Source organism: Magnolia sinica, chromosome 4 (genome assembly GCF_029962835.1).
Source record: "Magnolia sinica isolate HGM2019 chromosome 4, MsV1, whole genome shotgun sequence".
Lineage (NCBI taxonomy): Eukaryota > Viridiplantae > Streptophyta > Magnoliopsida > Magnoliales > Magnoliaceae > Magnolia > Magnolia sinica.
In genome coordinates this window covers 71,722,481-71,794,569 of record NC_080576.1, presented here as the reverse complement: position 1 = coordinate 71,794,569, position 72,089 = coordinate 71,722,481, and positions in this window count along the sequence as shown.

Below are 72,089 nucleotides of genomic sequence, written 5' to 3'. Positions count from 1 at the left end.
GATGGAGCACAATATTTCAGAAGTTCGACAAAGATGGGCTTGAATGAATTAATTAAATCGATAATTTCTTCCGAGATTCGTACACTATTTATAGGTGAGAAGATCGGGTCTTCGATGGTCTAGAGTGCTCTTCAACTAGTCGAAGCAACAACAGATATTTGAAAAATTCAGCGGATATGCTCGACCGTTCTATGATCGGTCGAAGCTTTCCTACGATCGTCGTAGGTCTCCTTCGATCGTCGTAGGTCTGTAAAACTGGCCGAATTCGAGTCGAAGATGTTCGATGGTCGTAGATGTAGTCGACACTGTTCCTACGATCGGTCGAAGGATTTCTGGACTAGTCGAAACCTAATGATTTTATCCTGAATTTGTAACAAACTTACGATCGATCCAGGAATTTCTTAGATCGGTCGAAGCAAGTCTAGGACTAGTCGAAGAAGGCCTAGGACTAGTTGAAGAATAGACCAATCACATGTAAAATAAACATTCGGTTTATGTATCCGAAATGACCTACTTCTAAGGTCAACCTATGGTCAATCAAACCTCAATCCTGAAGTAAAGGACATTGAAACCTTCGAATCTATTGACCTTGAAGTATGAGCCTTGAAGTCTTGATATAGATCAATCTTGAAATCTTCAAGTAGCTCAATCTTGAAAGGGTCTTGAGTTCTGCCTTGTACTCTTCTTGAAGTCTTGCAGCTTGAGTCTTGTCTTGTGAGCTTTGCTTGTTCATGAATGTTGATCCTTGAGAGAGCTTCACTTATGCAAGTTATATATATAACATAACAGTGATTTTGGCACTACAAATTTGACAACAGACAGGGATAAAAACTATAGCACATGATTCGCCAGCTGATTGCATGCATTTTCTCAAATTTTTGCATGTACGAAATCCATCCATCACTAGGGATGGGTTCCTGCTGCTATGACCCATAGGAAAAATAGGTTTTTTTATCTTTAGTGAGGCCCACACCATGATAGTGGGTTTTTAGCTCAACGAGGAAGATGATGCAGCCAGTCATGGCCGATTTTTGTTCACGGTGTATTCACATGATTTGATCCATTTGAACGGATTAGATGGGACCCTTGATTATGGTTGGGCCCATTTTTACCACCCACCATCACTGTTTGCTCACACCTGGTGATATTTTATGCCTCATCTGATTTTCTCGCGAGATGAGATGTCTCTGACGAGAGAATAGTTGCAGCCCTAGAGAAAGTGGTGGAGATTGCTCCGCGTGACCTGACAGAAGGCTTGGATCAAGCCAGCTGGAATTTCCTAAAGGAGAAATGTCTCCCACACCATTTGCTCCTATAGGCAATTGCATATCCATTTTTAGCAATGGATGGAAAGCTTGGATTTCTACTCCGAAGGACGGTTGGGATCGAGGGAGAACCATTAACGCAGATTGCTTACGTAGAGGACTCCACAACAGCTCGATTTTGGAAGGTGTAGCTATCCGTCTGGGACTTCCTGTTGTACGTACACATGCACGTATGCATGGGGCATTTTGGACGATGTGGTTTTGGTCGTTTGGATCCCACCAACATGATGAGTGGATTGGATCCCTTAGATAATGATCATAGGTGGGCCACAATTTACTCGAATGGCGTCGTCTGGTCCTGCACACTGTAGGCGAAGAATGGGAGAGAAATCCCTTCTTTTTACAAAACTCGTTGGGTCAACGCTTATTTAACTGACCCAACGGTTTGGTGCACGTTGTGTACATAAACGTGAGGTGCACGTGCACTTTTTGTGGACCCCACAGTGGTGGGATCTTGTAATCCATGCCGACCATCCTCCTTGGTGGTCCCACTTGAGGTGTTTGGCCATTGATCGGGACGATCCAATGCTTAGGTGGTCCCTAAGTTATAATTGGAGCATTATTTAGAGTTTTTTAGCAAATTTGAGGGCCAGATCGCTTTGAGTTTGAGTGTTAATGGTCCAAAAAGAGTCCTGGCCCTCCTAAGAGATTCTGGTGTCATGTCTTAGGCGTTGATAGGTAGTTTTAATACGTAGGTCTATCCCTTATCTTTTTGGTTTGAATCTAGGCTTACCATTATATTAGCAATGTTTATTAGTAACACGCATGTACTAAAGATGTGGGGTGTTACACTGTACCCCCCTAAAAAAAATTTCATCCTTGAAATTACCTAAGGTGTGTCGTTGAATAGGTGCAGGTATTTCTCTTTAACCTTTGCTTTCTACTCCCAAGTTGCCTCTTTTTCTTCATGATGCGACCAAAGGACCTTGACCAATGGTATAGTCTTTGTTCGTAGGACCTGCTCCTTACGATCCAGGATGCGGATAGGTTCCTCGGTGTAAGAAGTGTCATCTGTAAGTTCAATCTGCTCCCAGCTAATAATGTGTAACTCGTTTGGCATGTACTTCTTCAACATGGATTCGTGAAAGAAGTTGTGGATACTGACCAGTGCAATAGGTAGCGCAAGGCTGTATGCTACGGCTCCCATGCGATCTAAGATCTTGAAAGGTCCAATGAAATAAGGTGTTAACTTTCCCTTCTACCTAAATCTCATCAAGCCCTTCATAGGTGAACCCTTTAGAAATACGTGATCGCCTGTCGCAAACTTCAAGTCGCAACAATGATTATTTGCATAGCTCTTCTACTTGCTTTGGGCGGCGCAAAGTCATTTCTGAATGACATTGATCACCTGTGTGGTAACCTGGACGAGCTCAAGCCCTGACAAGCTTCTTTCTCCTACTTTTGCCCAACATTGTGGAGCTCGGTAGGGGCGACCATAAAGAGCTTTGTAAGGAGCCATGCCTATGTTGGACTGAAAACTATTATTGTATGCAAATTCAGTAAGAGCCAAATGGTGGTCCCAGTTTCCCTTGAGGTCAAGGAGACACGCTCTTATTATGTCTTCCAAAATTTGGTTAACCCTCTCGGTCTGCCCATTTGTCTGGGGGTGAAAGGCCGTGATAAATTTGAGTTCTGTGCCGAGTTCTTCCTGCAGTCTTCTCTAAAAAGTAGACGTGAACTGGGAGTCTCGATCTGATATGATTTATCGGGGAACCCCGTAAGATCGAATAACTTCATGAATGTACAGCTTTGTCAGATCATCAGTTGAATATGTTGTACAAATGGGAAGGAACCGAGTGGACTTCGTTAGCCTGTCCACAATGACTCATATCGAGTTGTGTTTCTTCTGAGTCGTAGGAAGTCCAACAATGAAGTCCATAGAGATGCTGTCCCACTTCCATTCTGCCAGCAGTAACGGTTGAAGGAGGCCTGCAGGCTTCCGATGCTCGACTTTTATCTTCTGGCACACCATGTATCTCGCTACAAAGCTTGCTATATCTCTCTTCATGTTTCTCCACCAATACTTCCTCTTCACATTATTGTACATTTTTGTACTCCCTAGGTGTATGGCCAATCTGGAATGATGTGCTTCTACCATCACCTCTCTTCTTAAATTTGCATTGTCAGGTACGCATACTCGCCCTTGATATCAGATACTGCCATCACTACCAATCCTCCAATCGGGCATTTCCTTGCTCCTGCACCTCTCTTTCATCTTAATAAGCCACTCGTCCTGGTCTTAGGCAGAAATTATGTGGCGAACTAGAGTCGGCTCTGCAGACAAAAGAGCCACGTAAGCATCCAGCTCATCGAGAGTAAGTTGGATATCAAAGTCCTAAATGAACTCTATCATCTCCCATTCCTTGATCATCAAGGCGGCTATTAGCTCGTGCTTCTTCTTCCGACTCGGAGCGTTGACAACAGAGTTTGCCTTACTAGGATGGTAAGATATGTTAAAGTGGAAGTCTTTAAGTGTCTCCATCCACCGACACTGGCACATATTCAAGTCCTTCTACGTGAATATGTATTTCAGGCTATTATGGTCATAGAATAATTGGAATTTGTCCCCATAGAGATAATGCCTCCATATTTTAGAGCGAAGACCACTGCTGCCAATTCTAGGTCATGTGACGGGTAATTCTCCTCATGTTTCTTTAATTATTTAGAAGCATAAGTGATTACTTTATCATTTTGCATTAGTACGCATCCTAGACCCAACTTTGAAGCATCATTATACACCACAAATTTCTCCCCTTCTTGTGGAAGAGTGAGCACAAGCGCGGATGTCAGTCTCATCTTCAGCTCTTAGAAGGCTGCTTCTGTATTCTCATCCCAGGTGAATCGGGCATTCTTCTTTGTCAGTTGAGTAAGCAGTCATGCAATCCTTGAGAATTCTTTGATGAAGTGCCTGTAGTATCCTACCATACCCAAAAAGCTTCGGACCTCAGTGACAATGGTAGGCTGTTCCCACTTGGATACTGCTTCCACCATAGTGGGATTGACTGTTATGTCTTCTGCTTTCATTACATGCCCTAAAACCTTCACTTCCTCTTCCTAAAACTTGCATTTGGACAGCTTAGCATACAGCTAATTTTCATTTAGAGTACTCAAGACCATACGCAGGTGTTATTCATGCTCCTCTTGGCTTTTGGAATAAACTAAGATGTCATGGATAAACAAAATTACAAACCAGTCCAGGTACGACATGAAAACTCAGTTCATTAGGTCCATGAATACTGCTGGAGTGTTCGTGAGGCCAAAGGACATTACTAAGAACTCGTAGTGCTCATAGTAAGTCCTGAATGCCGTCTTAGGGATATACTCAACCCTGATTCTTAGCTAGTGATACGCCGATCATAGATCAATCTTGGAGAAGTATCTGGCACCCTTGATCTAGTCGAATAGGTCGTTGATACATGGCAGAGGGTATCTGTTCTTTATCGTGACTTCATTCAGCCACCGGTAATTAATGTAGAGATGCATCAACCCATCTTTCTTTTACATAAAAAGGACTGGCGCTCTCCACGGAGAGACATTGGGGTGGATGAACCCTTGGGTCAGCAGCTTATTTATTTGGCTCCTTAGTTCTTCCATTTCCCAAGGGGGCATGCGAAATAGGGGTAATAATATGGGAGCAGTCCCTGGTTTGAGATCTATGCAGAAATCTACCACTCATCTTGGGGGCAGCCGTGGTATCTCTTGAAATACCTCGGGGAAATCCTACATTACTGGGATTAGTCTAATGGATGACTCGACCGATTCTGGTTCGTCTAGAGCTTACAAGCTTTTGAACGTACTGTGTCTATTTCTTCCCTTCATTGTAAAGGAGGCCTGCCCAGGAACAGTTGTAGTGACTGTTTTACCGCAGCAGTCCATTACTGCCCAGACTTGAGAAAGCCAATCCATACCGAGGATGAGATCGAATCGCTTTATAGGCATAATGATTAGGTCCATAGCCACTTCGTGGTTTGCGAGAGTTAGGGGACAAGCTTTGCATACTTTGTTTGTTTCGATGAATTTACCCATGGGGATGCTAGACTAAGAGGGCATGTATTTAGGTTCTGTTTAGTTCTAGTCTGATTGCAATAGTAGAATCTATGAAAGATAAAGTTGCTCCAGAATCAAAGAAGAGGAGTATAAGGGTACCATTGATGTGAGTTATACCGTGGATCATTGGTGAGGGTCTTTCTCAGCCTCAGTAGTGTCTACTGCAAATGTGAGAGCGGGGGGGATCCTCTGCTGAATTGGAGGTCCCCATCTAGACGGCTGTAGCCTAGGTGCCACTCTGGCTGCTGCTAGGTTTGGCTGGGGGTGATTCGCTTAAGGGGAGATGCCCTCATCCCTCATTCTCTTGAAGCAGTTCTGTATATGGTGTCCACCTCTGTGGCAGTAATCGTAGTTCCTGCTAGGAGGTATGGTCGGAGCGCCTGCAGGTATGACCCTAACTCTTCTCTCTAATATCAGTGGGGTAGGAGGCGCCTGTCTAAGCCTGGCTATGGTGTTGCTAACTAGGGGATGAGTCCTCATGGTGCACTCAAAGTATTTCTCCACCCTCATGGCCTTGTCTACCAAGTCCGTGAAGTCCCCAAAATCCTAGGGGCATAGATGTGATTGAATTCCCAACTTGATCTCCTCCTTGAACTTCTGTAGTTTGTACTCCGTATCTTCTAGGGCCTTGGGCACAAATTGAGATAGCTCATCAAACCAGGTCTCATACTGAGCAACGGTCATGCTGCCCTACTCCAATTTTAAAAACTGGGTTATTTTCTCGTTCTTGTATGACCGGGGGAAATACTTCTCCAGGAACTTTGTCCTGAACCTTGCCCATATCCATGAGTATGTGGTTGGGACACCTTGCTGTAAACTCTGCCACCCGTTTTCCACTTCTCCCTCTAACAGGTATGTGGCCAAGTTTACCATCTGCGAATCAGAACACTCTAGAGGCCGCATCATCTTGGTGATTCTAGCTAGCTAGTGCCTTGCCTGCAATGGATCCAGCGCCCCTTCGAATGTCGGTGATCGAAGCCTCTGGAATCATTTAAAGATATCCACACCCCTGCCATCTCTATCTTGTGATGACTCCCTACTATCCCTATTTCGTAGGGTTTCCATCATAAGCGCATGCATGTCCTATTGCTGCCACATGAATGTATCTTGCTGTTGCTGCATGGCCGCAGCTATCTACCCAATGGCTACAAAAGTTGTGGCCCCTATCTGTGCATCTACGGATGCCTCAGCGGTAGGCATCCTCTGTTTGAAGTATTGCGAAGGTAGCCCTGATGGAATAACCTGGGGAGAAGAAGAGTCCCCCACGGCTTCAGATCCTGTATCTAGATTTGTCACTCCAAGCGGAAGGCCTGACGTATATACGGGACTACGATGTCACTGGCACTCTAGCAATGGAAGGGGATGTATATCGATCGTATAGGTCTGTTATGACCATAACACGAGCAACATAGCTCCCTGTGAGGTCAGAATTTCATAGTTTCGGTAATAAAGTAGTGAATCACCATAGTATCACTATGACAACAACATTGAGTATATGACAACACATTGAATCTAGGCCATAGGCTAATTTCTTTATGACCATTAGTTGGATGACCACATGGACAAGTCATGCTTTAATAAGTATCATGACCCTTGCCCATCAAGTTGGATATGAGGCATTAGAAATGTCATTTCCAAATCCCTACGTTCTTGTGGGGGTCAAAATCATCCGTTATCAACATAGACTTCTTACTGTGACCAATATAAGGAGCATCTATAATTTGGACTACTTAAATCACCAAACCACATGACATGTGACTACTCAAATCACCAAACCATATGACATGTGGCTACTCAAATCACCAAACCATATGACATGTGCTTACAATCTCTCCATTGATTCCACATCCATTTTCTTCCAATTAGTCATGGAAAACAAACTGGAACCTCTAGTACACCTCTTTATTAAGCCCATTTTCTCCCAAGCTCTTTGGGACATGTTTTAGTTCTAGACCCAAGCCCAAAAATCAGCTATATCATATACTAGTGGGTCACACCATCTTAGATATGACTAATAATTAAGAGAAGGTAAGTCATATGCAACACATTTAACATCACTTAGAAAGTCTTTCTAGGGAACCTAGGATTCCAATCCATATTCTGAATCCCTTCTAGATACTGGGGATTTGTTTATAGGTTCAAGTGTTTAACTTACTAATATCTGGGGGAGCCTAAATGTTTTGTTTCTACGTTTGTTCATCCTAACTACTTTCTAAGGAAAATTTCCTAAGTCTCACCTAAGTTATTTCCTTATAAATTTTATACGTTGATCCCATAGCCTGGCTTTCTTAGACTCCGCTTTGATACCAACTTGTAACGCCCTGGTTCCCAGAACCTGAGTACGAGACTCGTTCCAGAAACCCGAGTGTTAATAAATCAAATAACTAGCGAAATTCCAAAATCAGAGTGTGATAGCATAAGCAAGCAAGGATAATATCATATAATCTGAATATTTGGCCCACCCATCTAGGGGCCTTAATTACAAAATTTATAAGTTTCGAAGTACCAAACAACTATAAGGAAATACTGTGTCTACTGGTTAAGTCCAAAGTATTCAACCGCTTCCTGCTGTGGCTCATCTTTATAATATCCATCTTTAGGTTCCGCCATCGCGCCCTCAAGGCCGATGCTACCATCATCTCATCTACCCCTGCATAATCTGTATGGTTAGATATTCGATGAATGAGTGGCCAGCTCAGTGTGAACTCCCTTCAAGATTACACACTGCCGCCTTAGCAAACATAGTTTAAAAAAATAATAAAACATTCGAAAGCAGATAGGATGCAATCTTATGAAAATGTATGGATGTATGAATGCACATAGACCTGGGGATGCTCATCAAGTCAAACTTGGGCTCGTCACCCATGCATAAGATTGGTTACTAGCGTAGCATAACTCGTATAACATAGTGACCAAGTCATCAAAATAGGTCGATAGTCGGTGGTCTGGGAGCTAGCGAACGATACCCCAATGAACCTACGGGCACGTGCTACAACATTCAGAATTACCCACCCGTCATCACCAATATGCTATGAATGCATGATTAGCTAGATAGTTATTATTCCAGTTACAATCGGCCGGTTTAAGAAACTCAATAGTCACTACGGGGAGCTTGTCACCCAACATGGGCCGACAACTCATGCATAGTGTCCCACTACCACCATCCTCGACTCATGAGGTTTTCCACCTTATGATGTTATAATAGGACCCCTCCATAAGTGGTTGATCAAAAATAACTCCAAGTCAAGGGTCCCATTTCTCACATAATCTGTCTAGTTGCATCCCAAGTGTGGGTCACGTGCAATAGTGGAATTTTCCATATGTAATGCTGTGAATTGAATCCTATGGCACCTCACAACAATCCACTAACATGTAAAGGTGCATAAAATTATATAATGGTAGTAAAACTTATAACGTGGCATTATAAAACTAAAGTACGAACTATCAAGTATTATGGTGCTAAAACATGAAAATCAATGATCATTGCATATGAACAATATTTATGAATTATCAATTAATATGAAAACCTAGTATGTAACACTGATTTCATGTGGACATGGTTTATCAATCATAGGTCAAGATAGGACTGCTAATAGAATTTGATAATTTAACACAAATAACCAGAGTCTTAAACTAGTGACTATAATTTAGATGGGTACTATATTTGGACTAACTTAGAGATGGAAAGCCCAAGGGGAAAAGTCATCACCTTCCTTGTTGGATTCCTTACGTAGCTCTACCTTTCTAGCGATCAACCCACGATTAATGTCACCTACTTGAACACCTAGGGCCATTTTCAATAAGGGATTAATAATCAAACTCATCAGGTGATTTCGACCACTCTCAGGCTTGATTTAACTTGGGTTTCCTCCCATACAACAATGTTGAGGCCCGTCTCCATGCTTTTTGATCCCTATAAATAGGTGGGGCTTATTGGGCTTTACCTAGTACTATGAGGATTGGGCCCAACCCATTAGCCCAACAGTCTATGGCCCAATGAGATTTGGCTTATTAGCCTGGCCCCACTGTGTGGTCCAAATGGGACTGGGCCAGATCCCTAGTTACGGCCCAAGGTGGTGGCCGATCACGGCCCAATTTAGGGGCTGTACTTAGCCTACATCCCAGCCCAGACCGGTGGCTGAGACCCAACCCAATCTAAGGCTTATTTTAGCCCAGTTTGTGTGGCTGATTTCAACCCAGTTCGTGTGGCTGACTTCAGCCCAATGCTGAGGTTGGTTTCGGCCCAAACTTTTGGCTAAGATCTAGCTCATTTTGGCCCACCGCAGATACTGAGTCCAGCTCATATATGTTGTTGGAAATCTAACTCGGCCCAGAATAATTGTTGAAGGCTTGGTTTCAATCCATATCACAACCTAATGTATGGCCTGATCTCGGCCCAATGCATTTTCGGGCCTGAGTTGCATTCACGCTAGATTTCAGCCTAGGTTTGTGGCCGTTCTTGGCCAAATCCACACTCAGTTTCATGACAACATTCGATCCAACCTGTGGCCAATTTTGGCCCTGATTCGGGGCCAGTTTTGACCTAGATTTTAGGGTTGGCTTCAATCCACATCGAACTGGGTCCTCAACTCTCGCTGCCATCTAAGCCTGTCTCAGATTTGACCTCGTCTTGGCCCAGCAAAAGGGTGAGTTTCGGCCTGGTTTTCGAGAAGCAATAGCCCTGATTAAGAGAGACAATCGGCCCTACTATAACAGGAACTAAGATGGACTAACGGGGGTGGGGCGCTCGGCCTTACCTAAGCCTTGAGCTTGTTGGGTCGGTCTAGTAAGTAACCTAGTTGTTGTAACGGTAGTGCTTCTGGTTTGCACTGACCCAACTCGGCCCAGGTTGGTGTAGTGCGGCACTGAATCCACACTCCGCATCACTTTTTCTTTCTCTGGCTCTCTCCTACCTCCTTTATTTCCTTCCCTCTCTTGAAACTCTCCTTCTCTAATGGCTAAACTAGATTGAACTGGTTTGACTCAACCCGCGCAGACCGGGTTAACTCAGTGCGGCACCGAGTTTATTTTTCTCAAGCCTCTCTCTTTCTATCTTTCTCACTCTCTCTCTCTCTCAATGAACTCAAGGTGAGAATCCCGAGACAAATGTCCTGGCTTTTTAGGGTTGAGGCATGTGTGAACGACCCATATAATGGCCATGATTCGCCTACTGATTGCATGCATTTTCTTAAAATTTTCCATGCATGGAATCCATATATCACAAAGGATGGGTTCCTGCTGCTATAGCCCATAAGAAAAGCAGGTTTTTATCTTCAGTGGGGCCCATGCCATGATGGTGGGTTTTCAACTCAACGAGGAAGATAATGCGGCCGGTCATGATCGATTTTTGTTCATGGTGTATTCCCATGATCTGATCCACTTGAACAGATCAGATGGGGCCCTTGATCACGGTGAGGCCCATTTTTACACCCAACATCGCCTTTTGCTCATACCCAGTGATATTTTTTGCCTCATCTGATTTTCTCGGGAGATGAAGCGTCTTTGACGAGAGAACAGTTACAGCCCTAGAGGAAGTGGTGGAGATTGCTCCACACGGCCTGGCGAAAGGCTTGGATTAAGCCAGCTGGAATTTTTTCAAAGGAGAAATGTCTCCCACACCGTTTGCTCCTACAGGCAGTTGCCTGTCCATTTCTGGCAATGGATGGAAAGCTTAGATTTGTACTCTTAAGGATGGATGGGATCGAGGAAGAGCCATTAGCATGGATTTCTTACATGGAGGACTCCACAACGGCTCGATTTCGGAAGGTGTAGTTGTCCACCCAGGACTGCTTGTTGTACTTACACATGCACGTATGCATGGGGCATTTCGGATGAAGTGGTTTTGGTCGTTCGGATCCCACCAACGTGATGAGCGAACTAGATCCCTCAAATAGTGATCGTAGGTGGGCCACAACTTGCTCAAATGGCATCGTCTGGTCCTACGTGCTGTAGGTGGAGAATGGGAGAGAAATTCCTTCTTTTTTCATAACTCATCAGGTCCGCACTTATTTGACTGACCCGATGGTCTGGTGCACATTGTGCACACAGGCATGAGGTGCACATGCACTTTGTGTGGACCCCACTGTGGTGGGATCTTGTAATCCATGCCGAACATCCTCCTTGGTGGTCCCACTTGAGGTGTTTGGCCATTGATTGGGACGATCCAATGCTTGGGTGGTCCCCAAGTTGTGATTGGGTCATTATTTGGAGTTTTTCAACAAATCTGAGGGCTAGATCGCTTTGAGTTTGAGTGTTAATGGTCTAAAAAGAGTCTTGGCCCTCCTAAGAGACTCTGGTGTCATGTCTTAAGTGTTGATAGGTAGTTTTAATACGTATGTCTATCCCTTGTCTTTATTTTGGTTTGAATTTAGGCTTACCATTATATTAGCAATGTTTATTAGTAACACCCGTGTATTAAAGATGTGGGGTGTTATAAGTTTTCACTCATACTTAAGTGTGGAACGGTCGTGGTATCATTGTGGTTTGGAATGTTAGGCTCACAGCCTTTTTGGTTGCTCATTAGTCATTACAAGGAGGCTTGTCACCCCAGCGTAGGTCGACAGCTCGGACATGGTGTCCCATACCACCATGCCCAGCTCATGAGTCTTACGAACTGTACTACTAATGATTTAAAGTAGACTCATTCAATGGTAATGTGAGTACTTTAGGTTCTATTCAGCATTATTGTGATCCAAAGTTTTTACGTAATTTGTCAACTTTTAGATTGGTTCGGTCGACCTGGGGCACTTCAGTTGGACTAGCATTGATACAGGTGTCCCGCGTAGTCCAGCTACTATCGGTTGTCTGAGTTCAACCCGGGTCAATCGAACAAGTCAAATGCAAATAGTTTAAACTGGGCCACTCATTAGTTCAGGCGGTTAGCCAATGTTCTTGAGGCGGGATGTAAACATGTATCCCTACGAGTTAGCAATTACAATGTTATTCTAGCATAGTATTGTCATCACATACACATGCATTTTATCAAACACATGAATACTAGTAGGTCTACACATTTATGTAAATATCACAGTTAGCACATGAGTAGCATTTGACATCACAATTATACCTAGGCATTTCATCGAGCATGTAATCAGCAACAAAATTTAAGCTAAGAAAACTAGGCATTTCATAAAACATGTGAACTTCAACGGACAGTTTTAACAAACAACTCACAATCCATTTCAAGGTGGAACCATATAACTAATTAACGAAAATAGTTCACCACACATGATCATTAATTGGACCCTCAAGGGTTGATAAAAAGCAGCCTAAGGTTAATAGTCCGAACCTTTACAGTGAATCTCTCGACTTCGCGCTTTTCAGGGATAGGGTTTGGCGGAAAGCATTAGAACCTATCTAAAAGATGGAGCTTATAAGGGATTGGGGAAAGGAAATCTTGATTATTCTAGGGTTTGGGACAAGGGTCGAATCTCACCTTTCGTTATTCGAGAGAACCCGAAAAGGATCCCGATTGCGGCATGGATTCCACATGAAGGAGAGGAGGGCAACTCCTCTTGATTGATTCTTCCTTGAATTCCTTTCCCTTCTTACTTCCTTGCTTCACTCCCTCACAACTTCTTAGGTTAAACAACTAAATTCGTGCAAAGGGAGAGGGGTGTGAGAAATAGGGTATTTATATTGCCAGTTTGGGTGCAAATAACCCCAATGGCACTTGGTCACTCATACAAACCATATGGGAGGTAGTTTACGCTAGTAGGGTCCCATGGGGGGTCATACAAGCTAATCTGCGCCCTTTGCTAGGTGTCCCAATAGTGGATAAGCGATACTATGTTGCAGTTTGATGATCGGGCGCACTAATGGACTCGGAAGGCCCCAACTTCGACTAATGTTGACTGATCGCCAATTGGGTTCTAATTTGTATGAATCCGGTCAAGATGACAACCCTGATGGGTGCCACATGTTTTTTTGTCATCCAACGGTTCGAACATCATGACTTCATGTTCGAAAGAGGGTGCTAGTCTAATCTTAGGTTATTGTCCTGGTTATTTGCACTCGTCATGCACTCAGCTTGCGAGCCTAAGTTGGGCAACTTTCGGGCACCATCCTGCCTCAACACTCGTGATGGGTGTCAAGCCCACCAAGGCGGACCCAGAATTTCAAGCCCAACGGGCTGCTAACACATGATCCATAACCAAAACGGAGAATCGAACCACCCCCAGGAGGATTTGGTCCTCAGTATTGTCTATAGGCCTTAGTTAGCATTGTGGTTAGCCATGCTCACGACCTTACTCACTCGTGATTTGGCGGGAGTGGTTATTAGACCTCCAGCGTTCCAAGCCCATTAACCCCAACAGGTCAGTCATTTTAGTTTAACTAGTACAGAAAATTTCCCAGACGTTACAGTTCTAGTGTCACAAAAAGGACCCATCTTGGCTAAAATTTTACTAGTAACCCTGTCATGGTTTGATGAAGCTTGACACCAATTTTCAGCTAAATCGGATGTAGATTAGGTCACATTAGACCACTTCATACCACTTCTTCCAAACCTAGCCCGAATAATGTGAACTCGGTTCTAGTGTCACAAAAGGAACCCATCTAATCCATAATTTTATTGATAAGCCTATAATAATCTGATTAAGCTTGACAACAATTTCCAGCTGAATCGGATGAAGATTATATTACATTAGGCCACTTCGCACTACTTCACCGAAACTTAATCAGAATAATGTGAACCCGATCTCATCCTAGCAGAAGGGACCCATCTGGGCAAACCTTTTTTACCGAAAACCCTGTACTAGTTTGATGAAGCTCGACACCAATTTTTAGCTGAATCGGACGAATATTAGATCACATTAGACCACTTCACCCGACCCAAGCCCAATCAATGTGAACTTAGTTTCGGTCCCTCAAACAAGCCCGATCTTGGCCGATATTTCACTGCAAGCATGTTATGGTCTGATGTAGATGGACACCAAATTCAATCTAAATCATATGAAGATTAAGTTGCATCAGACCACTTAAACTCACTTCACCCTAATAAGCCCCGATTAATGTGAACTCAGGTTCAGTCCCTCAAACTAGCCCCATTCGTCCTGATATTTCTCTATCAAGCATGTCATGGTCTAATGAAGATGGACACCAATTTCAAGCCAAATTGGATGAAAATAAGGTCGCATCATACAACTTCACCCTACTCATTTCACCTAAGCATGCCTTGATGCACACTTTTTTAATTGGTGTGGCCACTGACTATTAATTTGTTTCATTTTTTCCTTAATACATAATATTTTCTACTAAAATGGATGGATGGAGTGGATGCAAGACATAAATCATGGTTTTCCTGTCAGATTTTATGATTGTACGCATGTAGTATTGAGTTACTATGTACACAATCCTTACGCCTAATGTCCAATAGATTAGATGAGGCATGGACATTTCAAAACCAGTGTGGTCCCTACCATGGTGACTAGCTTGATGTATATACTTGAAATGGAGAGATAGCAATGTCCTAGAGGGGGGTGAATAGGATAATGCCAAATAATCGAAATAAATGTGTAATATGTAAAGATTACAAAAAATCTCAATTGTTTGGGTATTGAAACCTTGATTCCAAATAATTCGTAGGACAACCTTTACTTAACATATTTGGCAGGACAACCTTATTTCACGAATGTCTTTAAAATCAATCTTTCAAACTTGTAAGAGTATATACAGGGATTACAACATTCACTATTGAAATGAAATAATAAATTACATCTAATCACAAAAAATAATAAGGCATTCACCACATGGCACAAGGAGTTATAGTGGTTCGGTGCTTAAAACAACCACATTTACTCCACACTCAAAAATACTACCCTTGTAATTTTGTCTTTCACTATAAAAAGATTTTCACATGCTCACCTTAATAACCTGCTACAGTTCCTTGTGATTTTCATGGGCTATCATAATAAAAACACAACTAAGATTTTCACAAGTTATCTTAGATAAAACCTCAAATGAGATTTTCACATGATATCTCAAAAAAACCTAAACAAAGTTTTAGAAGGTATACTTATCTTCAAATGTTGAAGATGTAGTAGAAGGACTTTGAAAAGGGCGAGCTTAACAGTCCTAGAGGAGGGGTGAATAAGACTATGCCAAATAAAACTTAAAGTACTAAAATAATAAATAAATCAGAAACTCAATCACACTAGTATTGAAAAATTGATTCAAACTAGTTCTTAGGACAACCTTCACCCAAAACAAAGTTTAGGTAGGACAACCTTATTTCATGAACGATCATAAGGATCAAGATCTCAAACCAGGCAAGAGAAAATAAAGCTATCTATTACAAACATTCACCACTTTTGTATAAATATAATGACAACCATTTTTCACAAATGCAAAAAGTAAACATTCACCACAACACCAAGAGTTATAGTGGTAAGGTGTGTACAACAACTGTTCTCAAATAGCCACACCTACTCCACTCCCAATAATCACTATCCACGTGATATTGGCTTTCACTATAAACAAGGTTTTCACAGGGTTTCCATAAAACTTTATACAATTGTGATTTTAAAGGGCTATTACAAATAAAAAACCCCTCACTGAGATTTTCTGGCTATCTCAGGTAAACCAATAAATGAGATTTTATGGCTATCACAGTAAAACCAAAATACAAAAGATAACATATACTTATCTTCACCTTAAAAACATATCTCTTGATGTAGCCTGAAGAACCGCTTCTCTTGAAGTAGATTGTTCCATGTCTAGTCATATAAACAAGGGTTCCAGGTTCTATATTAGTTTTAAACCGATTTAAATCAAAGGCTACTTGTTAGAATTCCTCAAGATCTCAAAGAAGAGTATCTACTCTGTTTAAAGAATAAGATTCATAATAAGGAGATTATGGAATTAAAATAAAAAATCTATTAAAGAAATACCATGTAAAAAACTTGACAATGATGGGGACTTCTCTCTCTCTTGATGAAAGCTTTTACTAGCTTAGATTGGTAATTTCGGATTGGGAGAAGGCCTCTATTTATAGGTGAAAGGTTGTTGCTTCGACTCATCTAAGGTTTTCTTCAACTTGTCTAAGGATTAACAAAATTTTAAATTTTGAGCGCGATCCGATAAAATGGTTCTTCGATTTGTCGAAGGCCCGGCTCGACTAGTTAAGGGCCCTGTTCGACTAGTTGAGGAAGGGCTTTGACTGGTTGAGGGTGCCAAAATTTAGTTGCTGGACTTCGAGTTGAGCAACCCTCGATTGGTCGAAGGCCCCTCTTCGACTGGTCGAACAGTCTACTCGACTAGTCGAGGAAGCAATCGAAAAATCCATTTTTCTGAATTCAAACTTCGATTGGTTGAAGATTTCTTAGATTGGTCAAGCCACAACTTAAACTAGTCGAACTTAAGCTTAGACTAGTCAAACTTTACCCTAACAAAAGTATAAAAACCCATATAAGTTTGTCTTTTGAAAGAACCTAAGTTTAAGGTCTTTTTAACGTTTGTTATACGTGAAAAGATTGAACATTGAAGTTTTAACTTCACAGAACTTGTTATTCTACTTGATTCTTCACTAGAACTTATAGAGCTTGATCTTTTAGAAGAATGTGAAGCTTGAACTTCTTAATCTTTTAGTAGAATGTAAAGCTTAAACTTCTTGACCCACTTCTCGACTTGAACTTCAGTAGAGTCTCACACTTTAGTAGATGTCGAACTTGCTTGACTTGAAGTGACGACTTGAACTTTCCATCTTGATCCACATTAGACAGACCACTACATAAGCTATTTTGTCTAAGAGAAATTTGACAAACAAAGGTGTGCTTTACAATTAGCACGTACAGACTTCTTTCTTGAATGTAGATGACGCAGTGTTCAATCAGACAGAAAGAGTCTAGGGTTCTATAAATTTTATAAATTGAAAAACTCAAATGCTACTTGATTCAATTCTCTTATATCTTAAAGAAGAGTATAGTTTACTCTCTTAGATTAAGTCTAAAATGATCTTAAGAAAAAAGGGAATTGAATAAGTTATTAAAATAAATTTATAAATATCAATAAATAGTTTGTTGAAGACTTGAGCTTTTCTCTATCTCTCTCTCTCTCTTGTAGAAGAATTATGATAATTTTTGTTGTAATTTTGGAATGAGAGAAAGACTCAATTTATAGGCAAATAAGTTAGAACTTCGGCTAGCCCAAGACAGGCTTCGTATAAGGCCCATATCCTACATCGTACCGTTACGTATGCTTCCACGGTCCTCTCGGTTGAATTCTAGCAACCCGTGACCCGTAATCGGCATTTGCGCGTGACCCTAAGTTGCATCCTATATATCTATGATGACTCGACTCCAAACCTGTACTGTAGCAACCGTGCCGTCGCCGGGGTTCCAATGCCGCGTCTCATGCGTTGATGCGATACCCTGACCTCGAGTTGTGGGCCTGCATTTATTTCAAGAAAAACACCGCGCGTTGTGAATTTTGAGAGAATCTCTATAACCCATCACATCAATCAATCACCTCAAGTCAAGTACACATCCCATCACTCCCCTTACAACACCCATATCCTACCCATCTCTCTCCCATTCCCAAAGTCAACTCTCTCTCTCTCTCCACCCATCTCTTTCTTACAACACCATCCCTCTCTCCCATATACCACTCCATCCCATCCCATGCTCCACCAAATCCTAAGCCTCCATGAGGAAAAAACATTTAAGGGGAGAGAGCCTAGTGTGTGGCCCACTCCCTACCCCTAAATCCTCATCTCCACCATTCAATCTTCATCACCCACCATCAAAGGTTGAGCAGAGTAGCTAAGGAAGTCAAGGGACCAAGAAGAAAGCCAATCGGTGGGTGATCCACCGTTAAATTTCATTTGAAGGCCCACTTACGATGGGACCTACTTAGATGTATGTGTTGTGATCTAGGAGGGGCCCATAGTGGCGGGGTCCCTCCATTACACCGTCTTTCTCTCTCTATCACTCTCTCTCCCTCTCTTTCATTTCTTAATGGTGATGTGGCTATGCCCCCCCCTGCTCGGATGGATCTCACCATGATGAATGTAATTGATCCATGTCGTCCAACCAAGTGCACCAAACCAAGGCCCACCTCGCTGCCCATTTTTGGGTCGATCTAGACGAAGGGAAAATACAAATATCAGCTTGATCCACTAGCTGGTGGGCCGCATTGATGTGGACCCCACCTTGTTGTATGCGTGCGGTGCATCCACACCGTTAAGACTCGACGGCCAGTTGGGCCAGGAGCTGCTGTCCAGACCGTCTAGTAGGCCTGGATGATGAAGAATACAATACTAGCTTGATTCAAAATGGGTGGGCCACACCCACATGGGACCCACCTAATGTAGTGCTTCATCCACGCCGTCCTGTACATGGACGTGGACCCCACTCACTGCGCTATGTAGTATCCAGACCATCCACCAACAATTGTCTAGGGTCTGGACAATTCACATGTGTATATAATATAATATAATATATATAATATATATGATATTAGATATCTGAATAGTTGGTGGGACCCACGTGGTAGCCACCAGATGTAGTGTTTCATCCCTCCATCCACCGTCCAGTGGATTGGATGGTGGATAACCCACAATGATGTATGTGGTAAATAAACTAGGAGTACTCACAAAAAGGTGAACTCCAATGCCACATCAAAACTGCTCGAGCTTCTCCATGTGGATGTAACGACCTTGGAATTTTTGTGCTAATTTTTCCTTAAGTAGTTGTTTTGGGGTAATTAGCGCTTTACTCGATTGCTTGTGAAATTCGCATCAATCACTTTAAATTGTATCTGCATGGCTCTAAACGTGTAGATTAGTGAGCGCTACGTTACTCAGATCCGGGATCCATCGCTAAATCCAGGTGTTGGGGAATTTTGGAAGATCTGGATCGGACTGACCGCGTCGAAAGTCCGATAGCGATGATCTTAGCTTGCTCACCGAGTTGGGCTTGGTCTTCTCCTCAAAAATCAAGTCGATCCGATGTTCTGGGTCGATTTGGTTGAGTTCGGAGTGAAGAGTGTGAGAACGGTTGGAATTTATTAAGCTTTTATTGAAATCTGAGTCGTGTCGCTTGCGCGACGATTTTAAGCTATCTGACCGTTGGATTCTGACCCAATTTCACCCTACGCACGATGGTTGGCCCGGGCATATCCTAGTGCTTGTGGACTGATCGAGTTTCGTGACCGTTGAATTGAGTGTGGTCCGCCACTACTGATCTGAAGAGCCGATCGGTACGAAAACTCACCGACCTAGATCCATGGTCGGTGAGCTTAAGTCCGACCTTTCGTGGTTATAGGCCCACCGAAGTGCTTCGTTGGATCGAGAAAGGCGTGCTTTGGTTATAACCTAAGTATACCTTGACCCTGGGGTTATTTCCATCATTTTAAGGTCTATATATAGTCCTTAAACCCTAAGCCCTCATTTCCATACGAATTTTCTCTAACCCTAGCTTGGAAAGAGAGTGGAAAAGAGAGAGTTAGTGAGAGAGATTGGTTGGTGAATCATCTTGATTCTTCCTTGTTCTTCTTCACCTTTGAACCTTCACTTTGAATCGTTCCTTTGGCGATTTTGAGTTCTTTGGGGTAAGTTAACCTAACCCTAACTGTGTTAGAGCTTAGATTAGACTTGGTGTTGTTGTATCTCATTTCTATCCTTATTTTAGGGTATTCTTGCGCCGTTGACGAAGACAACTCGTCTAAATCAGTTCGGCGGTTCTTTCTTTGCTTAAGGTGCGGACTTTAAGTGTATAGGTTATGGTTTTCAAGGCTTTCAATCCCAGTTAGTGATTTATTCTTGTTATGGATGAGATTTCACATGTCAAATGTTATGTTTACATCGCTTTCCTGATATGCATGTGCTATATTGAGATTTGTGTATTCTAAGTGTATTTATAAAGTACCGTATACGTATAAAATACGCACTTGTGTTTGCCATGATTATTTGTCATGTATGTGTGCTAGATGCATGTATGACAACTCCTTGGTAAAAGGAATTGTCTAAGTGCATGTATTCCAACATGCGCTATATATGTTGTTCCTTGTATGCTAAGTGTTTGTAGAAATGCATGAATGATCTAAGTGTAACTGATTACACTAATTGTGGGCGTTGAGAAGTGATTCTCAATACTCCTATCGATGCGCATGATTTCCTTTATGCAATTTACATTTCAAGTTATTTAAATTCAAGCATTCTTATGCTTACATTTATGTTAAGTTGATATTATTCAGATGTGTATGTAACATGATTTGAGTTGTTGATCCATTACTGTTTTACATTCCATATGAATATCTGTCGTAGTGTAGGATGTTTGGGACTATGCCTTAGTCCAGGAAATCGGTAATTGACCCTATGGTCGTGGTTGAGATTGCTTTCGCCACGTGAGACGCATTAGACGAACCCGAGTCGTATTAGAGTTGTCGGCAGTGGTTCGACCACGCGGAGTGTTTGCGCACTCCATGTAACGCCCGAAATTCGGGGTCGAGCATAACTCAGCTCCCGAGTTCCAAAACATCACTTATGCAACATAATTAATGAATGATGTATGTTGACTATATTAGCACATAAACATGGGATAGATTAAGCCAAAACGCAGATATGATTCAGGGATAAGTGAATAAAGCAAGCGGAAGACTTATAGTAAAATATGTGTACAAGTGTAAGTCCCTGAATTACATATACAACCAGATCGTGTAAAAGTGTTATTTATCAAAATTATAAGTACAAGTTACATCATTTCGGTTCCCAAAATAGTAATCCCATAGATCCCGCGCAACAGACCGAGGCTCGCTAGAACCCGTCTGAAAACTGCATATAGGAGAAGGCAGCCTCGTCGTCATCCAGCTCCCGCTCTGCCTCAGACGTCGCATCCACATCTGCAACATCAGGGCCTAAGACAGAGTCTGGTGGGTGTGAAACACCGCCCCAGAAACGTGGGAGTGAGTGATCAACTCAGTGGAACAATAAGGCACTGGTTAACATGCTATCAGTTCAATCAAACAGTAATGATAAAACAGGATAAATAAATAAATCCTAAGTACTGTTATTAATGCAGGTATGAATGAAATATGATGCGTGCCCTCACACGTACACCCTCAGCGTCTTCATCTTACGTTACGCATGACATCGCCTCAAAGTGCGCCACATCTACAAAGCACATGCAAATGCGGTGCATGGTTATGATTACCAAGTTGTTATTAGTCCATTTCACACAACAGGATTGGGAAGCTAAGATACCTTCCTCATATCACCATCCAAACAGTGATCCATACTAGGGTCGTCAATCCTAGACATTGCATACGATCATATAGTTGAGGTCGTAGCAAAGGGCTCGTCACCAATCAATGCACTCCTTTCATGCCTTTACTACCACAATTCGGCTCGTCACCTCCTTGCGGTATTCAGGTATGCTCGAGGTCACTACAAAGGGCTCGTCACCAATCAATGTAGGCCGACAACACGAATATAGTGTCCCATACCACCATAATCGGCTCACGAGTCTGATGTGCTCATTGGTCACTACGGGGAGGCTCGTCACCCCAGCGTGGGCCGACGGCTCGACCACGGTGTCCCATACCACCATGTCCGGCTCATGAGTCTTAGCGGATCGGTACCATGGTTATTAGGATTTCACTGGTAAGTTTGGTACCCTAGATTCAAGCAGTAGCGTCCATACATGGTTAACATACACTGGACAATCGGGTTAGTTGACGAACTCGACTAGCACGAGCGCACGTTGAATTGAACGACATGGAGTGCGCAAACACTCCGCGTGGTCGAACCACTGCCGACAACTCTAATACGACTCGGGTTCGTCTAATGCGTCTCACGTGGCGAAAGCAATCTCAACCACGACCATAGGGTCAATTACCGATTTCCTGGACTAAGGCATAGTCCCAAATACATTACACTACTACAGATATTCATATGGAATGTAAAACAGTAATGGAACAACCACTCAAATCATGGTGCATACACATCTGAAGAATATCAACTTAACATAAATGTAAGCATAGGAATGCTTGAATTTAAATAACTTGGAATGTAAATGCATAAAGGAAATCATGCGCATCCATGAAGTATTGAGAACCACTTCTCAACGCCTGCATTTAGTGTAATCAGTTACACGTAGATCATTCATGCATTTCTACAAACACTTAGCATTCATGGAACAACATACATGACGTATGTTGAAACACATGCACTTAGACATTTCCTTTTCCCAAGGAGTTGTCATACATGCATCCAGCATACATACATGACAATTAATCATGGCAAACATAAGTGCATATTCTATACGTATACGGTACTTTATAAATACACATAGAATACACAAATCTCAACATATCACATGCATATCAGGAAAGCAACGTAAGCGCAACATTTGGCATGTGAAATCTCATCCATAACAAGAATAAATCACTAACTGGGATTGAAAGCCTTGAAAACCATAACCTATACACTTAAAGTCCTCACCTTAAGCAAAGAAAGAACCGCCGAACTGATTTAGACGAGTTGTCTTCGTCAACGGCGCAAGAATACCCTAAAATAAGGATAGAAATGAGATACAACAACACCAAGTCTAGTCTAAGCTCTAACACAGGTTAGGGTTAGGTTAACTTACCCCAAAAGAACTCAAAATCGCCAAAGGAACGATTCAAAGTGAAGATTCAAAGGTGAAGAAGAACAAGGAAGAATCAAGATGATTCACCAACCAATCTCTCTCACTAACTCTCTCTTTTCCACTCTCTTTCCAAGCTAGGGTTAGAGAAAATTCGTATGGAAATGAGAGCTAGGGTTTAAGGACTATATATAGGCCTTAAAATGATGGAAATAACCCCAGGGTCAAGGTATACTTAGGTTATAACCAAAGCACGCCTTTCTCGATCCAACGAAGCACTTCTGGTGGGCCTATAACCACGAAAGGTCGGACTTAAGCTCACTGACCATGGATCTAGGTCAGGCTGAGTTTTCGTATTGATCGCCTCAGATCAGCAGTGGCGGACCACACTCAATTCAACGGTCCCGGAAACTCGATCAGGTCCACAAGCACTAGGATATGCCTGGGCCAACCATCCTGATCAGAGGGTGAAATTGGGTTAGAATCCAACAGTCAGAATGCTTAAAATCGTCGCGCAAGCGACACGACTCAATTTCATAAAAAGCTTAATAAATTCCAACCGTTCTCACACTCTTCACTCCGAGCTCAACCAAATCGACCGAACATCGGATCGACTTAATTTTCGAGGTGAAGACCAAGCCCAACTCGGTGACCACAACGCTAAGATCATCGCTATCGGACTTTCGACGCGGTCCAGGTCCGATCCAGCTCCAAAAATTCTCCAGAACAACCGGATTTAGCGATGGATCCCGGATTTAGAGTAACGTGGCGCTCACTAATCTACACGTTTAGAGCCATGCGAGATACAATTTAAAGTGATTGATGAGAATTTCACAAGCAATCGAGTAAAGCGCTAATTACCCCAAAACAACTACTTAAGGAAAGATTAGCACAAAATTTCAAGGTCGTTACACTCCATGTCGCTCAATTCAACGTGCGCTCGTGCTAGTCCAGTTGTCAAATAACCCGATTGTCCAGTGTATGTTAACCATGTATGGACGCTACTGCTTGAATCTATGGTACCGAACTTACCAGTGAAATCCTAATAACCATGGTACCTGATCCGCTAAGACTCATGAGCCGGACATGGTGGTATGGGACACCGTGGTCGAGCTGTCGGCCTACGCTGGGGTGACGAGCCTCCCCGTAGTGACCAGTGAGCAACTTAATCTCGTGAGCCGATTATGGTGGTATGGGACACTATATTCGTGTTGTCGGCCTACATTGATTGGTGACGAGCCCTTTGTAGTGACCTCGAGCATACCTGGATACCGCAAGGAGGTGACGAGCTGATCTGTGGTAGTAAAGGCATGAAAGGCGTGCATTGATTGGTGACGAGCCCTTTGCTACGACCTCAAACATATTGTCGTATGAGATGTCTAGGATTGACGACCCTAGTATGGATCACTGTTTGGATGGTGATATGAGGAAGGTATCTTAGCTTCCCAATCCTGTTGTGTGAAATGGACTAATAACAACTTGGTAATCATAACCATGCACCGCATTTGCATGTGCTTTGTAGATGTGGACGAAGCGGGACCTCGATCCTCGAGCTCTCGTAGTGGGACCTTGTTGGCGGAATTGTCGCATGGAGTCTATGAGGTAGAGTCCTCTTTGAGGCTCATGTTGATCCGCGGCTCTTTGGAGAGTTCTTTTGTTGGAGCGCCTAGAAGGGGCCGGTTGGGGTCCCTTGTTCAGGCGAGTATCGCGCGAATGCTAGCACTGTCGGGCCTTCTATGCTAACATTCTGGAGCCTTCGCTGGATCCTCTGCAATTCAAGATTCCTTGTGGTAGCGGTCGAGTTGGAATTGTCAATGTTGCTTTGATATCCCGACTCTTGAAGGTGCCACTTGGGGAAGTGCATGCCAGCGAGAAGAATGTGGACAGTGTGCGCGAGAGGGATCGTCGCACCCAATCCTTGTGTGGTCGTCTGGTCGAATGGCAGCTGAATAGGAGTCTCTTGGCTTCTTTCATGACGGACGACTTCCGTTTGCTTCACCACATCTTTACGTTCAATGTGTATCCCAGGTGGAGCAATCGCAGCGAGTGTACGCGCCTGATGGTAGATTTTCTATATCAGGTGGGGCAGGATGCGAAGTTGTGTGTGCCGACGTACGTCCTGCGTCAGATTATTCTCATCGCTCGTTCGAGTAGACGGACCGAGTCTCTTCCCTTTGGCCGCCTCATTTGCAAGATCGCACATGAGTTTGGCTATAGGCTTGGAGCTGAGAAGCCGGTCCCTGTTCGCCATATCAACTTGAGGACCCTTAAGCTGATGGAGGTTGGTTCTGGTCGGCTTGCCTCTGAGGGTGAGGCTGGGTCTGAGAGTGGTGATGATGAGAGTTATGCTGAAGGCGGTGCGGAGTCTGGGGAAGAAGCAGAGCAAGACGAGGAAGAGATTGAGGCACAGGATTCGAGTGATAGCTCTCCTCCTGTGGTGCCAGAGCAGGGCGCAGAGCAGGTTGCCAGAGATGCCCGTCTTACACGGCTTGAAGAAGGGCAAGCTGCTTTACGCCAGGAGATGGTTGATCTTCGAGGCTTGGTTAAGCACAAGTTCAAGAAGATGTCTCGGACTTTGAAGTCTATCCTGTGTTGCTTGCAGGATAAGGGTGCTCCCCATCTCCTGATTCCGACGAGTAGCATCGTCGTGGCCGTCTTTGCTTTGTTTGGTGTTTCTTTCTGTGTGTAGCCGTTGTTGGCTTGTAGTTGGTGTTGTTGTAGTGTTGTAGCTATTAGTGGTTGTAGTAGTTGTGGTTGTTTGAAGTGTTAGATGTTGTTGTTTTCATGCTTTCCTAGTCGTGATTCATGTATTCCGCACTACTTGTATTTTGACGATTTTTGTTAATGTAATGCATTTTGTTTGATTTTTGAGTTGTGCTTTGTTGTTGTTGTGTGGATGGATTATGTGACTTAGAATCTGAGGTTGCATCCTTTGATTTAATGAAGGGATGCCTCTTAAGGGTTCAAAGACTTCGGCCCGTCTTGATTGAGTCACTTGCTCGGGTTCCTCCCTTGAGCGATAGCGAGTCAGATCCACAGGGTCCATCTCGTGTTGGTGTTGGGTCGACACCTATGGCTCCTCAAGTCACACCCTCAGTTCCTGGGAGCCATGCACCTTCATCTACTCCACTGTTGATAGGTTTGAGCAGATGATGTTGGTGATGCAGCAGCAGCAGCAGCAGCAGCAGCAGTTCCTCTCCTCCATGGCGGCATCTTTGCTCGTCGGTAGGGCGACTCCACCCTGTTTCACCCATGCCTCCATCTGGGAGTGCCTGTTAGCGGCACATTCGAGCGATTCCAGCGCTTGCGACCTCCTACTTTTGCGGGTTCTCAAAGACCCCAGGAGGCCGAGTATTGGATTGACCGCATCTCTAAGATGAGACGGCTGCACTGCTCTGAGGTCGAGCAGTTGAGCTTGCCACCTTCATGTTTGAGAAGGAGGCCTTTTTGTGGTGAGATGTTTCGCACTGTCGAGGAGGATTTCGTGTGGTCGTGGCAGCGTTTGAGGCGCGCTTCCACGAGAAGTATTTCCTGATGCCGACATGAGAAGGAGAGTGAGTTCCTTCGCCTCCGCCGGGGAGGGTTTCGGTGCGGAGTATGAGAACCGGTTTTCTGAGTTGGGGCGGTATGTTCCTTTGATCCGGGGTGATCAGCCGATGAGGATGCGGCTTTTTTCGAGGGCGGACCGAGATCCGATAAGATTTCGTGCGCATTTCTTCATATGCAGTGGAGCATGTCCTGCGAGCAGAGCGACGGAGATAGAGCGCCCCGCATGCGAGCACCGATGTCCTAGGCGGGCCGGATTTCGGGTGCACCTTTCCTGGCAAGAGGCCGCGTGGATTCTCCTCAGGCGTCGCGCCGCCCGCCAGCAGATGAGAGCTCTGAGATGTTCTTATTGTGGGAAGGTTGGGGCACTTGGACCGTTTTTGCTTCTCTATGCGAGCCGGTGGTTTTACTCCACCGCAGAGGGTTAGCCGTCCGATGCCTCGGTTATTTCTCCTCCTCCTCTTCGATCCGCGCCAGCTCATCCATCCTTCAAATCTGCAGTTCCTGGCCACCTCAGGGCCCATGGTTCCTCCCCGAATCACAGGAGGCTCGTGTTCATGCGCTTTAAAAGCGCCTATGTCTGACTTGGTGCCGAGGTCCTTTGAGGTGACCGGGCATATTGAAGGTATTCCCGTTTTTTAGTGGATACAGGTCCACTACTTCTCTTATTTCTTATGCGGCTTAGGCGTTTGGGTTTGAGATCTGTTCCTATGCAGGAGTGACGCTTACTACCGCTACGGGGATGTCCTCGCTTGGGCAAGCGTTGTATGGATTGTTTGGTCGATCCGGGAAGTGGATCGATCCGTGTTGATTTGCTAGTCGCACCGCTTTATCACTACGATGTTATTATGGGTATGGATTGGCTCACGAGGATGCGGGAGATTGATTGTGAAGCGAGATCGGTGATGATCCATGGACTGAGGGCGAGATTGTTACTTTCCTAGTTCAGTTACCCTATTCGTATTGATTTTTATTCTTCTCTGTTGGAGAGTTCGGCCAGATTGGCGTTGGTTAACGCCGGTAATTTGCGAGTTTGAAGATGTGTTTGAGTCGATTCTGGATTACCTCCTCGGGTGAGATTGATTTTGCTATCGATCTTATGCTGGGCGCCCATTTCTTTACCCACCTATCGGATGCCTCCGAGTGAAATGGAGGAGTTGAGGAAGAAGATAGATGGTTTGTTGGAATTGGGTTTTATTCAGCCTAATGTGTCTCCTTGGGGAGCAACTGTTTTGTTTGTGAAGAAGAAGGATGGTTCCTTGCGATTGTGTATTGATTATCGCAGTTGAACTGACGGTGAAGAATAAGTACCCTTTGCCGGATTGATGATCTGTTTGATCTTGAAGGGGGCAGATTTTCAAGGTTGATCTCTGGGTATCATCCCCCGCCAAGGATGGAGACGCGAAGACCGCTAGGACCACGGCATTATGAGTTCCTTGTGATTTCGTTGACAAACGCACCGGCCGTGTTCATGGATCGATGAACAGGGTGTTTCGGCCTTGTTTTGATTCGTCATTGTTTTTATTGATGACATCTTGATTTATTCCGCGAGGAAGAGGACGAGGAGCACTTAAGAGCGGTTTTGGGTACTCTTAGGGAGCATCGGCTTTTCGCAAAGTGTGATTTTTGGAAAGAGGAAGTCAAGTTCGGGACATGTGGTGTCCAAGGAATAAGCCGCGACCTTGCCAAGGTAGTCGGGGCCGGAACCTGGTTCGATCGAGGTGAGGAGTTTTCGGCCTTGCAGGATATTATCGACCTTTATTCGGACTTCTCGAAGATTGCCAGATTCGCCGCTGACACGGAAGGATTTGAAGTTTGCTTGGGGTGAGCAGGCGGAGGCTTTTCAGGAGCTCAAGGACAAGTTGACGTCCGCCTCTATATTGCCGAGCAAGGGGTTAAGTATATTATATATACCGACGCCTCTCATTGGCCGGGTTGTGTCCTTATGCAACAGGGTGATTGCTTATGCTTGCGAGTTAAGGAAACACGAAGAGAATTACCCTACGCACGACCTGGAATTGGCCTGTCATCTTCGCATTAAAGCTTTGGAGACATTACCTCTATGGTGAGGAGTTCGAGCTCTTTGCGACCACAAGAGCCTTAAGTATATTTTCACGCAGCGTGATTTGAATATGAGGCAGCGAAGATGGATGGAAACATTGAAGGACTTCAAGTTCGATGTTTCTTACCATCCTGGTAAGGCGAACCTTGTGGCGATGCGTTGAGTCGCAAGAAGGCTTTGAAGTTTGCGGCTCGATGATAGCAGAGTGGGAATGTTGGAGTTCGTGCGCGATTTTGAGCGAAGCTTACGGTGGTTGAGCCGTATGAGGTTATCCCACACGTTCGTGTAGAGAAGATCGTTGCAGCTCAGCAGATGATGAGCTTTTGGTGAAGATGAGGCGGCGGGTTGGTACAGGAACTCCGACTGGAGTGTTAGTTCCGATGGGGGCCTACGTGTGGCCGGTTATGTGTTCCCGACATCCCTGACTTGAGGCGTGAGGTTCTCGAGTTAGCCCAAGTTTGCGATGCATCCAGGTAGCACGAAGATGTATCGGGATATGAAGAGGTCTTATTGGTGGGACAATATGAAGGTCCAGATTGCTGAATTTGTTTCTCGTTGTCTCACGTAGGTCAAGGCAGAGCATCGCCGACCTCCTGGGTGGTTGCAGCCCATGCCCATAGCTGAATGGAAGTGGGATTTCATCTCTATGGATTTTATTTCTGGGTTGCCGAGGATGAGAAAGGGATTTGACTCTATTTGGGTGATCGTCGATCGATTAACGAAGTCGGCACATTTCTTACCGATCGAGTCACTTACTCGCAGACGAGTTGGCTAGGTTGTATATCAAGGAGATAGTGCTTCTGCATGGAGTTCCCCTGGATGTGTCTGATAGAGACACGCGTTTTACATCTATCTTCGGTATCCGGGAAGCAATGGGTGTGAAGTTCGCACCGCATTTCATCCCAAACAGATGGGCAGGAGCGCGTGAATCAAGTCCTGGAGGATATGTTGCGAGCTTGTGTTTTGGATTTAAAGGACAGTTGGGATGTCTTCAGTATACAGTTCGCGTATAATAATAGTTTCGGTGAGTATCGGCATGGCTCCCTTGAGGCGTTGTATGGTCGCCCGCGAGCACCACATTGTTGGGCGAAATTGGTGGCGTAGTTTGCTTGGCCTAGAGTTGGTCAGGTGACTTTTGAGAAGGTTGACATCATTCGCGTCGACTTCTAACAGCGAAGAGTTATGCTGATACGAGGCGTCGCCGCTTGAGTTCGTAGTGGGAGACCATGTTTTTCAAGGTCTCTCCTATGAAGGGAGTTTTGCGGTTCGGTAAGAAGGGGAAGCCGACGCCGAGATTTATTGGTCCATTTCAAGTTCGATCGAGTGGGAATGGTAGCATCGCCTTGCTTTGCCCACACCTCTTGCGGGCGTGCATAACGTATTTCATTTCTATTAAGAAACTTCGATCCTTCGCATATTATCTTGGGAGCAAGTGCGGTTAAGTGAGGATGCCACGCCGCCGCGCGTATTCTCGGATAGGAAGGAGCGTTGGCAAGGTTATCCCTCTCGTGAAGGTGCTATGGACGCATCATGGGTGAAGAGGCTACTTGGGAATCAGCAGGGTCAGGAAGACCTACCCTCCGATCCTCGAGGATTATATGAAGGTATGAATTTCGAGGACGAAATTTTCTTTAAGGGGGTAGATTGTAACGACCTTGGAATTTTTGTCTAATCTTTCCTTAAGTAGTTGTTTTGGGGTAATTAGCGCTTTACTCGATTGCTTGTGAAATTCGCATCAATCACTTTAAATTGTATCGCATGCCTCTAAACGTGTAGATTAGTAAGCGCTACTCTGAAATATGGGATCCATCGCTAAATCCAGTTGTTCGAGGGAATTTTTAGAAGTGGATCGGACCTGGACCGCGTCGAAAGTCCGATGGCGATGATCTTAGGCTATTGCGGTCACCGAGTTGGGCTTGATCTTCACCTCGAAAATCAAGTCCATGTGATGTTCTGGGTCGATTTGCTTGAGTTCCGAGTGAAGAGTGTGAGAACGGTTGGAATTTATTAAGCTTTTTATGAAATTGAGTCGTGTTCCGCGACGATTTTAAGCTATCTACCGTTGGATTTCGACCCAATTTCACCCTCGAATCAGGATGTGGCCCACGCATATCCTAGTGCTTGTGGACCCGATCGAGTTTCCGTGACCGTTGAATTGAGTGGGTCCGCCACGGCTGATCTGATCGGTACGAAAACTCCTGACCTAGATCCATGGTCTGAGCTTAAGTCCGCCTTTCGTGGTTATAGGCCCACCAAGTGCTTCGTTGGATCGAGAAAGGCGCTTTGGTTATAACCTAAGTATACCTTGACCCGGGTTATTTCCATCATTTTAAGGCCTATATATAGTCCTTAAACCCTAACCCTCATTTCCATACGAATTTTCTCTAACCCTAGCTTGGAAAGAGAGTGGAAAAGAGAGAGAGTGAGAGAGATTGGTTGGTGAATCATCTTGATTCTTCCTTGTTCTTCTTCACCTTTGAACCTTCACTTTGAATCGTTCCTTTGGACGATTCTGAGTTCTTTTGGGGTAAGTTAACCTAACCCTAACCCGTGTTAGAGCTTAGATTAGACTTGGTGTTGTTGTATCTCATTTCTATCCTTATTTTAGGGTATTCTATCGCCGTTGCGAAGACAACTCGTCTAAATCATTCGGTGTTTCTTTCTTTGCTTAAGGTGCGGACTTTAAGTGTATAGGTTATGGTTTTCAAGGCTTTCAATCCCAGTTAGTGATTTATTCTTGTTATGGATGAGATTTCACATGCCAAATGTTATGTTTACATTGCTTTACTGATATACATGTGCTATATTGAGATTTGTGCATTCTAAGTGTATTTATAAAGTACAGTATACTTATAAAATACGCACTTGTGTTTGCAATGATTATTTGTCATATATGTATGTTAGATGCATGTATGACAACTCCTTGGTAAAAGGAATTGTCTAAGTGCATGTATTCCAACATACGTCATGTATGTTGTTCCCTGTATGCTAAGTGTTGTAGAAATGCATGAATGATCTAAGTGTAACTGATTACACTAATTGTGGGCGTTGAGAAGTGATTCTCAATACTCCTATCGATGCGCATGATTTCCTTTATGCAATTTACATTTCAAGTTATTTAAATTCAAGCATTCCTATGCTTACATTTATATTAAGTTGATTATTCAGATGTGTATGTAACATGATTTGAGTTGTTGTCCATTATTGTTTTACATTCCATATGAATATCGTAGTGTAGGATGTTTGGGACTATGCCTTAGTCCAGAAATCGGTTATATGCGTGGTTGAGATTGCTTTCGCCACGTGAGACGCATTAGACGAACCCGAGCGTATTAGAGTTGTCGGCTGGTTTGGCCACGCGAGTGTTTGCGCACTCCATGTCGTTCAATTCAACGTGCGCTCGTGCTAGTCGAGTTCCAAATAACCCGATTGTCCGATGTATGTTAACCATGTATGGACCCTACTAGGGTACCGAACTTACCCCTGAAATCCTAATAACCATGGTACCGATCCGCTAAGACTCATGAGGCGTGGTCCAGCTGCCGGCCTACGTTGGGGTGACGAGCCTCCCGTAGTGACCAAATGAGCAACTTAACTCGTGAGCCGATTATGGTGGTATGGACACTATATTCGTTCGCCCTACATTGATTGGTGACGAGCCCTTTGTAGTGACCTCGAGCATACCGGATACCGCAAGGAGGTGACGAGCTAATTGGGGAAAAAAAAGGGGTTTTTGGTGGGCCCTTTTCCCCCAAAATTTTTGAATTTTTCCCCCTTTAACCTTTTGGGTGGTTAAGAGGGGTTTTCCCCTTTGTGTGAAATGGACTAATAACAACTTGGTAATCATACCATGCACCGCATTTGCATGTGCTTTGTAGATGTGGCGCACTTTGAGGCGATGTCATGCGTAACGTAAGATGAAGACGCCGAGGGTGTACGTGTGAGGGCACGCATCATATTGCATTCATAGCTAACAAGAGTACTTAGGTTTATTTAATTGTCCTGCTTTATCATTACTTTTTGATTGAACTTTAACCAGTGCCTTATTGTTCCACCGAGTTGATCACTCACTCCCACGTTTGGCGGTGTTTCACACCCACCGACTCCTTAGGCCCCGATGTTGAGATGTGGATGCGACGCCCGGGAGGCGGAGGGGGAGGGGCCCCCCCCAATTTTGGGCGGGTTGACCTGGATTGGGGACTTGGGATTATATTTTGGGAACTAAATTGTAATTTAACTTTAAATTTGTTAAATAACATTTTACACTTGGTTTATTTAATTAGGTTTCCTTGCCTTTTTACTTAATCCCGTTCTTTATTCCTTTTAATCTATCCGTTTTGGCTTAATCATCCCATTTTTTTAAAAAATTAAATCTATTCATTAATTATGTTATAAATTTTTGGAACTGGGTGGTTATTGCCCCTTCGGGCTTACATTTGGGAGCCCATAATGATGGTTTCATATCTTGGGTCCAGACCTTTGGGGGGTAAAATTCTTTTTACCAGCCAATAATTGGATCCAGTATTAGGTCTGGGGAACCTAGAAAATTTCCATGGGATGGTAGTCCCATACCATGTTGATTGGACTGGGGTTTTAACCTGAGGTTTTTTATAAATCTTTCCAAATGTTTGGGTTAATGTTGGGAATTGGGGGGGACCCACCTAGCTTATAAACGTATTTCGGAAAATTTCACCCATAGAAATTTTCGAAACTCTCTACCAGCAAAATCGGGGTTGGTCCACCTTGGGTTTGGGCAAGTTGGATAATATAAATTGTTTTCCCTTAATTGAGGCCTTTGTCCATAAGTTGGAAAAAAATTTTTTAAAAGGAATTTTAAAAGTGGAAATCATTATCACTACGTTCTGATGCGCGGGATCTCTGGGGTTATTTTTTGGGAATTTAAAAAATTTATAAATAGATGAATGGGTTAATCCCCTAAAAAACCCTCATGTAATAGGATTGGAGATCAAAGTTTAGGCCCTTTTTCCCAGTTATATGAGGCCCATTTTTGGCCCCTTAATGTATAACCCATTTTGGGGATTTAGAATGACCCAGGGGACTTATTAAATCCCAAATTCCCATTATAGATTACCCCTTATTCCCATTTATTCAAATTTACCAAGATATTACCACGATCCAAAATTATATTGCCCTTGGTGACCATGGGCCCCACAATTTACTCATTCCATTTCTTACAGTTGGTTAGTGTCCCATTATGGAATAATTTAAAGTCCACTTTACCTTCCCTTGGCCTTTGGGCCCTTCCATTTTCCAATTTAACCCTTATTCCCCTTGATAATTAAAACCACATTTTTTGGGCTAACCTTTGGGCCCCATTATTCAAGAAATTTAATTTTCCTAGAAGGCATCTAGTGGGGTAATGAAGTATGGCAAAGGAAGTTTGGTCCTTGATTTTAATAACCACCAGGCCTAACCTTGATTGAAGGGAATTCAAAAGAACAATCCTCTTCAAATTTTATTAATTGAATTATCAATTAAAGTTATTAGGAGATATTAAGGGACACATTATACTTTGGGGTATCATACTAATTCTGTTAGTCTTTGATTTATGAATTTAACCATTGGCCCATTTATGGTAGACCTCTTATGATAGACCCTTAATTTGGGAATTTTTTGGGAGGTTAAGACTGTTGTACAGTGAGGCCTTTCATGTGGAACCCACTTTGTATTTGTAGACAATATTAATGTTCAATAACAGATTCGAAAAGGCCGCTAAAGTCCAGAAAGGGGGGAATGGGCAGCCAAAAAAAATTCCAAATCAAAAATAGTAAGAATTTCAAATAATCAAAGAAAATAAAACCTCAAAAACAGATTGAAGGTTGAACAAAATTCTAAAAATTGACATTTAAAAATAAAGGATTAAAGGATGGAAAATTCCTTTTCTTGTGTGGAAATACTAATGATTATTGATCCTGTTATTCGACTGGTCTAAAATTCAACCAAATTTAAAATTTAAAGTTAAACTTAATCCAAAAATAATCCCACAACTTAAATAAAAAGATAAAACAAATAAAAAACCCGCTCCACCAAAAAAGAATTTATTTCCTTGGTTTACCCAATGTTAAACAAGACCAAAATCTACTTAAATTCCTACACAAAAACATTCCTTAAAAATGGTTTTTAAGGTTACCAAAACTTTCCAAGTGTTTTTAATTTAACAATTAAAAACTAACTTTATTTTCATCCCTTGTAAATTAAAAACTTCAAATTCCAAAAATAAAAAAAAATTTCAAAGCTTAAAAACATACCCTTTTAGACAAGAACCAAATTATAAAGTTCAATTAAATTCAATTTCTCCCTACTTTTTTATTTTTAAAATTTTAAATTAAATCACCTTCGGCTAGCTTGATTTGCGAAAAACCATGAAAATTCCTTTTTAAAAAATTAAGCTTCAAATATAAAAAAGCAAAGTAAATAAATGAAGGGATAAAAGAAGAATATTTTTTAGATTTTCTCAATCAAATCAAATAAAACCAAAACAGTCCATTTAAGTTTAAAATCGACTTCAAGGAATCCCCTTTTGGGTATTAACAAACAAAATTTGGACCATAAGATAAGGGGCCCCAATGGTTTATCATTCGGAAACCTAGAGGTCAATTTTCCAAGGCATTGGAACCCAATTTAAACCAACCTCTGAAATGCCTCACCCGATCGGGCCTTAACGGTCAAGGATTTAACAAAAAATTTCCAAAAATCAGTAACAAACTTTTTATGTGTCAATTTCATTCCTCTTTGACTTTTTTTAATTCATGATTAATTTAAATTAGTATTAATTATTTTCATTCAAAACTTGCATATGAACAAAATAAAAGAAATTTTTCCCGGTTGATAAAGATTTTGAAGACGAATTGAGATTTAAAAAAGAAGCAACAACCAATTAATTGAATTTGCAAATTAAACTTGAGGAGGTTAAAGTTGGTTTGTTTGATTAACTTGAATAAATCTTGAAAATTAATTCTTTAGGTACTTAAAGCATTAATTTACATTTGAATTTTAAGTAAAGACCATTTCCGATTTTGTATATGATGGAAAAACTTCCAAGATGTTTTGGCATACAAAATTTGACAATCAAGGTCACACCATGAATTAAATTTTTTTCAAAATTTTGCAAAACAACTTCAAAAAAAAATTTTCCCACAAAAATATCACCTTTAAAAAGAAAGGGGGTTTTAAAGAACAGAGTTATAAAGTCAAACAAATAACAATTCCAAAATTCCCCAAAAATTCCCCTTTTACCCCCTTTCCCAAAAATTAGTGGGAATAAACCAAATTTTCCTACCACAATCCACTAAATACAGAAACAAAGTGGCAAAATTTTTTCAAATATAAAAGGAAGGAAAAAAATAAAAATTAAAGGAAAAGAAAAAATATAAGGAAAATGGAGAAATAAAGAAAGAATAGACTTCATCTACACCAAAATCCTAAACAGCAAAAAGATAGCCAAAGAAATCAAAGAAAATAAGTCAAACCAGACGACTATAAATTTATCTTCAAAGAAATCGGAAAGTCCCTTGAAGAAATAAACAGTAAAATAGATAATTACAACCAGCAACTAGCCCTAGTACTAGCTCGCCTTAATGAAGGAGCAAATCTGTGTTTAAAATTAAAAAATTTAAGTCTAAAAGGAGTAAAGTTAAGAAATAGAGAATTGAAGCTCAAAAGATGATGATTAAGCATGTGAAGGAATCAAGGAGGAAGATCAATAAACCGCATTTAAAGAAAAGTAAAGAAATTAATATCAAAAAAGAAATCTAGAATTTTAAGGCCAGAAAAAAACCCATCTGAAGATTGGAGATCGTAAAAAAAAAGAGGATAAAATTAAAATATTTTGGAACTTTTTCTAGATCTAGGGGGGATGGAATTTTAACACCTCTTCTTTATTTCTTGTGGATCAAATCTCCCATTTAGGGGAGAAATCGTGAATAGGAAGCTCAGTGGGCTAAAATCAAGAAGGTACAAAATATTATGATACAAGATATTCAACATGAACAGGTCGTTCAACTATAACATTGTGCAACCTAATATCCCGTACATACGAGGGATCATCTTCAGGTGACTGAAGGTGACGCACTGTAATAGGGGCTGAACAAGATGTAGTAGGACCACAAGTTCCTTTCTTTTTACCTCTACCTACCATTTGCAACTAGGAAATCAATGAACCAAGTGGTTGTAAAAGAAGTAGAGTGGGTTTTCTCAAGATCAGATTTTGAAAAAGAAAACCTCAAAAACCACTATGAAACAAGAAATAAATCACACCAAAGATGAAAAAGGAGTGCTATGAACTTGAATCTACAAGAAAAATGGAAATAAAGCACTAACCTTAAAGAACTAGGAGATGGGTTCGACCGGTCGACCTAGGACCCGTTTGAGAAGAAACCTAAAATGAAGAAAAAAGGATTTTCCCCCCCAAATAAAACACCAACCCGCACTACATGGCTAGTCGAGTAAATGCTCGATCGTTCGTGCCACAACTGGTCGAGTATGCACTCGATTGGTCAATATATAATAACAAATATATATACATTATGATACAGAAATGCATAAATAATTAATTCAAATTGCACATACCAAGATCAAATTTTAATTTAGAAAACTTGCTTTTGTCAAGCGGTTTTGTGAATATGTCTGCAAGTTAAGACTTAGTCTGTATGTATTTCAAAGAAATTGTCTTATCTTCCACTAATTCACGAATGTAGTGATATCTAATGTTAATGTGCTTGGTTCATGAATGTTGGATTGGATTTTTAGATATATTAATTGCACTGGAATTATCACAATGTAAAATCATAGAATCCTGTGCAATTCTGTATTCGCTTAGCATCCTTTTCATACATACAAGTTGAGTACTTGCATTACGTTCCGCAATATATTCAGCTTCAGCAGTTGAAAGCGATATGGAACTTTGTTTGTTACTTTGCCAAGAAACTAAACAGTTCCCAACATAGAAACAACCACCACTGGTTGATTTCCTATCATCAATGTTACTAGCCCAACCAGCATCCGTGTAACTAGCTAATTGAATGCTAGTATCATGTGGATACCAATGACCTAGATTTGCAGAGCTTGCAACATATCACATAATCCGCTTAACAACATTTAAATGTGACTCTTTAGGGTCAGATTGATATCTAGTGCAAATTCCTACGCTAAATGCAATATAAGGTCTACTTACAATTAAATAAAACAAACTTCCAATCATACTGCGATATGGTTTAGGATCCACACTCTTACCTATAGAGTCCTTTGAGAGTTTCAAAGTAGTACTCATACGAGTATAAAAAATTTTCCCATTCTTAAATCTGAACTTTTTAACTAAGTTTAGGGCATATTTGGTTTGAGAAATAAAGAAACCATCAGGTTTCTGTTTAACTTGCAACCCTAAGAAATAATTCAATTCCCCAACCCTGCTCATTTCGAACTTAGATTTCATAAGATTTGCAAACTCAATAGTCATGTTAGCACAGGTAGATCCATAAATAATATTATTAACATAAATTTACACTATTAAAATGTGATCATTATGTTTCTTAACAAATAGAGTCTTATCAACACTTCCCATTAGAAAATTATGACTTAGTAAAAACTTAGTCAACTTTTCATACCATGCCCTGGGAGCTTGTTTCAAACCATAGAGAGCCTTTTTAGATGGTAGACATGATTCACATTCTTATGGTCTTCAAAACCCGTTGGTTGTTCAACATACACTTCTTTATGCAAATCTGATTAGTTGGATGATCTTTAATAGTCATCGGTTTAAAGTTATTTTGACTTGATGAAGTATCTAGTTGATCAATTAGAAGTACTTCATCATTTTCTGGACTTAAGACAGGTGTATTCAAGTGATCATCAATAATCACATTAATAGACTCTTGAATAACACCGGTCCTCTTATTAAAAACCTGATACGCTCGACTATTCAGAGCATATCCTAAAAATATTCCTTCATCACTTTTGGTGTCAAACTTACTCAGATTTTCTCGGTCACGTAAAATGTAGCACTTGCTGCTAAAAACTCGAAAGTATTTAACAGTATGCTTCTTATCAAAGACATTTCATAAGCTATTTTACTATTTGATTTTCTAGTATAAGCACGGTTAATTATATAACATGTAGTATTTATGGCTTCGGCCGATAAATTTTTAGGGAGCTTCATACTATTTAACATTAAATTAGCCATTTCTTGAAGCACTCTATTTTTCTTTCTACTATACTATCTTGTTGTGGTGTTTTGGGCATAGAGAATTCATGTGATATTCCCTGATCACTGCAAAACTTCTCAAAACCGCTATTCTCAAATTCTGATCCATGATCGCTATGGATCTTACAGACTTGAGACTCTTTTTCAGTTTGGATACGTCTACCCTTTTTTACTTCATCGAGAGTTTCTGATTTGTCTCTTAAGAAGACTATCTAAGTATATTTGGTAAAGTCATAAATAATTACCAGTATGTACTTCTTGCCATCTCGACTCTCCATTCTAGTTAGTCCAATAAGATCCATATGAAGGATTTTAAACGGTTTAGATGTGGCATTGGAGTCCACTTTTTTGTGAGAACTCATAGTTTGTTTGCCAATCTGGCATTCGCCACATATTTTATCTATTTTCTGTATTTTGGGTAAGCCTCTTATTAACTCTCTTTTGCTCAATCTATATAAGTTGTGGTAGTATACATGTCCAAGGTGTTTATACCATAACTCAGTCTCATTGGTATGGACCATGTAGCACGATAAATTAAATGAGCTTGAATCACTCACTATGTAGCAGTTTTCAGAAGTTTTGCGACCAATTAATATTACAGAACCATTTTTATTTAAAATTTCACACCCTAGGTTAGTAAATTTTACGCTATGATTATTATCACATATTTAAGAGATGCTTAATAAGTTATGTTTTAACCCTTCTACATATAAAACATTCTTAAATAAAGGAAGGTTAAAAAGTTGAACTGTACCTTGCTCAACAATCCTGCAGTTACTACCATTACCAAATGAGACTGAACCATCAGTTATGTCTTTAAGATTGGTAAACAGACCTTTGTCACCTGTCATGTGTCTGGAGCAACCATTGTCTAGGTACCACTTTGAATGGTTCGAAGCTTTGAAAGCAGTGTAGGTAACCAAGCAAGTAACCTTAGGAGCCATTTCATTACAGTCTTGGTTTTAGGAGTATAGTTGGTCTTTTTATGTTTGTAGCTGTTATAAGACTAACCTATTGAGTTAGATTTTAAGAGCTCCTTAAGTAAATCAATAATTTTTTTAGCTAAAGGATTATGATTTTGATTTTTATAGTTGATATGGTTGCTTTTAGGTTTTAAGGTTTGAAAAGTTTTAGCATTTTTAGAAAAATTTTGATTTAGGCTTTTCCCTTTTGAGTTTGAAGACTCTCCTTTCACAAACTTAGGAGGAGTATTCTTATGTTTGGGAGGAATACTTTTTGTAGCCTAATCCAGATCGGTCGCCACATTTTCTAGATCCGGATAATAGTTTTTCTAACTTAGGATTACCTTGGGCATACTTCCATGTGTCCTTTAAACTCAAAAGTGAAGAGACTTCAAGTTTTAGTTTTTCATTTTCAGATTTTAAGTTTTCAACTTGGGAGGTTTTGAAATCTAAGTCGCACTTAGTTTTTTAAAAATAGTCTGAAATATGATATTTTTCTAAAATAAGAGAATCAAAATTTTCTTTAAGTTTTAAAAACTTCTCTTTTTGAAGTTTAAGTTTAACAGCAATTTTACAACTCTCCTTATAAAGGGCATTATAAGCATCTTGAAGATCTTCTTCATTTTCATGATCACTATTCAGATTTTCTTCACTAGTTGAATCATCATGATCTGAAAAAGTGAACTTGGCTGGAGTCATAAGGCCTTTGACTTCATTACCTGACTCAATTCAAAATCTTCTGATTCAAAAGAGGCTTCAGAGCCAGAAGATTCATCCCAGGTAGCCAACATACCTTTCTTTTTTAGGTTTGTCCTTTTTAGGACACTTGTTCACTAAATGCCCATATTCATGACAGTTGTAACATTGACTGTCTTTTAAAGATTTTCAAGTTCTAGTTTTAGATCTTTTCTTTTCATTAGGTTTTTGAAAATCAACTTTCTTTTTACTTTTAAAAATCTTATAAAACTTTTTAGCTAAAAGGGCCATATCATCTTCAGAATTTTCTAAAACAGAATTACTATTTTCTTGAGAAATACATTTAGAAGATTTAAGGGCGATAGATTTACCTTTAGGAGCTTTAAAAGTTAACTCATAGGTTTGTAAAGAACCAACTAATTCTTCTACTCTTATATTATCCGTATCACGAAGTTCCTAGATCGTGGTCACCTTTGAATTGAACCATTCAAGGAGTGAGCGCAGTATCTTTGCATAGACTTTACTTTCTAGGATTTTATCACCAAGACCCTACATAGAGTTCACAATGTCATTCAATCTTATATAGAAATCCATGAAGGTTTCATTTTCTTCCATACATATTTCCTCAAATTTAGTTGTGTGGATTTGGACTTTAGATTTCTTGACGATTGTTGTTCCCTCAGGTGTTATTTCTAAAATATCCCAGGCTTGCTTTGCAGTATCATAGGATATAATTCTTTTGAATTCATTCGGTGATAGTGCGCAAGTTATGACATTTAAAGCCTTGCATTGGCACTACTCTCATTTTTCTGAAGAGTGGTCTAAGAAAAATAAGGTGTGACTTTCATAGATTTGGATCCATCGATACCAGTTACTTTAGTGATAGGAGGGGTCCATTCAGTCACTATAACTTGCCACACGCTTTTATCCATAGATTTTAAGAAAATCCTCATTCTGGCTTTCTAATAGGCATAGTTAGAGCCATCAAATGGTGGAGGCCTAGTGATTGAAAGGCAATCAAAATTTGACATATCAAATAGCTCAGATCGATTATCTTAGGAAATAAATCTAAAAAGAATAATTAAAAGCGAGCTATTAGGCTCTAATACCACTTGAAAAGGCCGAGCTATTAAGTCTTAGAGGGGGGGGTGTGAATAGGACTATGCCAAATTAGAAAAATTAACAGCGAAATATAAACTATAAGATAGCCTAATGAATTGCAAATAATCAAAGGAAATAACAACCTAAAAAATCTAGTATTGAGAGGTTGATACAAACTTGGTTCTAAGGACAACCTGACACCAAAAACCATAGTTTTATGGCACGACAACCTTACTAGAACGTGGTGAGTATCAAAAACTCAAACCAAAGAGGATATGAAAGAAATGAATAGCAAAGGAAATAACTAAGCTATTTCAACATTTATCATACAATGCTGAAATGTAAAGATTACAACATTCACATCCACAAACACATCCCATAATCTTAAATCACAAAAGATAAAGCAAATAAACCACACATCCACCAAACATAAAGAATCGTTGGTGGGAGTGTCCCCGCCTTCAGCACCAGTAACAGGGACAACAACTCCTACCATTAGGACCCCATCAGTAGCCGCGGTAGCCAAGACCACAAAGAAGACACACACCTCCCCAGCAAGCCCATGACAGACTTTAAGTAGCCCAGTAGGACCCTCAGTCATCAGAAGGAGTCACCGATGATTCGCACGACCAGGTCTTAGGACCATCTTATTAGATTAATTGTTGATGAAATTTCGAGGCTACAAGGTATCCCAGTTTTGATCGGTTTTGATCCAGGATCTGAGGTTCAGTAGGGGTCACCATAGTGCTAATGAGGCGTCTTGGGAGCGAGAAGCTGAGATTCGCGAGTGTTATCCCCGTCTCCTTGTTGTTGACTGTAATCGTGGGTTGTGTTTCTGAATTTACATAGTGAAGTGATTTTCCTCTTTTATGAGCTGCAGTTAGATGCGTGATAGTGTAAATTTTGAGGACAAAATTTTTGTTAAGGGGAGAGCTGTAAGGCCCGTATCCTAAACCGTACCATTCCATATGCTTCCATGATCCTCCCGGTCGAATTTCGGTAACCTGCGACCTATAATCGATGTTTGCGTACGACCCTAAGTCGCATCCTGTATATCTATGACGAATTAATTTGAAACTTGTACCCTAGCGACCGTGCCGTCGCCGTGGTTCTAATGTCACATCTCACGTGCCAATGTGATACCCTGACCTCGAGTTGTGGCCCCACATTTATTTCAAGGAAAACGCTGCGCATTGCGAATTCCGAGAGAATCTTACAACCCATAACATCAATCAATCACCTTAAGTCAAGTACACATCCCATCACTCCCCTTACAACACACATACCCTACCCATCTCTCTCCCATTCCTAAATTCAACTCTCTCTCTCTGCACCCATCTCTTTCTTACGACACCATCCCTCTCTCCCATACATCACTCCATCCCATCCCATTCTCCACCAAATCCCAAGTCTCCATGAGAAAAAAATTCTAAGGGGAGAGAGCCTAGTGTGTGGCCCACTCCCTACCCCTAAATCCTTATCTCCACCCTTCAATCTTCATCATCCACCATCAAAGGTTGAGCATAGGAGCTAAGGAAGTCAAGGGACTAAGAAGAAAGCCAATTGGTGGGTGATCCACCGTTGAATTTCATTTGAAGGCCCACTTACGATGGGACCCACTTAGATGTATGTGTTGTGATCTAGGAGGGGCCCATAGTGGTGGGGTCCCTCCACTACACCGTCTTTCTCTCTCTATCTCTCTATCTCTCCCTCTCTTTCATTTCTTGATGGTGATGTGGCTATGTTGCCCACCTGGATGGATCTCACCATGATGAATGTAATTGATCCATGCCGTCTAACCAAGTGCACCAAACCGGGGCCCACCTCGCTTCCCATTTTTGGGCCGATCTAGACAAAGGGAAAATACAAATATCGGCTTGATCCACCAGCTGGTGGGCCGCATTGATGTGGACTCCACCTTATTGTATGCGTGTGGTGCATCCACACCATCCTGACTCGACGGCCAGTTAGGCCAAGAGCTACTGGACAACTGCTGTCCAGACCGTCCAGCAGGCTTGAACGCTTGAGAATACAATATCAGCTTGATTTAAAATGGGTGGGCCACACCCACATGGGACCCACCTATTGTAGTGCTTCATCCACGATGTCTTTTACATGGATGTGGACCCCACTCATTGCACTGTACAATATTTAGACCGTCCGCCAACAATCATCCAGGGTCTGGATAATTCACATGTGTATATAATATAATATATATATATATATATTTCACATGTGTATATAATATAATATAATATATATCATAGGACATATTTGTATATAATATAATATAATATTTATAATATATACGATATTAGATATCTGAATAGCTAGTGGACCCCACGTGGGACCCACTAGATGTAGTGTTTCATCCCTCCATCCACTGTCCAGTGGATTGGACGGTGGATAACCCACCATGATGTATGTGTTTTATACATACTGCCCATCTGTGTGGACCCCTCTGCATGAGGTGTGGCATCCACATCATCCAGATATGCTGGACGTGGGAGCCCACCATAATGCATGCGTTTCATCCATGCTGCTCACCGTCCAGACCTTGGACGGTGGGGCCAGCCACGATGTACGTGTTTTATCCACCGTCCACGTGGACATTTGGACTCCACCATGATGTATGAGTTGTGGGACCCACCTATGATGTAAATCTAGACCGTTCATGGGATGTTGGGTCCCATCAGCCATAACTGCATTGACGTCAACAAGTTTTGTAGCCCCACCATGAGGTATGTTTTATCCAAATCGTTCATCCATCTCCCGCTCTGCCTCAGAAGTCGCATCAACATCTGCAACATCAGCAGCTAAGACAGAATCTGGTGGGTGTTTAACACCGCCCCAGAACATGGGAGTGAGTGATCAACTCAGTGGAACAATAAAGCACAGGTTAACATGTTATCAATTCAATCAAGCAGTAATGATAAAACAGAATAATCAAACACATCCTAAGTACTCTTGTTAATGCAAGGATGTATGCAGAATGATGCGTGCCCTCACGCGTATACCCTCAGCGTCTTCATCTTACGTTACGCATGACACCACCTCAAAGTGCGCCACATCTACAAAGCACATGCAAATGCGATGCATGAACATGATTACCGAGTTGTTATTAGTCCTTTTCATACAGCAGGTTTGGGAAGTTAAAGTACCTTCCTCATATCACCATCCAAACAGTGATCCATTCTAGGGTCGTCAATCCTAGACATCTCATATGATCATATGGTTGTAGGTCGTTGCAAGGGCTCGTCACCAATCAATGCACGCCTATCATACCTTCGTTACTACACTAAGGCTTGTCACCTTAATGCGGTATCCAGGTATGCTCGAGGTCACTACAAAGGGCTCGTCACCAATCAATGTAGGCCGACAGCACGAATATAGTGTCCCATACCACCATAATCGGCTCACGAGTTTGGTTGCTCACTGGTCACTACGAGGAGGCTCGTCACCCCAACGTAGGCCGACAGCTCAACCACGGTGTCCTATACTACCATGTCCGGCTCATGAGTCTTAGCGGATCAAGGTACAACGGTTTATAGGATTTCATTGGTAAGTTTGGTACCCCAGATTCATACAATAGCGTCCATACATGGTGAACATACATCGGACAATCGGGTTACTTGATGAACTCAACTAGCACGAGCGCACGTTGGGTTGAACGACATAGAGTGCACAAACACTCCGCATGGCCAAACCACTGCCGACAACTCTAATACGACTCGGGTTCATCTAATCACATCCTACGTGGCGAAAGCAACCTCAGCCACGAACTTAAAGGTTGATTACCGATTTCCTGGACTAATGCATAGTCCCATACACATTACACTACAACAGATATTCATAAATACAATTTAGAATAGTAATGGAACAACAACTCAAATCATGTAGTACGCAAGCATTTGAAGAATATCAACTTAACATAAATGTAAGCATAAGTAATGCTTGAAATTAAATAACAAGGAATGTAACTTACATGAAGGAAATCATACACACTAGTGGGAGAGTTGAGAATCGCTTCTCAACGCCCACAAATAGTATAATATATTACACTTTAGATCATTCAGGCATTTCTACAAACACTTAGAATACATAGTTCAACATACATGACGTATGTTGAAATACACACATTTGGACAATTCCTTTTACCAAGGAGTTGTCACACACACACCTAGCATAAATACACGACAAATAATCATGGCAATCACATGTTCATATTTTATACGTATACGGTACTTCCTACATATACATAGAATACACAAATCTCAATATATCATATGCATATCAGGAACGCAAAGCAAACATAACATTTGGCATGTGAAATCTCATCCATAAGAAGAATAAATCATTCACTGGCATTGAAAGCCTTGAAAACCATAACCTATACACTTAAAGTCCGCACCTTAAGCCAGAAAAGAACACCGAACTGATTTCAGACGATATGTCTTCGTCAACGGCGACAGAATAACCTAAGACAAGAATAGAAATGAGATACAACACCAAGACTATTCTAAGCTCTAACACATATTAGGGTTAGGTTAACTTACCCAAAGATGAACTTAGAATCGTCGGAATAACGATTCTAAAGTGAAGGTTTAAGGATGAAGAAGAACAGAAAGAATCTAAGATGATTCACCAACTTCTCTCTCACTTTCTCTCTCTTTTCCTTTCTCTTTCTAAGCTAGGGTTAGGAAATTCGTATGGAAAAGAGAGCTAGGGTTTAAGGACTATAAATAGGCCTCATATTGATGAAAATAACCCCAGAGCCAAGGTATACTTAGGGTATAACCAAAACCGCCTCTCACGATCCAACGAAGCACTTTTGGTGGGCCTATTACCACGAAAGGCCTGGACTTAAGCTCATCGACCATGGATCTAGGTCGCTCGAAGTTTTCGATCGACCGCTCTTCGATCACCGTGGCGGACCACACTCAATTCAACGGTCACGAATCTCGATCAGTCCACAAGCACAAGGACATGCCCGGGCCACCTTCCTGATTCGAGGGTGAAATTGGGTCGAAATCCAATGGACAGATTGCTTAAAATCGTGCAAGCGACATGACTCCGATTTCATAAAAGCTTAATAAATTTCCAACCATTCTCACACTCTTCACTCCGAACTCAATCAAATCGACCTGAACATCGATGGACTTGATTTTTGAGGTGATGGTCAAGTCCAACATGGTGACCGCAATGACTAAGATCATCGCCATCGGACTTTCGACGCGTCCAGGTCCGATCCATAACTTCCAAAAATTCCCAAGAACAATCGGATTTAGCGATGGATCTGATTTTCGAGTAACATAGCGCTAACTAATCTACAAGTTTTGAGTCATGCAGATACAATTTAAAGTGATTGATGCAGATTTCACAAGCAATCGAGCATAGCACTAATTACCCCAAAAGCAACTACTCAAGGAAAGATTAGCACAAAATTTTCCCAGGTCATTACAGGCATTCTACCCCCCTTAAAGAAAATTTCGTCCTCGAAATTCATACCTTCTCATATTCCTCAAGGATCGAAGGGTAGCTCTTCTGACCTCAGCTTTCGATTCCCAAGTAGCCTCTTCCTCACCATGATGCGTCCATAAGCACCTTCACAAGAGGGATAACCTTGCTACGCAATACCGGCTCCTTCCTGTCAAGAATACGCGTCGGTCGCAGACATAAGTGGCATCCTCACTCAACCGCACTTGCTCCCAACTCTGATAATATGCGAAGGATCGGAACGTACTTCTTCAGATAGAAACATGAAATACGTTATGCACGCCCGCAAGAGGTGTGGGCAAAGCAAGGCGGTATGCTACCGCTCCCACTCGATCCAAAACTTGAAATGGACCAATAAATCTCGGCGCGAGCTTTCCCTTCTTACCGAACCACAGACTCCCTTCATAGGAGAGACCTTCAGAAATACATGGTCTCCAACCTCAAACTCAAGCGGTCGACGCCTCGTATCAGCATAACTCTTCTCCCTACGCTGTCCGAAGTCGACGTCGAATGATGTCAACTTCTCTGAAGTCACCCGCACCAACTCCGGGCCAAGCAAACTACGCTCGCCAACTTCGCCAAAGAATGTGGTGCTCGCACGGCGACCATACAACGCCTCATAGGGAGCCATGCCGATACTCGCTCGGAAACTATTATTATACGCTAACTCTGCATACTGAAGACAATCATCCCAACCGTCCTTGAAATCCAAAACACAAGCTCGCAACATATCTTCCAGGACTCGATTCACGCGCTCCGTCCGCCCATCTGTTTGCGGATGAAACGAATTTCAACTCCACACCCATCGCTTCCTGAATACGAGTCCAGAAGATAGAAGTGAAACGCGTGTCTCTATCAGACACAATCTCTAGGGGAACTCCATGCAAACGCACTATCTCCTTGATATACAACCTAACCAACTCGTCTGTAGAGTTAGTGACTCTGATCGGTAAGAAATGCGCCGACTTCGTTAATCGGTCGACGATCACCCAAATAGAGTCATATCCCTTCCTCGTTCTCGGCAACCCAGAAATAAAATCCATAGAGATGAAGTCCCACTTCCATTCTGCTATGGGCATGGGCTGCAACAACCCAGGAGGTCGGCGATGCTCTGCCTTGACCTGCTGGCACGTGAGACAACGAGAAACAAATTCAGCAATCTGGACCTTCATATTGTCCCACCAATAAGATCTCCTCATATCTTGATACATCTTCGTGCTACCTGGATGCATCGCAAGTTTAGAACTATGGGCTAACTCGAGAACCTCCCGTCTCAAGTCAGGGATGTCAGGAACACATAACCGGCCACGAAAACGTAGGCCCCCATCAGAACTAATACTCCAATCGGAGTTCTCATCTATACCAACCCGCTTCCTCATCTTCACCAAAAGCTCATCATCTGCCTGAGCTGCAACGATCCTCTCGTCGATAAGGGGCTGTACACGAATGTGTGCGATAACCTCATACGGCTCAACCACCGTAAGCTTCTGCTCAAAATCGCGCACAAACTCCAACATATCCCACTCTGCTATCATCAGCAGAGCCGCAAACTCAATAGCCTTCTTGCGACTCAACGCATCTGCCACAAGGTTCGCCTTGCCCGGATGGTAAGAAACATCGAACTTAAAGTCCTTCAATGTTTCCATCCATCGGCGCTGCCTCATATTCAAATCACGCTGCGTGAAAATATACTTAAGGCTCTTGTGGTCGCAAAAGAGCTCGAACTCCTCACCATAGAGGTAATGTCTCCAAAGCTTTAATGCGAAAATGACAGCTGCTAACTCCAGGTCGTGCGTAGGGTAATTCTCTTCGTGTTTCCTCAATCAACCACGAAGCATAAGCAATCACCCCGTCCTTTGCATAAGGACACAACCTAGACAACGCGGAGGCGTCAGGATATATAATATACTTAACCCCTTGCTCGCAATACTAGCACAGGGGCGGACGTCAACTTGTCCTTCACTCCCGAAAAGCTAACTCCGCCTTCTCATTCCAAGCAAACTTCAAATCCTTTCATGTCAACTGCGACAACGGTCTAGCAATCTTCGAGAAGTCTTGAATAAAGCGTCGATAATAGCCTCGAAGACCCGTAAAACTCCTTACCTCAAGAATCGAACCAGCCGCTACCCGCACCGCAGCCTACCTTGGCAAGATCGACGCTATCCCTTCCTTGGACACCACATGTCCCAGAACTTGACTTCCTCTTTCCGGAAATCACACTTCTTAATGCGCAAAAAGCCGATTCTTCCTAAGAGTATCCAAAACCGCTCTTAAGTGCTCCTCATGCTCTTCCCGACTCGAATAAATCAAGATGTCATCGATAAAGACAATGATGAATCGGAATAAGAATGGCTAAAATACCCTGTTCATTCGATCCATGAACACGGCCGGATGCGTTCGTAAGACCGAACGACATCACAAGGAACTCATAATGACCGAAGCTAGTCCTCGAAAGCGGTCTTCGCACGCCCTCATCCTTGACGCGAATCGATGATACCCCGATTGCAGATCAACCTTCGAAAAATACCGTGCCCCCTTCAATTGATCAAACAGATCATCAATCCTGGGCAAAGGGTACTTATTCTTCACAGTTACCAAATTCAGCCTGCGATAATCAATACATAATCGCAAGGAACCATCCTTCTTCTTCACAAACAAGACAGGTGCTCCCCAAGGAGACACACTAGGCCGAATAAAACCCAAATTCAGCAAACCATCTATCTGCTTCCTCAACTCCTCCATTTCACTTGGAGGCATACAATAGGTGGGTAAAGAAATGGGCGCCGCACTGAGCATGAGATCGATAGCAAAATCAATCTCACGCTGAGGAGGTAATCCAGGAATCGACTCAAACACATCTTCAAACTCCCGAACTACCGGGGTGCTAACTAACGCCGATTCAGCCATACTCTCCAACAGAGAAGAATAATAATCAATACGAAGAGGGTAACTGACCTAACTGGGAAAGTAACAGTCTCGCCCTCAGGTCCATGGATGTTCACCGACCTTGCTTCACAATCAATCTCAGCTCGCATCCTCGTAGCCAATCCATACCCATAATAACATTGTAATATAAAGAGGTGCGACAAAGAAATCAACTCGGATCGATCCACTTCCAAGATCGACCAAACAATCCATATAACGCTTGTTCATAGCAGAGGAAATTCCCGTAGCGGTAGTAAGCGTCACACCTTGTATAGAAACAGATCTTAAACCTGAACGCCTAACTGCCGCATAAGATATAAGAGAAGTAGTGGACCCTGTATCCACCAACATAGAAACAGGAATACCTTCAATGTACGCTGTCACCTCGAAGGACCTCGACACCAAGTCAGAATAGGCGCTTCACCGAGAGACGCATGAACTCGAGCTCCCGACGATTCTCGTGAGGAACCATGGGCCGCCGAGGTGGCCTGAAGCTAAACTGCAGGTCCGAAGGATGGATGAGCTGGCGCCGATCGAAGAGGTGGAGGAGAAATAACCTGAGGCATCGGACGGCTAATCCTCTGCGGTGGAGTAAAACCACTGGCCCGCATATACGAAAAGCAAAAACGGTCCAAATGCCCCTCTTCCCATAATACCCAACAATGAAGATCAGCTCTCATCTGCGGAGCGGCGCCGAACGCCTAGGAGGAGAATCGACTCGCGGCCTCTTGCCGAGAAAGTGCACCCGAAAGTCGGTCGCGGCCTAGGAACCATCGGTGCTCGCATGCGGGATGACCTGTCCCCGTCCTCTGCTCGCAAGGATATGCTCACCAACTCCGCATAAGAAGAAATGCTAGCACAAAAAATCTTCGATCGGATCTCAAGTCTCAATCCTCGAGAAACGCCGCATCCTCATCGGCCGATCGCCCAGATCAAAGGAACATATCGACCTAACTCAGTGAACCGGTTCTCATACTCCGTCACCGACAACCCTCCTTGCTGAGGCGAAGGAACTCACTCTCCTTCTCATGTCGCTACGTAACCGAAAATACTTCTCGTGGAAGCGTGCCTCAAACGCCCGCCACGACCACACAAAATCCTTCCTCGACAGTGCGAAGAACACTGTCCCACCATAGACTGGCCTCCTTCTCAAACATGAAGGAGGCAAGCTCAACCTGCTCAACCTCAGAGCAGTGCAGCGGTCTCAGCATCTTAGAGATGCGGTCGATCCAATACTCGGCCTCCTCGGGTCTATGAGAACCCGCAAATGTAGGAGGTCGCAAGCGCTGGAATCGCTCAAAAGTGCCGTTGGCACTGGCGCTCCCAGATGGAGGCATAGGTGAAACAGGTGGAGTCGCCCCCACTGACTGAGCAAAGATGCCAGCCATGGAAGAGAGGAACTCCTGCTGCTGCTGGTGCTGGTGGTGCTGCTCAATAACATCATCTGGCTCAAACCTATCAGACGGTGGAGCAGACGAAGATGCATGGCTCGGCTCAGGAACCGAGGGCGTGACTGGAGGAGCCATAGGTGTCGGCCCAACACCGGCATGAGACGGGCCCGCCTGTGGATCCGTCTGGCTATCGCTCAAGGGAGGAACCCCAGCAAGCGACTCAACCAAAGAGAGACGGGCCGAAGACTTCGAACCCTTAGGAGGCATCCCTACATTCAACAGAGGATGCAACCTGTCAGATTCTACGTCCACATAATCCATCCACACAGCATTCACAGCACAACTCCAAAGATAAACAACATGCATTCCATTAAACAAAATCATCGCAATACAAGTAGTGCAGCATTACATGAATCACGACTAGGAAAGCATGTGAACTACAACATCTAACACTTCAAACAACCACAAACAACTACAAACAACTCCAACTACAAAGCCAACAACGGCTACACACAGAAAGAAACAACAAACAAAGCAAAGGACGACTACAACGACAACTACTCGTCGAAATCAGGAGATGGAGGCGGGGCACCCTTATCCTGCAAGCAACACAGGATAGACTTCAGAGTTCGAGTCACCTTCTTAAACTTATGCTTCACAAGGGCTTGAAGATTCACAATATCCTGGCGTAGAACAGCCCCTTCTTCAAGCCGGCAAGAGGCATCTCTCGGTAGTCCGCTCTACGCTCTCGCTCCGGTGCCACAGAGGAGAACTCTCACTCGTATCTGTGCCTCAACCTCTTCCTCATCCCGCTCTCGTTTCTTCCTCAATCTCAGCACCACCTTTAACATAACTCTCATCCTCATCAGTCTCTGACTCATCCTCACTCTCTGAGGCTTGTCGACCAGAACCAATCTCCATCTGCTTAAGGGTCGTCAGGCTAATATGATGAACAGGAACCGGCTTCTCTGCTCCAAGTCTATAGCCAAACTCATGTGCAAGCTTGCAAATGAGGCAGCCAAAAGGAAGCGATTCCGTCCTCCTAGTCGAACGAGCGATGAGAATAATCTGGCGCAGGATGTACGTCAGCACACACAACTTCGCTTCTTGCCCCACCTGATACAGGAAATCTATCATCAGGCGCGTGCACTCGCTACGGTTGCTCCACCTTGGATATACATTGAACGTACACATGTGGTGAAGCAAACGGAAGTCATCCGTCATGTTGGTAGCTAGAAGACTCCTATTAGGCTGCCATTCGACTAGATGACCATACAAGGATCGGGTGCGACGATCCCTCTCGCGCATACTGTTCAAATTCTTCTCGCTGGCATGCACCTCACCAAGTGGCACATTCAGGAGTCGGGATATCAAAGCGACGTTGACTGTAGCTTCCCGACCACTACCACAAGGAATCTTGAACTGCAGAGGCTCCAGCGAAGGATCACGAATATTGGCATAAAAAGCTCAAACAGGCTAGCATTCGCGCGATACTCACCTTCGAACAAGGGACACCAACCAGCCCCTTCTATGTGCTCCAACAACAAAAACTCACCAAAGAGCCATGGATCAACATGAGCCTCAAAAAGGACTCTACGGCCTTCATAGACTCCATGCGATAGCTCCGCCAACAAGGTTCTACCAATGGGAGCTCGAGGATCGAGGTCCCGCTTGGTCTGGAATTCACGAGTGGCGGACGTGCTCGCGGCGGCACCTCTCGGCCTCCGTGCACGGGTTGGGCGGCTAGGCCCGGCTTCATCCACGGGCGCTCTCTTCTTCCCCATCAAAGAAAGAAGGGAGGAAATGGAAAAGATGGCCGTGATGAACTCAAAGAGGGCCATGAGAAATGAGAGAGAAAGAAATAGGAAGATGGTGAAGCTTCCACACACTTGAGATCCCAAAAGAGAATGTGAGAGCTCAAATGAGAAGAAAATAGAGTGAAATTAGCAATGGGGGTGAGGGTTTTGAGATGGGGTGATGGGGTTTGCACGAAAATGGAAGAAGAAGAAGATTGGGAAGGGATTTGAAAGAGTTTGGAGAAGGATTTCAAGAAAAGGAGAGCTTGGGAGGGAGAGTTATGAAGGAAGTAGGGTATAAGAGATGTTTTAACCAACGAACCATGGAAGGGTGGGCCACACTAGGCCAAAAACTCGTCGGCCCGAGCCGGCCCGCCCGGCCTAGCCCGCTGATTGGCGAGGCCTCGTCGAGCCGGCGATGGCATCGCCGGTCTCTGGACCATCCGACGATGCCTCGTCGTTTGGGCGAGGTCCTCCTGGTCCCCCATGCTCAAAATGATGTAGGTCCCCCCTGGGCCCCACTGAAAATGCCCCGATCGGCCCCTTGCATGATTTGACGCCTATCGGGCCATTCGGGCAGAAATTTGATTCAAATAAAGATTCCTTGAAGATTTAAGGATTGAAATAGGATGATAAACCATCTAAACTCATTAATAGATGGTCTAAGAAAGGTTTTGAGTCGCTGTGTGTGATCAGGAGAGAGCACAGACTCGATCTCGGCGAACGTTTTCAGTGAACTTTCGCCGATAGAAGCTATGGAACACAAATACACAATTTATGATAAACTCGCACCCAAATACACTAAAGTGGCGACAGCGTGCGGTGTGTGACCATAACCCAGGTCCGGTTTAATCCAGATCATGCTCTGATACCAACTTGTAACGCCCTGAAATTCGGGGGTCGAGCATAACTCAACTCCCGAGTTCCAAAACATCACTTATGCAACATATTTAATGATGGATGTATGTTGTCTGTATTAGTGCATAAAACATGGAATAGATTAAGCCAAATAGCAAATATAATTCAGGGATAAGTGAAGAAAGCAGCGGAAGACTTATAGAAATATATGTGTACAAGTGTAAATCCCTAAAGTACATATACATACCAGGTCGTAATGTAAGTGTTATTATCAAAATTACATCATTTAATTCCCAAAATAAATCCCAGCATCCCGCGCATCAGAACAAGGCTCACTAGAACCCGTTTGGAAACTGCATAAAAGAGAAAGCAGCCTCATCATCATCCATCTCCCGCTCCGCCTCTGAATTCGCATCAACATCTGCAACATCAGCAACTAAGACAGAGTCTGGTGGGTGTTTAACACTGCCCCAGAACGTGGGAGTGAGTGATCAACTCAGTGGAATAATAAAGCACAGGTTAACATGTTATCAGTTCAATCAAGCAGTAATGATAAAGCAGATTAATCAAACATGTCCTAAGTACTCTTGTTAATGCAAGGATGCATGCAGAATGATGCGTGCCCTCACGCGAACACCCTTAGCGTCTTCATCTTACGTTACGCATGACACCACCTCAAAGTGCGCCACATCTACAAAGCACATGCAAATGCAGTGCATGAACATGATTACCAAGTTGTTATTAGTCCTTTTCATACAACAAGATTAGGAAGCTAAAGTACCTTCCTCATATCACCATCCAAACAGTGATCCATTCTAGGGTCGTCAATCCTAGACATCTCATACGATCATATGGTTGTAGGTCGTTGCAAAGGGCTCGTCACCAATCAATGCACGCCTATCATACCTTCGTTACTACACTAAGGCTCGTCACCTCAATGCGGTATCCAGGTATGCTCGAGGTCACTACAAAGGGCTCGTCACCAATCAATGTAGGCCGACAACACGAATATAGTGTCCCATACCACCATAATCGGCTCACGAGTTTGGTTGCTCACTGGTCACTACGGGGAGGCTCGTCACCCCAGCATAGGCTAACAGCTCGACTACGGTGTCCCATACCACCATGTCCGGCTCATGAGTCTTAGTGGATCAAGGTAAAACGGTTAATAGGATGTCATCGGTAAGTTTGGTACCCTAGATTCAAGTAATAGCGTCCATACATGGTGAACATACATCAGACAATCGGATTACTTGACGAGCTCGACTAGCACGAGCGTACGTTGGGTTGAACGACATAGAGTGCGTAAACACTCCGTGTGGCCAAACCACTGCCGACAACTCTAATACGACTCGGGTTCGTCAAATCACGTCCTACGTGGTGAAAGCAACCTCAACCACGAACTTAAGGCCGATTACCAATTTCCTGGACTAATGCATAGTCCCACACACATTACACTACAACAGATATTCGTAACTGCAATTTAGAATAGTAACGGAACAACAACTCAAATCATGTAGTACACAAGCATTTGAAGAATATCAACTTAACATAAATGTAAGCATAAGTAATGCTTGAAATTAAATAACAAGGAATGTAACTTGCAGGAAGGAAATCATACACACTAGTGGGAGAGTTGAGAATCGCTTCTCAACGCCCGCAAATAGCATAGTAAATTACACTTTAGATCATTCAGGCATTTCTACAAACACTTAGAATACATAGTTCAACATACATGACGTATGTTGAAATACACACATTTGGACAATTCCTTTTACCAAGGAGTTGTCACACATACATCTAGCATAAATACACGACAGTTAATCATGGCAATCACATGTTCATATTTTATACGCATACGGTACTTTATACATACACATAAAATACACAAATCTCAATGTAACACCTGCATATCAGGAACGCAAAGTAAACATAACATTTGGCATGTGAAATCTCATCCATAACAAGAATAAACCATTAACTGGCATTGAAAGCCTTGAAAGCCATAACCTATACACTTAAAGTCCGCACCTTAAGCCAGAAAAGAACACCGAACTGATTTAGACGAGTTGTCTTCGTCAACGGCGATAGAATACCCTAAAATAAGAATAGAAATGAGATACACAACACCAAGACTATTCTAAGCTCACATATTAGGGTTAAGTTAACTTACCCAAAGATGAACTCGGAATCATTAGAATAACGATTCAAAGTGAAGGTTCAAGGATGAAGAAGAACAAGAAAGAATCTAAGGTGATTCACCAACTTCTCTCTCACTTTCTCTCTCTTTTCCTCTTTCTCACTTAAGCTAGGGTTAGGAAATTCGTATGGAAAAGAGAGCTAGGTTTAAGGACTATAAATAGGCCTCATATTGATGAAATAACCCTATGGCCAAGGTATACTTAGGGTATAACCAAAACAGCCTCTCACGATCCAACGAAGCACTTCGTGGGCCTATTACCATGAAAGGTCGGACTTAAGCTCACCGACCATGGATCTAGGTCGCCGAGTTTTACCGACCGGCTTTACAGATCAACCGTGGCGACCACACTCAATTCAACTGGCATCAATCTCGATCAGTCCCCAAGCACAAGGAATGCCTCGGCCACCTTCCCGATCGAGGGTGAAATTGGGTCGAAATCCAACGGATAGATTGCTCAAATCGTCGCGCAAGTGACACGACTCATATTTCATAAAAGCGTAATAAATTTTCAACCGTTCTCACACTCTTCACTCCAAACTCAATCAAATCGACCTAGAACATCGAGACTTGATTTTTGAGGTGAAGGTCAAGTCCAACATGGTGACCGCAATACTAAGATCATCGCTTCGGACTTTCGACGCGCGTCCAGGTCCGATCCAGAACTTCCAAAATTCCCAAGAACAACTCGCTTTAGCGATGATCCAGATTTCAGAGTAACATAATGCTAACTAATCTACAAGTTTAGAGCCATGCAGATCGAATTTAAAGTGATTGATGCAATTTACAAGCAATCGAGTATAGCGCTAATTATTCCAAAAGCAACTACTAAGGAAAGAATAGAGGTAATACTCGTGGTCATTACGCTTATACACACTGTCCATCTGTGTGGACCCCTCTACATGAGGTGTGGCATCCACATCGTCCAGATATGCTGGATGATGGAGCCCACCCTAATGCATGCGTTTCATCCATGCTGCTCGCCGTCCAGACCTTGGACGGTGAGGCTAGCCAAAATGTACGTGTTTTATCCACCGTCCACATGGACATGTGGACTCCACTGTGATGTATGAGTCATGGGACCCACCTATGATGTAAATATAGACTGTCCATGGGACGGTGGGTCCCATCAGCCATAGTTGCGCTGACTTCAGCAAGTTTTGTAGCCCCACCAAGAGGTATGTTTTATCCAAATCGTTCATCCAATGTTGGTGGGTCTCACACGTGTGGACCCACTTGGGAGCTGACTGACAAGTACCTCACCTAGCTATATAACTGCTGTATTTACAGTAGCAAGTTCCGTGGGCCACACCGTGATGTATATGTTATATCCAATCATCTATCAGGTGGACCACACTGCAAATTCAGTGGAGATTGAACCTCCACCAGTGAGATTGTTTGGGGTCACAGAAGTTCTAGATCAATATGAAATTATTTTCCCGCTTAATTCAGGCCTTTGTGACCTTATGAACAGATTGGATGGAAAATGAATGTTATGGTGGGCCTTGGGAATTTTAAACAGTGGAAATCATTATCTCCACCACTGTTTGTAGTATGGTTTAGATGATCTCTCAATATGATTCATTTTTTGGGTAATGCTCTAAAATAATCTCTATAAATAGATGAATGGTGTAGACGGTCCCGCTAGAATGATGTGCCCATCTTGATGTATATAAGGCCCATTGTTGCGGCCTATCTTAAAGTATATGAGGCCCATTGTTGCGGCCCATCTTGATATATATGAGGCCTATTGTAGCGGCCCATCTTAAAGTGTATAAGGCCCATTGTTGCGGCCTATCTTGATGTATATGAGGCCCATTGTTGCGGCCCATCTTGATGTATATGAGGCCTATTGTTAATGTATATGAGGCCCATTATTGAGGCCCATCTTGATGTATATGAGGCCCACTGGTGCGTCCCACTTGATGTATATATGGCCCATGGAATGTGGCCTATTATGATGTATATACGGCCCATGGGATGTGGCCCATTGTGATGTGCATGAAGTTGATGTGTGAGGCTCTAATGTAAGGCATGTGAGGCTCACGAGTGAGGCCTAATATGATGTATATTAGACCCTTGAGTGAGGCCATGGGCCCCACTATATGTTAGGCTCTATGTGGGCCATTTCTTGGGAGTGATGTTGGTTAGATGTCTACATTGATGGGCAATAATGGTTAAATGTCCACATTGTGACCTTCCCTTAGGCCTTGTTAGGCCTATTCTCATCTTATCTAAGTAGGTTGACCCTAATCATTGGGCCCTATTGATAATTACATGATCCATCTATTCTTATTGGGCTAACCTAAAATGTTGGGCCCTTATTAGTTGCTAGTAGAATTATGTTAATTTTGAAGTCTATCTAGGACTTGTTTGGGCCCCCCTAGGGCATCTAGTGGGCTATATGATAGTATGGTGAAGGGAGCTCATTCCGGATCCCTAGGTTTATAGGTAGGCCACCTAGGCCCAACCTTGATATGAGGAGAATTCAACATCACCGTAAATGGAGGGATCCATGCTATCAGATTTGGTATGTCCACAGTTGAGGATTGACCCTCATGTTATAAATCTGTTGTCCTTCTATGGACCCCACCATATATATAGGCCGATCATCGATTACGACTATATGGTATACACATTGAGTATGTCGTAGCATAACATTGTGATTATATGAGGCCCATCGTGACCATGTAAGGCCCATTATGATGGTATGGGGCCTATTGTGTATGTATGAGGCCTATTATGATGTATGAGGACTATTGTGTTGTGATGTTATGAGACCCATTATGACTAGATGAGGACCATTGCAATGTGAGAGGCCCATTGTGATTATGTGAGATCAATCATTATTATGTTCGATAATCATGCATAACATCATGTTACATGCCATACACATCATCTACATGTTTGATATGAGATGTGATTAACCATTGCATATGCCATTGGGCAGGTTGTTTATGGGACTCCCTGATAGGCGGAGTTGCCCCATATGAGCGCACGGTACTGTAACATCCCGAATTTTTTCTCAACTTGGCAATAGACGTCCTTGGACGTAGATCTGCCCTAGGACCTTATTCTATTGTAATTAGGGCATAATTTAGTTAAGTATTAATAGATTGGATCACTTTGTATACAAACTACAAAGGCCCAAGTACCACCTCAGACAGAAATAAAATAGGACCAAATCCTTTAGAAACTAGATTCTCTATGCAATGGGCCCTAATTACTTTAAATACAAACTGCAAGATCCAAAATGAGTAAAATCAATACCGCTACAATACCCTAAAACTTAGGATCAATCTCTAAACCCAGTTGCTCTCGGGAGCACCTTAAAACTTCGTATCGGACCTGGACCGCATGTCGAAAGTCCGATTACCCCGAAACTATACAGCTATGACTGTATTACTAGACTTGACAACCCCCTTGAAAATCAAGTCTTAATTGAGTCTAGAAATGCACAACTTAAGCCCGGAGCAAAGTGTATGAGAAACGTGGATATCTTTAGAAATAAAATTCGAATTTAAGTAATCTGAGTCGTGTCACTTGCAGGCCAAATATAAGGATTCAGATCATTAGAATCTGACACAAATACACCCTCAGATCAGGGGAAATATCCCATACATGGCAATGCACTGTGGCCCTGATCGAATGCCCGTGACCGTTGAACTGAAACAGGTCCGCCATGGTTGATTTGTAAACCCGATCGGAACAAAAACTCAGCCTGACCTAGATCCAATGTCAAGAAGCTTAAGTCTGACCGCACGTAGAAAAGGGGCCACTAGAAGTGATCTGATGGGCTGAAACAGATGCCCTTTGGATATAACTTAAGTATACCTTGGCCCTGAGGTCATCCCATCAGTTCTGAGCCTATATAAGGCCCTTAAACTCTCTCTCTCATATTCCATACGAATTCTAAAACCCTAAGAAAGAGAGTAGAGGAAAAGGAAAGGAAAGAGAGAGAAAGTGAGAGAGTGAATTGGAGATTCCTCCTGGGATTCGATCCCATTGCTCCTCGGGTTTAACTACCGCTTCTACATCGCTATTGCGGCGATTCCAACTCCGTACTTAGGTAAGAAAACCTAACCCTAACTTGTCTTAGGATTTTCGACTAGCGTAATAGATGAAGTAGCTAACCTATTCCCTGTTATAGGTTATTGTGGTGCCATAGACAAAGACTTAGCTTTTAAAACTGAGTTCGCTACAAGTTTACCGGTGAAAGGTGCGGACTATAAATGTTTAGGTTATGGTTTTTAAGGCTTTCAATGTCAGTTAATGATTTATGATTGACTTGATTGCTATCACATGCTTAAATACGATGTTTCCCGCGCTTTACACATATATATGAATTAAGTTGAATATAGAGTATTCCATGTATTTGTTGATATGATTGAATGAATATGGAATTTGGATCTATGCTTGCCTTGATTATTAACCATGAATATATGCTCATTGTGTATGTGGCAATTCCTTTGTAAAAGGGCTTACCGGGATATATGTTATAACTAGTCCAATACATGTATGTTAAAGTGTGTAGTCTATGTGTTTGTTGAAATGTCTGAATGGATATGGAATTATGATTTGTGTCCGCCATGTCTATGGAATGCAAATACATGAATTGTCATGTGCATGACAACTCCTTGTTGTGAGGATTTGTCCACATATATGTTATAATCAAACATGTGTTGTGTATGTTGATATATGTAGTATAAGTGTGTGACATAATGACTGTATGTGAAGTAGTTAGATGAATTGTACTTAATAGGGTTATTGGGATAGTATTCCCAACTACCGTAGTTATATGCATAAATTCCTTCAAGATTGTTGTAATCTAAATAGCGTGGTTTGTGTAGAATATGTATATGTAGAATGGCATGTTATATGTGTTTCATTATACATTTAAATGCTTTCCATGTTTACATTGATTGTTAAATGCTGTATGATTGTCATGTGTACATACTTCTCATATTTGAATGTATTTGGGACTATGGTATAGTCCAGGCAATCGGTAACAGGCCCTGTTTTGGTGGCTAAGGTTGTTTCACCACGCAGGACGTGTTCAATGAGTCCGAGCCGTACTTCGGTTGTCGACAGTGGTTAGGCCACATGGAGTGCTCGTGCACTTCTTGTCGTTCAATTCAAGGTGCGCTCGTACCAGTCGAGCTCGTCAAGTAACCCGATTGACCCAATGTATGTTCACCATGTATGGACACTACTGCTTGAATCTAAGGTACCAAACTCACCAGTGGAAAATCCATTTAACCTTGGTATCTTGATCCGCTAAGACTCATGAGTCGGGCATGGTGGTATGGGACACCGTGGTCGAGCTGTCGGCCTACGCTGGGGTGACGAACCTCTCCATAGTGACCAGTGAGTAACCTAAACTCGTGAGCCGAATATAGTAGTATGGGACACTGTATTCGAGCTGTCGTCCTACCCTTGTGTAGCCTGGCTGTGGTCCTTAATCGGGTTGGTGACGAGCCTTTGAAAATAGACTGTCAGTTGGTAGGGTGTGGGTGGTAGTGACCTCGAGTGTACTTTAAGACTGCATTGAGGCGACGAGTCTTTCCGTAACAACAAGAGTACATACTAGGCCTACACTGATAAGGTGGCAAGTCCTTTACAGTGACCTAGAACCGTAACATCGTATGAGATTTACTAGGACTGACAACCCTAGAATGGATCATCGTTTGGGAATTGATATAAGGGAGGTACCTTAACTTTCCAATCCTGCTATATGAAAAGGACTAATAAGAACTTAGTAATCACGCTCATGCACCACATTATGTGTGCATTTGGTGTAGCAGGTCAAGCACTGATGAAGTGTTTCATGCGCGATCGTGAGATGAAGTCGCCAAGGGAGCGCACGCGAGGGCATGCATCATTATTTCATATCATTCTTGCATTAATCACAGTACTTAGGGATGTTTGATTGTATTGTGTTATCATTACTACGTGACTGAATTGATAATATGTTAACCTTTGCTTTATTATTCCACTGAGTTGATCACTCACTCCCACGTTACGGGATGGTGTTGTACACACCAACCAGACCCTATTATAGATTCAGATGATGGCATAGCCTGTGAGGCGGAGCTGGACTTTTATGACGATGAGGAGGGTTTCTCCTATATGCAGCTATCATGCGTGTCTATGTAGACCATTTTCTGATCGACGGGGCTTACAGGGATGCTGACCAGATATCATTACACTCGTTATGATTGTATTTTGAAGCATACATGTATATTCATTTTGTACATTTTCAGGGTATACATGTACATTTTTAACCTGGTAACCTGATCATACTTTGGAGACTTACTACAGTTCATATATCTTATACATCTAATACAGTCTTTCGCTTGCAAAATTCACTTATCTCTGGAGTATGATATGCTGTTTTGGTATAATCTCATTCATGTTTAATGTACTAATATGTACAACATTTAATCAACATTATTTATATTGTATAAGTGATGCGTTGGAGCTCGGGAGTCGAGTTTGTGCTCAACCCCCAATTTTCATGGCGTTAGGTACGTGCAGGTATGATGCATGACTAGATGGTATGACTTATACACCTCACATTTTATGATATGACCACCATACGCCCTAGTGACATCAGGGCCATGTCCTCCACATACATATCGTGGATGGCCAGATGGGGCACCGAAAATCTTTTCTACATAGAGTGCCATAGATGTCCCTGGGTGAAAGTCCCTAAACCCTCTTGGTACCATAGGATGCCTCAACATCTACATCGAGTGGATATATATGAGCGCATGAGGGCCGTATACTAGTAGGTCACGTTTCCCACTGTGTCGTAGTCGGTTGGGAGGGAGTGTGGCCTTACCCGCCTGTGGGAATAGGCAATGTTAGGCTGAGTCTGACCAGCTTATAAATGAGTCTACTATCGATGAGCCAGGCCCAATATTGGCAAGCGGATAGTAAGGTCTCTTCCACTTACCCAGTTGTGCACTTGATAGGGTGACAGGTGGTGTAGAGTGTACTAGGCCTTGGTGATGATCCCCGCGATGTACGATACTAAAATGTGGACTTATTGAGCAGGAGTTGCATAATTAGCATTTTACTCATTCACTCATTCATTCATTATCCACTCGGGCTGGTGGTGCACAATTAATTTGATATGTGTACTTCACAATGGCCAGGATTTCGGTTAGGCGCGCGACTAACCTAAGATCAAGAGTTTACCACATTGAGTCTAGCTATTCAAATTTAGGTATGAGACTAGTTTGGATAGAAGTGAAAAGGCCTAGCTATATGTCCTAGAGGGGGGAGAGGGGGTGAATACAACTATGCCAAATTAAAACTTTAACAGCGGAATTTAAATAAATAAAGTAAAGAAAGCACTTTAGACAAATCACAATACGGAAATGTAAAGCAACCGTAAAATTCTAGTCTTGAGAGGTTGATACAAATATTGTTCTAATGACAACCTTGCACCATAAAAACCAAGGGTTTATGGTAGGATAACCTTACTAGAACGATTTAAGTATTAATATCTCAAACTGAAGAGGAATAAAAGGAAATAGCAAGAATGAAAGTCTAAACTATTACAACATTCCCCATAATGCTTGAAATGTAAATATTACAACATTCACATCCATACATACATCCCACAAACTTGAATGACAAAAGGTACAGAAAATAAATCACACATCCACAAAACACAAAGAGTTATAGTGGTTCACTTGTGTGTACACCAACTGTTAAACAACAGCCACACAACTTGCTACTCCACTCCTAATATCCTCACACAGGGTATATTAGCGTTCACTATGAAAATAGGTTTTCCAGGTTCACCTAAAAACCCTTATAATTATGTCTTTCAAATGGGCATACACAATTCAAAAACTCCACACTCTGAGTTTTCTGGCTCTCCTCAGATAACTAACACTTAGAGATTTTTCTAGCTTAATCTCATAGAAACTAAAAACATATAAGATTTACTCAAATGTAAAATACCTGGATTTCTCCTTTTGTTGCAGCTTGGAAGAACCAAATCGGAGTCGAAGTTCGAATATAGAAGTTCAATGTCCAATACTCACTTTGAAATGGTTCTAGGTTCTAATTAATTTTAAATTAAATCAACTTGGGCTAACTCTAGTTGATTTTGATTCCAAGAAGTGGAATATCACAATTCCTCTTTCAAATCAGATTGGAATGCAGAAATAAAATCAAATACAAAAAGCTAACAAAAGAGAATATTAAATATGCACAATGTAGCTTAAAAAGAACGCAAACTTATCTCTCAGAGTGATGCCTTGATTTTACTTCAATTGGATATAAAACTCTGAAATTCATGCTCTATTTATAGTTGTAGAAATCGCACCTATGAATGGTCCTGTGGACATTATGACTGGTTGAAGGACAAACAAATTTTTAAATTTTTGAGCGCTATCGGATAAAACTGTTCCACGACTGGTCGTAAGAACTTCACGACCAGTCGTGAGTCCTCCACGACTGGTCGTGACCTGTCCACGACTGGTCGTGCGAAGCCTGATATAGTCTCTGGAGTTTGAGTCGTAGCTGCAAGACTGCTCGTGAACGAGTCCTGCACTGTTCACATGACCGGTTGAGCAGACTCCGGGACTGGTCTTGGCCGAATTAAAAAAATTCTAAAAATTTGTAACAACTTAGGACTGGTCTTGGAATTTCTTGGAATTTCTTGGACTAGTCAAGCCAGTTCTAGGACTAGTCAAACAAGGTACAGAACTAGTCTTAAAACAGTCCAAACACTTATAAAAAGATTCAATTTGAATTATGTATACAAAATGACCTACCCTAAGGTCAATCTAAGGTCTTTCATACCTGGGACATGAAGTATGAACATTGAACCTTCTTTTCTTCAGATGATTAATGATCTATGAAGTTCATGAAGCTTGAGATCTTGACACTTGATGAAGATTGAACTTAAGATCTTTGAAACCTTAAACTTGTAGTTCTTGAGTTGTACTTCACCTTGAGTCTTGAACAAGATCTCGTAGCTTTAAAACTCTGAAGCTTTAGAGAAGAGAATAATGTACTTGATCTTGCATTTCTTGAAGTAGATCTTTGTTCTTGACTTGAAGTATTGTGATGCAGTGCCTTGTACATATATAAATCAACGTGCTACACAAGACACAGATTGTGGTTTTGGCACAACAAAATTGCACAATCAAAGGAGCAAGAAACCATAACACTTACAATCTCCCCCTTTGTCAAATTTGTGACAAAACATACTCAACAATAATATAACCAATATACACATAAAGAATCATGCACTAGTTATAAAAGGAAACCAGTCACAACCTGGTTAAAGAATCATGCACCAGTTATCATCAACTAGCACACATTATCATCATAAAACTTCCTTACTTACTCCCCCTGAGTAGCACACATATATCCATAAAAATTATGCAACTACCCCACAATCCATATCCATTCCATATCCATAAGCAATCAATCCAAAACTTGAAATATTCTCCCCCTTTTTATCACAATATGGAAAAGGAAGCTAATAGAAAATGGAAGAGGAAGACTAACAGGAGAGTAATAAAGGAGTTAATTAGGCATGATATGAGAGATATATATCATTAACTAGCATAAACCAAAGTTAACCAAAGTCAGTCTCACGAACTGAAAGAGAGTAAAGTAGTATAAAAGTTATTACAGATCATAGGATAAAAACACCTAATCAGATCTTGAAGAAGAAGTAGGTATGGTAGGATCAAGTTGATGAAGGTCCTTATTTAAGCGCCTAAGATACTTGCACATATATTTAAATTGTAAATCATGGGCAACATTCATGTTCTCTACCTTCTCCTCAAGTGCACGAAGACGAGCATCAAAATCGGATAACTCATAGTTAGGATCATTTGCAGAGTCTGATTCAATTTCATCAAAAATATCATTTATATTTATATCATCAGGAGGAAGATCACCACCTTCTTCTACATTCCCTGCTTCAGCTCCACCACCACTCACATCTGCTTGGCCAGGTGCCAGTTCCAATTTCATCTTATTTATATTTGAATTGTTAAAAATAAGGTAATGAATAGGAGCCTCTCCAATAGGCATAACAACTAGCATGTGAGTAGTTAACACAGTCATCATATAGGCAAATGGAATATTGCTATCCTGGATGGAGACGAAATTGAATGATAGAATGACAGATCAAAGATGGAAGACAAAATTAAGTACCAGAGATGATGGAATACAAAATCCAAACCATAAAGGAAGTCGTTCTGTTTTCTTACCTGAACATGGATATAGATTGGAAATAAATATTCAATGCAAAACCTTGTATCTGGGTAACAAATACTTGGAAGTGAGCGCATTCCCCTTATGAGTCCATTGCTCATCCATATTGCATAATGCTCTAATGAGCATGCATTTTTCTGTTTCTAAGGGTTTCTCAACTAGAGTATGAATAGGAATACCCTTGTCATTAATAGGTATGTCCATTAGAGCCGAAATCAGATGACGGTCTATTTCAAATGGACCTTCTCTAGTAGCTATTTAAAACGTTAAATTCTCAGTCAAAAATTTAGAAATACATGTAAACATAGCCCGTGCAATAGACTGGTATGCCGACCCTCCCTAATGTAGAACATTAACCCATCCTATAGCTCGGAGAAGAGGAAGGAGACCATAAGGAGCAATGTGTTCAAGATCAACAAGTCGCTCAACTATAACCTTGCGCATTCTTAAATCCCGCACATATGAGGGATCATCTTCGGGTGACCGAAGATGGCGCCTTGTTAAAGGAGTTGATTTAGATGAGGAAGCACCATGGGAAGTTTTTTGTTTCCCTCTAACATCCATTTGTAACTAGAAAATCAAAGAAGCAAGGAGTTACAAAAGATGTGGAATGGGTTTTCTCAAAAACAGATTTGGGTGAAGAAAACCCCAAAATGTTTAAAGAATCTTGAAATCAAGCACTCCAAGGAAGAAAATGAAGAGATTAGAGCTTAAATCTGTAAAAATAACTGAAATAATGCACTAACCTTGATAAATCAAATAGTTGGATACGACTAGTCATGCTACGGCTCGTTAGAGAAGAAAGAGTAAACGAAGAAGAAGATGTTTTTCCCCAAATTAAAAGATCCAGCACGCTACATGACTAGTCGTGGGATGTCCTCAACCAGTCGGGCCACGACTGGTCGAGTACGTCCTCGACTGGTCGCGCAAAGACAAAAACATGCATTTTTCATATAATTTTGAAATTTAAAATTATAATTTAACAAATATATAAATTATAATACAAAAATACATGAATAATCAATTAAACTTGCACATACTAAGATCAAATTTCAATTTATTAAACCTAATTTTGTCGAGCGATTTAGTGAAAATGTCAGCAAGTTGAGTCTTGTTTGGAATGTAATCCAACGAAATTATTTTTTCTTCAACTACAAATGTAATGATATCTAATGTCAATGTGCTTGGTACGTGAATGCTGGATTGAATTTTTAGATATATTTATTGCACTGAAATTATCACAATATAAAACCATTGAATCCTGTGCAATTTCGTAATCACTTAACATTCTATTCATCCATACATGCTGAGTACATGCATTTCCAGCTGCGATATATTCAGCCTCAACAGTTAAGAGTGATATAGAATTTTGCTTCTTGCTAAACCAAGAAACTAACAATTTCCAATATAGAAACACCCACCACTGGTTGATTTTCTATCATCGATATTACCAGCCCAATCAGTATTTATGTACCCAGCCAACTGAACACTAATATCATATGGATACCAGAGACCCAAATTAGTTGAACTTGTAAAATATCACATAATTCGCTTAACAGCAGTTAGATGAGACTCTTTAGGATCAGATTAATATCTAACGCAAATACTAACACTAAAAGCAATATCAGGTCTACTTGTAGTTAAATAAAGTAAACTGCCAATCATACTACGATATAATTTAGGATCCACACTTTTACCTATAGAGTCTTTTGAGAGTCTTAATGTTGTACTCATAGGAGTATCAAAATTTTTTCCATTCTCAAATCTAAACTTTTTAATTAAGTTCAAAGCATATTTGGTTTGAGAAATAAAAATACTATCAGGTTGTTGTTTTACTTGCAACCCTAGGAAATAATTCAATTCCCCAACCATGCTCATTTCGAACTTAGATTTCATTAAATCTACAAACTCAATAGTCATATTAGTATAGGTAGATCCATAAATAGTATCATCAACATAGATCTGCACTATTAGGATATGATCATTATGTTTCTTAACAAAAAGAGTCTTATCAATACTTTCCATTAGAAAATTATGATGTAGTAGAAACTTAGTCAATATTTTGTACTATGCTCTGGGAGCTTGTTTTAAACCGTAGAAAGCCTTGTTTAGGCGATAGACATGATCAGCATTCTTAGGGTCTTCAAAACCCGTTGATTGTTTAACATAAACTTCTTAATGTAAATCCCTATTTAAAAAAGCACCCTTTACATCCATTTGATAAATTTTAAATTTTCTAAAGCAAGCAATGGATATAATAGTCTGATTGATTTAAGATGAGCTATTGGGGCAAAGGTTTCATCATAATCGATGCCTTTAATTTGAGTATACCCTTGTACAACCAGTCTAGCCTTGTTTCGAATTATATTACCAAGTTCATCAGACTTATTTTTGAAAATCTATTTAGTTTCGATAATATGTTTATCTTTAGGTCTAGGAACAAGATACCAAACATCATTTCTCACAAATTGGTTAAGCTCTTCTTACATCGCTACTATCCAATTTTTGTCAGTACGAGCTTCTTTTACGTTTGCCGGTTCTATCTGGGATGTAAAGTACACGTAATTACATATATCTTCTAGTTGTCTACGAGTGTACACACCAATAAGATGGTTTCTAAGAATTTGAGTGGTTGGATGATCTTTGACAGTCCTCAGTTCAGAGTTAGCTTAATTTAATGAAGTATCTGGTTTGTCAATTAAAAGAACTTCATCATTATCTGAATTTAAGGCAGGTGTATTTAAGTGATCGTCAATGACCACATTAATAGACTCTTAAATAACACCGGGCTTCTTATTCAGTACTCGATATGCTCGACTGTTCAAAGAATACCCTAAAAAGATCCATTCATCACTTTTAGTATCAAACTTGCCCAGATTTTCACAGTCATGTAAAATATAACACTTGTTGCCAAAGACTCGAAAGTATTTGACAGTAGGCTTCTTATCGAACCACTATTCATAAGGATTTTTATTATTTGACTTATTTGTATAAACTCAGTTAGCAGGCAGTATTTACAGCTTCAGCCCAAAGATTTTTAGGGAGCTTCATACTATTCAACATTACATTTTTCATTTCTTGAAGCACTCTATTTTTTCTTTCAACAATTCCATTTTGTTGTGGAGTTTTGGGTGCAGAGAAATCATGTGATATTCGCTGATTGCAACAAAATTTCTCAAAACTGTTATTTTCAAATTCTGATCTATGATCACTACGGATCTTACAGACTTGAGAACCTTTTTCCGTTTGAATTCGTTTGAGAACTCTTTTTACTTCATTAAGGGTTTTTGATTAATCCTTTAAGAAGGTTACCCAAGTGAATCTGGTAAAGTCATCCACGATTACCAGTATGTATTTTTTACCACCTCGACTCTCCATCCTAATTGGTCCTATAAGATCTATATGGAGAAGCTCGAGTGGTTTTTATGTGGCATTGGAGTTCACCTTTTTGTGGGTACTCCTAGTTTGTTTGCTAATTTGGCATTTGCCACATATTTTGTCTACTTTCTGCAATTTGGGTAGACCACTTATCAGTTCTCTTTTGCTCAATCTATACAAATTACGGTGGTGTACATGTCCAAGGCGTTTATGCGATAACTTAGTCTCATCGGTATGGACCATGTAACACGATTGATTAAATGACCTAGAATTACTCACAATATAGAAGTTTTCAAAAGTTCTGCGACTAGTTAATATTATTGAACCATTTTTGTTTAAAATTTCATACCCTAGGTTAGAAAATTTAACACTATGATTTTTATCGCATATTTGAGATATGCTTAACAGATTTTGTTTTAACCCTTCAACATATAACACATTCTCAAATAAAGGAAGGTTAAAGAGTTAAACTTTACCTTGGCCAATAATCCTACAGTTGCTACCATCACCAAATGTGATTGAACCATCAACCATGTCTTTAAGATTGGTGAATACACCTTTATCACTAGTCATATACCTTGAGCATCCACTATCTAAGTACCACTTTGAATGACTTATAACTTTGAAAGCCATGTGGGCAACCAAGTAACCTTAGGAAACCATTTCATCACTGTTTTGGGTTTAGGTGTATAGTTGGTCTTCTTCTGTTTGTAGTTGTTGCAAGAATGACCCACTGTGTTAGATTTTAAGAGCTCCTTAAGTAAATCAACTATTTTCTTAGCTAAAGGGTTTCGATTTTGAATTTTATAGTTGATATGGTTACTTTTAGGTTTAAAAGATGAAAATGTTTTAGCATTTTTAGAAAACTTTTGATTAGAACTATTCCCTTTTGAGTTTAAGGACTCTCTTTTCATAAACTTAGGACGAGTATTCTTCTGTTTAGGAGGAATATTTCTATCATAGCCCAAACCGGATTGGTCGCCACATTTTCTTGATCCAGATAAAAGTTTTTCTAATTTTGGATCACCATGGGCATACCTCTATATATCCTTTAAACTTAAAAGTGAAGAGACTTCAAGTTTAAGTTTTTCATTTTCAGATTTTAGATTTTCAATATGGGAGGTTTTGAATTCTAAATCACATTTTCATTTTTCAAAACAATCTGAAATATGAGATTTTTTTTTTTAAATAAGAGAATCAAAATTTTCTTTAAGCTTTGAAAACTTTTCTTTTTGAAGTTTTAATTTAACATCAATTTTACAACTCTCCTTGTAAAGGGCATTATAAGCATCTTAAAGATCTTCTTCATTTTCATGATCATTATTCAGATTTTCTTCACTAGTTAAATCATCGTTATCTGAAAAAGTGAACTTGGCTAGAGTCATAAGGGCTTTGACTTCATTGCCCGACTCGGTTTCAGAATCTTCTGATTTAGAAGAAGCTTCAGAACCGGAAGATTCATCCTAAGTAGCCAACATACTCTTCTTTTTGGGTTTGTCCTTTTTAGGACATTTGTTTACCAAATGCCCATATTCTTGACAGTTGTAACATTGACTGTCTTTTAATAATTTCTAAGTTTTAGATTTAATTATTTTCTTTTCATTAGCTTTTTGAAAATCAACCCTCTTTTTACTTTTGAAAATTTTGTAAAACTTTTTCACTAGAAGGGCCATATCATCTTCTAAGTTTTCTAAATCAGAATTTTCTTGAAAAATACATTTAGAAGATTTAAGAGTGATTGATTTACCTTTAGGAGCTTTAAAAGTTAATTCATAAGTCTATAAAGATCTAACTAGTTCTTCTACCCTCATATTGTCCATATCACGAAGTTCCTGGATCGCGGTTACCTTAGAATTGAACCGTTCAGGAAGTGAGCGTAGTATCTTTACACATACTTTACTTTTAGGAATTTTGTCACCAAGACCCCATATAGAGTTCACAATGTCATTTAATCTAGTATAGAAGTCCATAAACATTTCATTTTCTTCCATATGTATTTCCTCAAATTTGGTTGTGAAGGATTTGGACTTTAGATTTCTTGACAATTGATGTTCCCTCGTGTGTCATTTCTAAAATATCCCAGGCTTGCTTTATAGAATCACAAGATATAATTCTTTTGAATTCATCTGGTGATAGTGCGCAAGTGATTGCATTTAGTGCTTTTGCATTTGCACTACTCTCACTTTTTTGAAGTGTGGTCCAAGAGAAGTAAGGTGTAATTCTCATAGATTTAGATCCATCAATTTCAGTT